The sequence below is a fragment of the Lycium barbarum genome, chromosome 1 (genome assembly GCF_019175385.1).
Source record: "Lycium barbarum isolate Lr01 chromosome 1, ASM1917538v2, whole genome shotgun sequence".
Classification (NCBI taxonomy): Eukaryota; Viridiplantae; Streptophyta; class Magnoliopsida; order Solanales; family Solanaceae; genus Lycium; species Lycium barbarum.
The window spans coordinates 157931398-158002661 of record NC_083337.1 but is presented as its reverse complement, the minus strand read 5'-3'; the positions used below and the strand labels follow the sequence as shown (position 1 = coordinate 158002661).

Below are 71264 nucleotides of genomic sequence, written 5' to 3'. Positions count from 1 at the left end.
TTTTCGTATTTTTAAATACAGCGAAATACATGTATCATAAAAACAGAGTGGAGTAAATTCTTTAAATACACAAAGGAATTTCGGTTGTATTTCCGTGTTTTAAATACAGGGAAATACATGTATCATAAAAACAGAGTGGAGTAAATCCTTTAAATACACGAAGGAGTTGTGTATTTCATTGTATTTATATACTGTTAATCCTTTTGTTTTGACTATATTTAAATGTATTTGAGTTCAGATCAGTAAAGTCGCCACCTGACATCGCATCAGTTGAATGTATTCGACTGTATTTGAATGTATTTACACTAAAAAAATGACGAAAATGAAGAATACAATCAAATCTGATCATAATTCTGGCGAAAATACAAAATATATTGTATTTAAAAAATAAAAATACAATAACACTGGTCGGATCTCCGATGAAATACATAAATACAAGTGAATACAAAAAAATACGCTCTATTCAAAAAAATACAAGCGAACTACAAAAATACCACTGTATTTACACTAAAAAAGATGTATACATTCAAATTCTTTTAAAAAATATACTATATTCGGAGGTATTTGATTATTCGAATACACTCACATCTAGAACTGAAATACAAAAAAGGAGAAGAAGATGACCACGGTGATAATATTTTTCTCGGGTCCGAGAGAATATCTCGATCTGATGTAAATAGGGCTGTGCATGTTAACGGTTAAACCAATAACTCGAACCGATAATTGGGTTATTGGGTTAATAGTTCGGGTTAGTGGGTTAATGGTTCGGGTATCGGGTGGTGTTCTATAGTTATTGGGGTATCGATTCGGGTCTCGGGTTCACCACTTTTGTTAACGGGTGAACCGATAACCCGATAACCGTTTATTTAATTACAATTATACCCTTCCATATATAACCTTTCATATATAATTTGTGGAGTCCAGCCCAGTGAATTCATTCCATTATTACCCTTCCATATATAATTACTTAGTAAATCCTAAGTCAATTTATTTCTCACTGGTGAAGTTAGCTGCAAGGTTTTACAAGAACTTAGCCTGAATGTCAAAGCTTCTAATTGCTTCCAAAGGTGTGAAACAAACTTTACCAAGCATCAAGTACCAAATGCTTGTGGAAATAACTTGCGTGCCACTGATGCAACGGGTAAGCAAAAATGATAAGAGTTGTTGAGGACTCGGATGAAGAAGCATAAAAAAGACAACATTGTCAAATTGGAAAGTTGTCAGCAGTGGTCTGGGAACTAGGATTCATGTAAATATGAAGAAAAAGTTTCAAGTTTTTAACGTCTTGGAGATGCTAGCCAGCTTCCAGTTTCAAATTCCATTTATGGCTAACTGCTACAGGAACTTTCTTTTGTAGCTACTTTATTCATTTTGCATCTCGTTAATTCATTTCTGATTCTGCTTTGAAGATGGGTTCTTTGTTCTTGAAAAAATTTCGTGTGATATCTTCACGATTAAACCGATAACGATCAAAAACCGATTAACCAATAACCCATTAACCGATATCTTAATGGTTCTTTAACGGTTTAACATGTCTACAAACCGATATATTTAACCAATAATTTTCAAACCCGAACCGAACCACCCGATATGCAGCCCTAGCTGTAAGGCTAAAAGTGAAGAAATTTCCTTTAGTCTAAGATCTCCATTATTCTATTAATATTAATTCTCCATGGTTGCCTCTATGTTCTAGAGTAGTTTCTACTTTCTATACATAGCAACTACCTTACAAATGGAGTGCTCTTGTTGGACAAAACAAACACCTTTTTTGTTATTCTCCGCTGCTACTGCTCGCTTTTTCTCCTTCGATTTTTGCTGTCTCTGTCCATCTCTCTCTTCTGTGACTGTGACGGTGAAGAACCAAAAGGAGTAGGGAGATGGAGTAGTTGATGCCGATGACAGTGACTGGCTGAGGAAGAAGAGAGAGGGGTTGACGGAAAAGATTAATACAATGGAATGACTTTATGTATTTGATAGAGCTATGGTGGATAAATTAAAAATTTGTTATAGCTATGAAAAGTAATTAAATTAAAAGATAGTTATTGTCCATAAATAACTCTTAGAGTTAGCTATGGTAGGTAAATTTTCCTTTAAGGATTCAATCTCAGCCCAACCCACTTATTTAACACCCCAAATCGTAGCCTTGTGTAGGCTGATAATTGGACCTTGTCCGGCCTAAAACAGCAAGGAAGCTAAATCCAGAAACTCAAAACTAAACAAGTTAAGAGTAGTCCAAAGGTTTTCTATTTTTTTTTTTTTTAAATGATGTCTAGCAAAATTGAACGTTTTAAAACATAACATACTCCAAAATTAACACATCGCCTATTTATTCTGGGATTTGGGTTATATACAAACAACAACTACAACAATATACAGGTCAAATCCCACAAAGTGGGAGTTTTGGGTTCTGTACATTGTCAATATAACAATTATATATTATTAGTTCACTTCAAAGAAATCTATAGGTAAGTCTCTTTAATATATGCAATTTGTAATATTAAAAGTAAGACACGTTACCTACTACAATAGATAAAGGTAATATGATAATATAAAATTTTCTTATACTAACAATGTATTTAACTTAAACAACTTCCTCCCAAACATGTTTTTTCTGTTGAGACATTACTTTTCAGGGTATTACACTATTACTTTAGGATATATTGTATATCCACTCCAGCTTGGTGCTTCAAGTTTAAAAGGTCATCAGATGATCCACTTGAATTACTTTAACATGAGTACAAAACAGAGTAAAATAAATAACTCCAGTTTGAGAACTTTAAGCGCGTTAAGCTAATAGTAACTGTGGGTTATGGTTGTCAAGTCTAACTCCAAATGAGACTTCTGGACATTTATGAGTTCAAAGCAATAATATCAAATCTTAAAATTGCTGCTTTTGCGTTTAATTATCTCATCTGACACGACTCGTGCCATTCAATTCGACACAAGTACCTTCATAGAATCAATTTCAAATTTGTGCGCATTTCAACTAATTTCAGAGGTCACCTACTACCTTCCACAAGCATATATATCGAGTAATCAATTTCAAAGTTCTTTTCAATAACATTGGAGATAAACTTAAATGCATTTAACATTTTAGAGATCATTTTATTAAAATTTGGACCTCTGATCTAACTCAACACCAAAAACTAGCTCACATATGAAATGACGATCCCTTCAACCGACATGCAGGAGAAAAGTCTAACACCACTCACACTTTGATTGAAAAGCGTGAATAACATGAGATGAGGTCACATATCAATTGGGTAAATACCAAACTATGAATATATCTGACTTTAATATCATATTAAGAAAATAAATCTTAAACCTAACTTAATCTCAAAAATTAACTCATCGTGTATGGATTATCTGAAATCATAAAGCACCGCTAATGAATTTCCATGGATTGCTTTACAACATATAACTAGGAATAAGAATTTTATCCTGTCATCTAAAATGCTAGGTCATTTGAATATTGAAGCATAACAAGGCATTTCGTGCAATGTAATAAACTTCACGGCATATATTTGGACACATATTTACACACACAGAGAGACACGAATGCATTAGGAATATTCTTATCCTAACTGTCAATTAACTGTCAATTTCCAATTAGGTTATAGGTAGGGCATATATATATATATATATATATATATATATATATATATATATATATATATATATATATATAGTCGGATTCTATCATTTTCATCTATATGAGGTGTTTGCTTAACTTCTTTTGGTGTCATGATCAAATGAATCTTGAATCTATTGTCCAGAGAAACACCTACTTTTATTTGAGTGCCCTTATCACAACAAATAAGGTGAAAGTATATGTTTCCTTGTTTGAGCTTGGCAAGGCCCTCCCTTTTCATAAATTCTGATGATTGTGCATTTGAAAAACGTTAAAGTGGGTGGCTACTGTATTTATCCACGCATACTTTGACGACATTCACAGTTGCATAGATATTCCAATTAATTAGGTATTTTACATGCGTAATCTGCTCTGATGATCAAATTTAAATTAATCCAAATTTAAATTAATCAATCTTCTTAAGCTAGTAAGCAAATTATTTTTAAGAAAATATATAGTGTATATATTTAATCACGAACATGGGGGGTTAGTTTGTCAATTGAGAGCAAAGTGTCACTAATTTTACTTTGCCGGTAGTATTTTCTCAAGGAGACAATTATGTCACAAGGTGAGTAGTAAACAATACTTGTATACGGGTAAAACCGAGGATACGGACATGCTCGGTTTCCCGTTGTCATGGTTATATATGCTCGGGCACGATATGACCGGCTCATCGGGAACGAGGCATCGAGCTCGATCTGGGATGAGGCGATAAAGGAAGGGCGGTTAACTGCCATAATGAGAAGACCGAAATATCCGCCCTCAATCGGATATTTCGGCGTCGATCTCGGCAACAGCTGTCACCAGATTTCTTTCCTTTATTTAGAATTATACTAGGGTTGGGACTCCTCTACTATATAAAGAGGAGGTTCCCATCCATTTTAGGGGGCTTGCAACAAAAAGAGTGAAAGAGTTCATATCAGAAAATAATAAGAATCCTTTGAAATCATTCCCATTGGTTCCTAAATTCATCTTTATTATTCATCGTGTAAGTTCTCAACAGAGGGTATCGACCTCGGTTTCTATACCCGAGGCTGGACATAATCAATATTTGGTCAGACCTGCATCTTTATTTACTTATTGACTTATCTCGCAATTTAATCTCGAATTGAATTTAGCCACATATCTTTGTCATCGCGCATAAATTTAATTGTTCTCCATTTTAAGGTTAAACAGTACTATTGCTAACTTTTAAGAATTTAGAAGATTTTGTTTGCCATTAACACTCTTTTTGGATCATTGTTTCATAATGTACTGTACTGTGCTGTACTGTATTATATTGTATTGTACTGTACTATTTTGTAGATACAATGTTTGGATAGACTGTACCATTTGCAGTTGTTTAATAACATTTTTACTATTTGATTTGATTGTATCGCGTTGTATCTTAACCGGTAAGTTTACTAAAATGCCCTAAGCTATTGTGAATGTTAAATTTATCAATAAATTACTAATAAAAATAATTTAGGACAACTTCTTTCTGCTAATTTGTCACAAGCTATGCCTTGTAAATATATTAAGCTATTAAATTCAAGCAAATTCTAACAAAGTTAATAAAAACAGATTATAATATAAAAAGCAATAATAAGTTCTTTTTTCGTTAGAAGTTCCTTATAAATTCGATGTAGAAGCAACTCGGAGAAAATGTGTGACCAATAACTCAGTTCCTTCCTGTTGAAGGAGACAAAGATAAGTAAAGTTTTCTCATAAAAAAGGAGAGAAAGCTGAAAAATGAAAAAGAGAGCAGATTTACAAGAAGTTGACTGAGGCAGAAGAAGGAAGCCGTAGGATGGATATTTGGGTGGAGTTAAATAAAATAGGGTAAAGGATAAAATAGAATTATGAATATTAAGTAAGGACATAATTGGAAAGAGAAATTAGATAACAATGGGATAACACCAAATTGGTTGTTACATAAAATGAGGTTTTTCATTGTTACGTAACGACGGAATTTTAACAATACAATACAATAAATTTTAAATAAAAATCAAAACAAACATTGTATTTGTAGTAACGATACAATAGAATACTATGCGTAACAACGTTCCAAACATAGTTAGAATGTATAATTGCACTTTTGGTCCATTTGTTGTTGATAATTTATGATTTTTTCCTTGTAATAGTTGGCTAACACATTTAATCTTTAATTAATTAAAAAGTGTTGTTGGTCTCTCTCTGTACAAAGAATGTAATATTTAGACTATTTATAGAACTACATTACTCTCAAATAATATGGAGCAACTTTACGAATTTAACATAAGATATCGGTAATCAAATGGATTAGCACTTAGTAATTCATTTAATTTGTGAAGATTCAGAAGTAAAGGGATTAAATGTGTATACATCAACTAGTTGAAATTAAAAAGTTAAATATGCTTAATCGAAAATCACAGAATTTAAAATGAGAATTTACTAATAATTGAAAGAGCAAAAGTGTAATTATCCCCCGTTAGAATTGGAATACAACTATTCATTCTCACATTTTTTAATTTTAAAACCTAACCTAAAGCTCTTCTATCCGTCTCATCTTGAACTCTTGAATCAAGAATTTCAAAATATTACTACTTAAGTTGATATACAATAATAACCATCTATTCATATAATCCCGTAATGAATTATGGAGAAAGTGAAGTGTATGCAGATAATCTTACCCATATCTTTGTTGGATAAAATAATAAATAATTCTTCATATCAAACTTAACATAACCACCTAAAAAATAAAGCAATAATTTATTACAGCAATTCAATTATATTGATAACATAAAAAAGTTCACACTATCAACGTGACAATCCATAACTTAAACTCTTTCTCCTTCTTTTCCACGGAATGAAACAATCCAATTTATGTTGATAATTAATATTACTCAAGTAAAGGAAGAAAGTGGGTATGGTGGTAGGTAATGAGAAAAAAAGAACAAGTGACTGCCATGTTTAGACAAGCTTAAAATGCCTCAAATTCTTACTTCATTTGACCAAGCAATTCGTCAAAAAGTCGAACAGACAAAAAGAGAGACATAATTTAAACCTATATACCCCTTTAGCATTACAACTATGTACCAAAGTTTGGCTTAAATCCCATGGACCACAGCCAACTATACTTGCACCTTTTTAACGTGTATATGGAGTAAACAAGTTGCACCTATGTCCAGAACAGGAAATTTGACTATGTGCACGACTTAATCCAGCCCACGCCAATTACCCTTTCTGTTTTTCCTTTTTCTTCTTTTAGATTTTCACTGCGTTGCACAGCAAAATGCTTCCCATTTTGAGGGTAGACATTATTACGAGGCCTTCTAACATATATTTTTTTTTAGCTCTATTCCATCTTTATCTATTCATATACCTCAGGTACCTGTACTATTTTAAGTGTGATCATTTCACAAGGGTTATGATTATAATACCAACGATGTTTGTTGAAAGAACATAAAATTTTGTTTAGACTACTTCGTTTGTCTTTAGTTTCCAGCTTGGGTGTAGGATTTAGATTGACATTATTGTTGAGTATATAATTAAGTAAATAATAGTGTGCTTCAAGCACATTGTTGTTGACTATATAATTAAGTAAAAATAGTGTGCTTAGGATCACTCTTATACGCATCTTTTATTTTAAAAAAATGAAACCCCCATGTGAGGAAGCATGTTGAGAACAAAATTATTTAAATTGAAAGTGTGGTCATTCTAACAGTTTAAGCTTTTAGATGAAATGGTTATATATTTCAATTTTTTTTAAAGAGTTTTAAGTTCTGCGGTGCAAAAAAAATAAAAAGTTACATACTTAGTGGTCGTTTGGTTTGAGGTCAAAATAGTCCCGGGATTACAATCCCGGGACTAATTTATACCATCTGTTGGTATTATTTTATACCATCTGAAAGATGGTATAAAATAATACCAGTATAAGTGGGTTAAGAAGGTATAAGTTGAGTTATTCCAGCACTAATTTTTATACCACGTTTGGTACAAGGTATAAAATAATCCCGGGATAAATCCATACCTTATACCAAACGTGGTATAAAAATTAGTACCGGCATAACCCATGTTATACCTTAAACCAAACGACCACTTAGTGCATTTAGCTAGCATCTGGCCATAAATTTTGTGAAATTTGAGAAAAAGAGTTCTTGAAATTGTGTTGAAAAATAGTTTTTAGAATTTGAAGTTGTGTTTGGACATGCATTTTACTTGAAAAAATTTGATGTTTTTGTGAGTGGAAGAAAAATTTCACTACTAGTTTTTGGAACTTAAATATCTTTTTTCAAAACTTTTTAAAAAACTGGTCAAGTTCCATGGCAAACAATGTTTTAATTTTTTTTTTTTTTTTTTTGAAAAAAAACTTTTTAAATCTCTAATCAAATGGGATCTTAGATCGGCTTTAATAGGTTACCTTTTTTTTTTTTAGGGGTGTGGGGCCGAGGGTGGGGGGTTGGTTTACCAAAATATTACCCCACTTAGTTTAGTCCTGCTAAAGATTCCGTCTACAGCATATAAGTTTGTTGTCCTGTATATTTTTTTGACAACAAAAGAAATTCAAACACTTTCTTATCACTTTCCTATTTCAAGGAGGATCCACACAAGGATAAAGTGACGTTTCACAAAGTGTCAAAGAGATAACTCCGTTAGTTTAGAGCATGTTACCTAACTTTACATGTCAAAGAGATAACTCCGTTAGTTTTGAGCATGTTACCTAACTTTACATAATTGACATGCTCTAATATTCGTAAAACTTTATCAAATATGGGCCAAATTCTGTAGTAAACAAATTGGCGTCACTGTATGAATCTGTTATATATCAATTCCGTTCTGTGCAAGTATTAAAGTAATTTGTCTTTTCAGGTTCAATGGATCGGGGGCAGATTAGATAGGTGATTTTTAAGGGAATCGAGTATTTAAAATTAGGGGTGAATAATTTAATTTTGAGCTTGTCGAGTGTCCTTCCGTCGAAATTAAGCACAAATTTGTGCCAAAATATAATGAAAAAAATATATTTGGACCGAAAGTGCAAAGATATATATTATATTTAAACTATTTTTGATAGTACCGAGATATATTTGACCCTTGTCCGTTCTTAGAATCTCATTTTTTCCTACACACTGACATACTGCAAGTTACTAATAACCCATCTAATTGATAACCACTAGCCCTAGTATAAGCGTAACAACTAGTTGGCTTATGTTTCATTTGTAAATCATTTTTTTTGCGCGGTTGCCCTTCCAAGACAGTATCTTTAATTTTTGTCCTTCACTTAAAAATTTATGAGTTTCGAGTTCAAACTCTCACTCAGTCAAAAATTTAGAAAAAATTCGTAAGACAGATTCTTCGATTCAAACTCTACTTAAAGGTAGAGTTTACCTTATGCCTGAAAGTAGCGTCTTATGCCTAAAGATAAACTCTGCCTTAAGGTAGAGTTTTGTAAGCAAATTCTGCCTTGCGAAATTCAAACTCTGTCTTGCGATTTTTTTTTTAAATTTTTGGCTGAGCGAGGTTTGAACCTGGAACCCATGAATTTTTAGGCGAAGGGTGGCAACAATTAAAGACCAGCAATTTGAGGGGCAAAAATTAAAGACCACCCCCGAATAAGGGCAATCGTGCAAATTGCCCATTGTAAATAGGCGAGAAATTAATTACTCCCTTTGTCCCATTTTAGGTGACACTTTTCATTTTCCGAAATTCAAATTATGTAAACTTTGATCAACATTTTATAATGTTCTTTTTTCATCATATTGATCTGATAAAAATTGCAACTTATAGTAATTTTTCGTATAGTTTTTTAATATCTAAAATTTAATTTTAAAATAGTGAGTTGTCTAATCCAGTTTAACTTAAAAGATTAGTCAAATTAACTTTCGAAAAATGAAAGATGTGGCATAAATTGAAACGAAAGGAGTAGCATATCATAATTTTTCTGTCACCAGAAATAACGCTAATAAATAATCTTAACTTCACCTAGCTATTAAATGTAAAAAGTAAATGACTCGAAGTGAAAAAGTTCAAATACTAGTACTTGGTGAGTAAGCGAGTGAATATCCAGTTGGATCCCACAACTATTTAATCCCTTTGGTCATACTTCTGTTTTTTTTTTGGGTAAAACCTTTGGTCATACACACCAGGGCTACCACCAGCCAACGAATTAGTTAGCTTTTACGTCTCTAATACTAACGAGATAAAAGAATCTTATATCATCAGATCAGAAGATAGTTATAAATAATTATTCATGATAATTGAAATTAGTTAGACAAAAGTAACACAAAAAATCTATGACCATAAATTAAACTACATTGACAACATAAAAATAAGTACATATAACTCATAAAAATAGAATGAAATACATAAATATAAGACATACAATCTATTATATTCCCTCAATCCCAATTTTGATGTCACACTTTTCTTTTTAGTATTGTCCCCAAGAAAATTATACTTATTTTTATAGAAACAATTCAACTCTAAATTTTTATTTAACTTTAATGAAACGAGTTGGGTCTATGAATTGTTTTAGACCAAAGTCTTAAAAGTCCTTTTTATATATTTAAGGGGTCATTTGTTAGGGTGTATAAGAATAATGCTGAATAGGGTGTATTAGTAATGCCGAGATTGGTTATGCTGAGATTATTTCTTATCACTACAAGAAAGAAGATGTTTGGCAACAATTTTTTTTTGTTGCCATAAATAGGTTATTGTTGCAAAAAGTACTTTTGGCAACATTTTTTTTTTGTTGTTGCATACACTTTTCCCAACGGCTATTATTACAACGACGTGCAACAACTTTTTTTTTTAGCTGCCAAAAATACTTTTTGCAATAATAGTCAATACTATATGGCAACAACATTAAATTTTTGGCAACAAAAAAAAAGTTTATTTTTAAAAGATTCATCATATATGCCAACAATAAAACTAAGTTGTTGCCAAATATTGACTTTTGCCAGCTATATTATTTTTGTTGCCAAAAGAGCTATTGCAATATCTATACTTTCTTGTAGTGTATCCAATGTTTGATTTGATGTATTAGAAATAACATGCATTGCATAATCTCTAAAAAAAATTGGTACAGTAGTTTACAAAAATACCCTCTATACTATACTATGTGGGGGATTTCAAGGACAATTGTGTCTTTAACCATGCTTATACATGTATTAAAAACAACCATTGTATTGCTAATACCATTGTTTGCTATGTATTAGTTATACAAAGGATAATACCATTAAATAGGGTGTATAATTGATACTTGCATTAGTTATACATAGGTTGAAAAAGAATACCAAACAAGATATTAATAATACACAAAGTTAATGCATGCATTTTTTTTCTCTAATGTATCCTACCAAACGACCCCTAAGTGCTCAGTCAAATATAAAATTGAGACAGAGAGACCAACAAATTAATTATACTAATCAAATAAAAGTAGTTTATACCAATATAAATATAAATATAAAAGTTTTAAGTTTTTTTAATATGTGTATATATATATATATAAATTGTACTATTATATGATTGTTACCACAGGCTAGTCTGTACTCTCGCGTCACCTAGACTCGCGGTCATTGCCCAGTGTTCCAAAAAATGTGTGCTCTCAAACCAATCAAAAATCGACAACACATTTGATGAAACCCACCTGGTTTTCCAAATACCACTCCTACATCTCTCCTCCCATCTGGGATATATCCACTTCACAACAAAATTTTACATTATAATCATTCCGATATACCAAAGAGAGAAAGATACCATCATTCTCTATTCTGCACCCCTTCTTTTCTTTCCTTCTTTTCTTTCTCTATTTGAGTACTAGTGGAATACAATATTTATATATTATCCCTTAGCTTATAGCAGAAAGAAAATTAATTAAATTATACCCAAAATGGGGAGAGGAAGAGTGCAGCTGAAGAGAATAGAGAACAAAATTAATCGACAAGTGACTTTCTCTAAACGTCGATCTGGTTTGTTGAAGAAAGCTAATGAGATATCTGTGCTTTGTGATGCTGAGGTTGGTTTGATTGTTTTTTCTACTAAAGGCAAGCTCTTTGAATATGCTACTGATTCTTGGTACGTACTCCTTTCTCCTTAATTCCCCTCCTTAATATGCTTTATACAGTACTCTTACATTCTTGATCTTTAATTAATTAGCTTTTGGAACAGTTCTCTCTTGTTTGTTCTTCCTTTTTTTCTAAGCCCATTTACTTTTGACTTTTTGTATCCTCCGTGTTTGAATTTTGGTTGTTTTGTTTGTATTGTAAGATTGTATGTGTTATATATATGTGGACCTATTACTCCTCGACACCAAGTAAGTTACTTTCAATCTTGAGCAGTAGTTTCCTTTCTTTGTTTATTCAAACTCCAATTATTTTGCTGTGTGTGGAGCAGTCAATTTTTTAGCTCATGCAGAAACCTATAAATTTTCTTTTGCAGACTCAATATTATAGATCCAGTAGTGTTTTCCTAGTTTTTTTTATAAAAAAATAAATTATTCCACCTGTTGACTAACAGATCACTTAGTCTTCGTGTCAAATAAGAAGAAAAGTACGTGCTGGAAAAGCTTATAAAATGCTCTTTATCCTGTTCTCCTTTCAATTTTTATTATTGACTTAGTATTTATTACTACTTATTATGCACTTTTTGGTGTTATGTTTATATAATATAATATAAGTATGTAGGATCTAGCTTTTACTTGATGATTCCTCCTCGAATCCACCACCTATTATGGTTCTGAGCTTTTATATATATACACCGTCAGCTTTTTCCACCTCGTAAAGTAAGAACATGTCTTATTTTAAGATCTCGAATCACAAGAAAATTACTTGTAGATATCATTTTGATTATCTGATAGTATAAAATATTATTTACACATAGGAGCATATGCTAATTTTAGAGCATGGTTTAGTTGATTTTAAAATGGAGTTAAACATTTTTTTAGTTACAAACAAACCATTAAGCAGCGAAACTAATCTGTGTTTTACTCAGAAGCACAGTAGTAAAAAGTATGCTTCAGATGTTCTGTTCCATGCAAATGTCTTTTCGTAGACACTGACCAAGTCTTCAATCTCGCGGTCCACAGTGGACCAGTTTTATACATTTATTATTGTTTTTTTTTATTTTGTGGGCGGATAGCCAAAATAGAAGTACGGACATATTATTACCCAAAATAGGCTAGGCATATGTGTGGACTGCTGGTGCTTTGAGCAGGCCTTTATGGATATGATTGAATGTTGAATACGTATTTAATTTAAGCAAGTTTGGAGATATCGTATATGGCTCCGCTATACAGACTTTATTTAATGTGAGGATATGATTCATATAGCTGCAACTAGCCAGACTTACAGGATTAGATTTTTATAGATGATGGAGAGATATTATTGAACCAAAGGGGCAAGTATATCGAAGGGTTGATGGGATAAAAGAATTATAATATCGAAATAAATTGTGGAATTATTTTATTTTACCTCTGGTAGAATTTTTTACTTTTGGACCAAGTTATTAATTCTGGGACTATTTATACCTCAATTATATATATATATATTAGATTTCACCATTCCGAAGTCATTAGTAATCTCGGGATAAAATATCAAGAACACACATTCGTTCTTCTCCAAATTTTTTCTTCCAAGATTTAAAGAAAAATAAAGTTAAAATTAAGAATAAGAGTTTATCTCAGTTTATCATGTTTAGATCAAACACGTCTTTTTTATTATGAAGGTATTGAAGAAGCAGCTGATCAAACTGGTTTATAAACACTTTTTAACTTTTCTACACTTTTCAGGAACACCTAAAGTGCTTATAAGCTAAAGCCCAAATGCCATAAGTTGGTCACCTCCAACCAGGGGCGGAGCCACATTGGCTCCAGGGGGTATCCGAACCCCCTCGGCGAAAAATTACAGTGTATTTTCAAAGTTAAAATTATTTTGTTATGTATATATAGTAGATGTTGAACCCCCTGACTTCTTCGTGTATTTACCTTTTAGAATTTTTGAACCCCCTGGATGAAAATCCTGGCTCCGCCACTGCCTCCAACTTATGATTTTCAACTTATAAACAATTTTGATTTGATAAAATTTTGTACTATTTTATCCTTAATATTTTTTCTAATGTCTTGAAACATCTTTTACTGTTTTCTGTATCCGTCTCCTTTTTGTTACAAAGATACTTTCAATTTAATATATTTTTGTAAAAATATCAAGAGTGCTTTAGTTATTTTACCAAAAGAACAATTTATCAACACTTTTTACCAAACATATCAAGTGTTTATTATCCGTTTCAACACTTTTATCCAAACACATAGTTATTTAATTATAAAATTATTTAAGTACTTAAGAATTTATGCTTGTCGGTTATTTACAATCAGCTAATTCCAAAAAAACTCTATATCCCATATATCTTATTGTTAGTTCAATGAATTAAACATCTACCATTAAAAGTATATGCACTAAATAATTTATTAATTAATCCTTGTATTAAATCCCATCATTATAATTTTGAGACGAAATAATAATAGTATTTATTAGGAATAGGATTAAAAACACTTTTGACCTCTCAATTATTGATAAATTCTGATTTTGATCATTATAATATATGACCTAGCACAACGTCTGCCTAGCTAGACCTAACAGAAAGTTTTCCTGGAAAGACTTCATAATCATCTAATCAATTAATCAAATCATACTTATCCACATCAATTGTCTTCAATTGTCTTTGCACAATATGACAAGGACAAGGGATCGACGTCTTCATCACACTCCTTTGAACCATCCTCAAAAACATAACCACCACCCTCAACTCTATTCCCTTCATCACCATCCACACTATACTCATCATTCTGATCCACGGGGTCTGAGTAAGCCTTATTGTCAATTTTTATAGTTCTTTTTCTTTTTCCATCTCGTCTAATTTCTTCACCTCTTTTTTTTTTTTTTTTTTTTTTTTTATTATTATCATCATTAGGATTAACACTAGAACGGGTTTGAACCATATGAGTAGAACATATCATTATCTTTCCTCCTCATCCTCTACTTCTAACCATTTTTTATGACCTACATACAAACAATAGAGTAATGTTGATCAACCACGATATAAAAACAAGAATAATCGATCAAGAGTCTAGTATAGACCATGATGAATTTGCAAAAAAGCAAAAATAGAAAAAAAAAAAAAACACAATCGAAACAAGCAAAATAAGCAGAAATAACACATATTTCAACCCAATAAAAACATGCTAAACTTCCAAAATTTTGAAAGAAAAACCACAACTTTATGAACACTAGCATTTGATTGAGATAAAAAAAAACAACTTTCAGGGCAATATGGAGCTCAAAATGCTTTGATAGAGTTGCAAAATTAAACAAATGCATGGGGACGACAACTAGACAGTTTCCGAGCTTGGAGGAGAGGAAGAGTCGGTTGGAAGCTTGAGAGCATACAAAGTAGGAAAGTGAAAGGGACTTAAAAGAGAGAGGGGCTTTTGTTTATTTTAGGACAAGTGAAAGGGACTTAAGTGTATAATTTTAAACCTCCAAACTTTTTAAAATTATGAAATGTACCCCGAGCGTCCTTTTCTAAACCCTAAACCAGAAAAATAAATCAAAAAAATATTCATGGTCTTATTCCTAATTTAAGCCTGATTGCCAAATCTACTAACAAGTACTGAAATGAAATGAATCTGAATAATTAGAAAACATAATGCCCAGCGCCTAAATCTAATTAGAAAGAGTTACCAGATACTCATACTGATGGGAGATAACAAATATTTGATGAAATAATCAATGTGTGGTCAAAGTTAGACCGAACATCAAATTTTTTAAAAATAACATAAAGGTCGAATAGATATTTCATGCACTTTATTTTGGCCCTTTTGAAAGTCATGATTCATGACACTCATATTCTCATGCTTCACGCAAATTTAGACTAGAAGGTTTGAAAGGCATATCATCCGATAATGATCTGTGATGCTGACAGAGTGATGAATGAATTCAATTATCAGGACTTGTTCAATGTTCACCCCCATTATCTTTTGCTGACTCATTAAACATCAGGAAATAAATAAAAGAAAATTACCAATTTTTCATGAAAAATATCTTCTTTCGTACAAATGTACCCATTTTTCCCTACTTTTTAATTTTCTAGCATTCTAATTGTGTCATAAGGATCTGTGTAGCGTGGAATAGAATACCAATCTAGTCTTTTTCTTTTCATTCTTCCCTTTTCATTTCTTTTTCCTTCTTTCTAATTAACACTTGGCTGCTTACTTTGTTGGCTATGGAGAATAATATAAGAAGGATTAAAGAAAAATGAAAAAGAGACATGAGAAGAGGCCAGACAGAGGGTGAGGGTTGAGTGTCTAGGCTAGTACTAGTGGGAGGAATAAAAAATAATTAAGTTTTAAGTAAGAGGGAGGATAAATAATTTAAGAAGATTTAAGTTTTTACTATGCCATTAATCTGAGCAAAAAGTTGATCAGAACTATGATTAAGTTTTAAGGAGTTCAAGTCAAATTAGGTGCCATCAAAACTCAAAGGCAAGTTCTACAAACTGGTGGTTAGGCGTATGTTATATGGGGTGGAGTGTTGGCTCTCACGTTCAGAAGATGAAAGTGGCGGAAATGAGAATGCTGCGATGGATGTGTGGGAACACTAGGAGCGATAGGATTAGGAATGAAGTTATCCGAAACAAGGTAGGAGTAGCCTCGGTGGAGGACAAGATGCGGGAAGCGAGACTGAGATGGTTTGGGCATGTGATGCGGAGAGACACAAATGCACCAGTGCGGAGGTGCGAGAGGCTGGTTATGGATGTTTTCAGAAGAGATAGAGATAGGCCGAAGAAGTATTGGGGAGAGGTGATTAGACAGGACATGGCGCATCTTAAGCTTACCGAGGACATGACCTTAGATATGAGGGTATGGAGGACTCAGATCAGGTAGAAGGCTAGTAGGTAGTTGCGTTTATCCTTTCTTGCGAGTAGTTGCATTGATCTTTAGTTTCTTGTCCCTTGATTTCTGCGAGTATCTGTTTGCACAGAATGGTTTATCATGGCTTATTCACTTTCGTTGTTTTCATTTTCATAATTGCTTTGAATAGTTTACCCGTGTCTAATCCTTCCTATACTTTTTCTTGAGCCGAGGGTCTTCCGGAAACAGCCTCCCTACCTGAGGTAGGGGTAAGGTCTGCGTACAATCTATCCTCCCCAGACCCCACATTGTGGGACTCTAGGTGTGTTTTTGTTGTTGTTGAGTTCAAGTCAAATTGTCCAAAATCAACTTTAAGAAGTTAAAAGTTACAAAAGTTGATTGTCAACAATTAGTACATTAAATAAATTATCGGAAGAAAATGATTAAGCGGTGAAATTTGATTAAGTTAATTTGTCCAAATATATATATTATTTATATTGGAGTTCTCCTTTAATCATTCTAGTGGCTTCTTGTGTTATTTGAGCAAAGTTTAATTAAATGGTTGTTTGATTACAAAAAATTAGCTCCCATCCTGAATATAACCCCTCTCTTGTCATACTATGTATCAGCATGGAAAGGGTCCTTGAAAGATATGAAAGATACTCATATGCTGAGAGGCAGCTTGTTCCCACTGATCCTATCTCCCCGGTATGCCTTATTAAATCTCTGATCCTAATTTTTTCTAAATTTAACGTATAATTACTCTCTCTCACTGTCGGTGTATAGAACTTAATCTCATTTCTTCAGAGAGGGCTTCAATTTTCATTTTGAGGACTACATAAATTATTTTGGTGCAGGGAAGCTGGACTCTGGAACATGCAAAACTCAAGACCAGACTTGAGGTTTTGCAAAGAAACCAAAAGTACACACCACACATTAAAGAATTTTACGTGAAATATATAATATTCCCCTTTGTATAAACATTTCCTAAAATTTTGTTTGGTCTATTATTTGGACTATTGCAGGCATTATATGGGAGAAGACTTGGACTCATTAAGTATGAAAGAACTTCATAATGTGGAGCACCAGCTTGATTCTGCTCTTAAACACATTCGCTCAAGAAAGGTATTTAGACAACATGATATGTATAATGTGGATTTTCTTTCAGAAACCCTCTAGCTGATGTCTTTAATTTCTTGTAGAACCAATTGATGCATGAGTCCATTTCTGTGCTTCAAAAAAAGGTGAGAACTTGCCTCTTAAGTGAACTTAATTGATTGTGATTTGTGGCTACCAACTTAAACTTAAGTGTAATATAAGGTGTGTTTTGTAAGGAGGAAAATATTTTCCAAATTTTCCATGTTTGGCCGGTCGAAATGTAATACTACTACAACAACAACATACCCAGTAATCAGTATAGTCCCACAAGTGGGGTCGGGAGGGTAGAGTGTACGTAGACCTTATCTCTACTTTGAGAGATAGAGAGGCTGTTTCCGATAGACCCTCGGCTCAAGAAAAGCAACTCCAAACAAGTAGAAAAAGAAATAACGAAAGTGAAGAAGTCATGTTTAAAGCATATGAAAAAAGGAACAGTAACTACAAGAAGTACAAGAAACAATAGATAATAACAAGCATCGAAGGACAAGTAATTACATGAGTAATACTACAACTACTAACGAGACAACACTCTACTACCTACTAGTCTTCTATCTTAATTTGAGACCTCCACAACCTGCTATCTAAGGTCATGTTCTCGGTAAGCTGGAACTATACCATTTCCTGTCTTATCACCTCTCCTCAATACTTCCTCTGCCTACCTCTACCTCTCCTAAAGCCATCCATAGCCAACCTCTCACACCTCCACACTGGGGCATCCACGCATCTCCTCTTCATATGCCCGAACTATCTCAGCTTCGCTTCCCGTATCTTGTCCTCCACCGATGCTACTCCCAGTCGAAATGTAGTGTTTCGAAAAATATTTTCTTTAGAAAAATAAGTTTCTTAAAATTTACTTCATCCGTGCCAATTTATATGACACTTTTTGCTTCCCAATTTAGATCAGCTTAATATTTTGAAACTAAAGTTTAGATATTAAAAAATTATAACAAAAGTCTATAGGCTGCAATTCTTCTCGTGTCAATATGATTGAAAAATACTTTTAAAACTATTGGTTAAAGTTTATATAATTTGAGTCTCGAAAAACGAAAAGTGTCACATAAATGGTGACATATGGAGTAAGAAAATGATTTTCCCAGTTAGTGAAAGTATGAAAAACAAGTTCCATAACTGACATTCTACACTAATTGTCTCCTCCTCACTCCTCTTGCCTCCTGCATCTGACCCCGACCCTTACCTTCCCACCCCCATAGTTTTTTCCAGGAGTATATTTCAATGCTCTTAGCTCAATATTTTTTTGCTTATTTATCTAACTGTCACGATCCAACCGAAGGGCCATGACGGGCACCCGGAACTACCCTACCGAGCACCTACTAGCATACTCTCATAATCACATCTAGGTGAGTCACATGGCTAACTCATAATTACCATGAACCAAATGACATAAGTTCCATCAAGCGTAGGCACATTATATAAACATCATTAATTATGCCCATATATACAAGCCGACAAGGCCATCAAAATGATATACAAAATGTGAACCGATAAGGCTACGGGATACCTAGCTATATACATCTGTCTACGAGCCTCTACAAAGAGTATGTAATATCATAAAGACAGGACAGGACCCCGGCATGCCCATGTATGTACACAAAAGAATAATACCAACTATTGCAACTCCGGATCAAATGGAGCACTTCTATGCAATCTCTGATGAAGCAGCCTAAAGGTCCGGTCTGTCTCTCTGTCTACCTGCAGGCATGAATGCAGCGTCCACAAATAAAAGGACGTGAGTACGAACAATGTATTGAGTATGTAAGGCATGAAAAGTAACATGATGGAAATATGAAGATAACATAAGGAGAACCCTTTTATACCTCGCCATACCTCTTAGGAAGACTGTCATGCATACTTAACCTTTCTCTAAAGGAAACGTTTCATACATATACATAGAATAATAATAATAATACCATACCCGGCCGTATAGGCTCGGTGTCACTCGTACCCTGCCATAACAGGGCTCGGTGTTATCCATACCCGGCCATATAGGCTCAGTGTTGTCCATACCCAACTGCAGTGGTGTGTGCGCAATAAATATCATACCCGACCATATAGGCTTGGTGTCCCAACATGGCTATATATATATATATATATATATATATATACATATAGGAATACATAAGTAAAAGCAGCAGCAATGAGATCAATGATATCATGAGAGTATCAAGAACGATGAGCTTTAGCACTTCTAGGAATGGAGTCATCATGGAAGACATTATGAATATCATGTATAGGTCCACAACAATAGAATCATGCCTTAAGAAGAAAAGAATTAGCCTTAACATACCTTAACGTTTTCTTAACTACTTAACGTTCTCCTCTCAAGCCCGCAAATCTATATTCAAGAGGATTCATACTAAGGTTGAGTCTTAAAAACACTCTTAATGTTCAAACTAGAGTAATTTGTGAGCTAGCGAAAATTGGGCAGCATTTCCCCCATTTCATCCATTTCTACCCAATTCCAAAACAACTCCCAATCAACAATAACATTATTAACAATACCATAATTAAGAGACTTCATTCAAGTTATACTCTATTCAACGCCCAAAACTCCTTTTCATAATCAACTCATAACAACAATTTCAACACAACTCCACATACACTTGTACACAACACTTCCTTATCTTCATTATTACCGCTCATAACAAGATTATACTCATAATATCCCAAAAAATTATAACTCAAGTGAATTCATAGCTCAAAATATCCTCAATTCATATTTGAACTCTCTTTTTCATTTTCCTCCTTCAACCAAATTGTATAACAATCAAACAACCTTAACAACATGCAATAGATGTAAAAACTTACCTTAATCACACAAGAACAAACCTTGGATCAAATTATTCCACTAGAGTGAAACCTCCAACTTCAACACCAAAGGAATTCTTGAACTCTACAAACACTAGTAAGCTTTCTTGCACTTGAATCTCTTGATCCTCTTGGGTTTGACCTTGATTAGCATATGAACTTGAGGAGAGGGTTTTGGAGAACCTTAGGGTCTGAAATGGGGGAATAATGAATCCAAATGGGGAAAAACGAAATATAAAGCTTCACTTGAAATCTCGCCGACATACTTTGACAACCACTTTGACGGGCCGTCAAACATTCTGCGGTCCGTCAAATGGACCGTCAAACAGCTCAACTAGCCAGACCTTTCTGTGACCATTTCACGGTGGAGGATCCACCATTTGACGGGCCGTCAATTATTTTGCGGTCCATCAAATGGGGCGTCAAAATGCCCTTCCGGAAACTTGCTTTCTTTGATTCGTTTTAACCTCTAATTCTTCCAATACTTGCTAAGCATAAACTTAAACCTTCACATACATAACATGAACATGCTTAGTGTCATGTAGCCTCAAAGGTAATCCCAGTCCAAGACTAGAACAACTAACATACGACAAATCTTAACATACGAAACTACGAGGTGTAACACTAACACAAGAAATAAGTAGGAAAATAACTTATTTCCAGAAACACATTTTTCGGGGAAACCATCATCCATCATGCCAAACACACCCATAGTATCAAACAAGTTATGATCAACAATATCTTTTCTTGGAAGCAGAAAAAGAAAAATTTGATATTGCATGATATATAGTACCACCAAATTATTTCTGTAACTTTCTTTAATTTGCACGGTATACAGGACAAAGCATTGCAGGAGCAAAACAACCAGCTTTCCAAGAAGGTTATTACATTATTTATCCCCAAAATGCATCTACTTCTCCCTGCAAATTACAAACTCTCCAATAGAAATGCTTATGAATTGGACTTTTCTAAATCTTGAATTCATTTAAACAGATGAAGGAAAGGGAGAAAGAGCTGGCCCAGCAAAATCAGTGGGATCAGCAGAACCATGAAATCCACTCATCTTCATTTGTTTTGCAGCAGCAATTGGACTCTCCTCACCTTGGGTATATATAGTCCCCCAATCTCTTTCCCTCTTTATTCTACTTTCGGTATATATATTAATGCTATTGGCTAGGCAAGGAGCAGCATAAAAAGAAGATCATGAAATGAGAAAACCTTCAAATGACAATCACCTAATCAAGATTTTATATTTTATACACTGATTTGTGTAATTAGCTGTTCTAATCGGAAAAATTACAATGATAAGAGTAAAAATAAAAAGTAACATAAAGTACTCCAGAAAAAATTGATGCATGTGGCCTCAGGGCTTCGGTCTAATAGTAAGAGCACAACACATGATGTTTGGACTACGAATTTTCATGGATTTTAAATTCTACAGCAGACAAAAAATTTATCTTTAAGTGAAGAAGTATAAAGGGATACGCCCATTATCTACCGATTTTCGGACTTTGCACGGCTGGACCTTGGGAATTCTATTTCTCGTTTGTCAAAATGAAGATGCATATTTGGTGGGGATAGCTTTCGTGGGCACCCTAAAGTATGTGATCTGAGTACCACATAAGTAGATCCAAAATTTAATGTTCTTAGCGCTATAATCATAGTACTTTTGAAATTACATGTTAGAATTTACTCTATCCGGATTAAAAAGAGTGTTCACTTAGCCTTTAATTTTTGGTTAAAAAAGAGTGTCCACTTATTAAATAAAAAAAGAATTAACCTTACTTTTTCAGATATACCTTTATTAAGTGTTAAGTGATCAAATCCTAATACCTATTTGTGTAGCAATAAATATTTTCCTAAAGGGTGTGCAAATGGCTAAGTGGACACTCTTTTTGATCCGGAGGAGTATTATTTATTGAAAATTTTGGTGGTTTTTCATTATATATTTATGTTGTGTCAAAATTACTGGATTATGTTTAACCCATAGTATATAAACCCCATTCGCCTTTGATTTTAAAATGCAAAATGCAGGGAAGCATACCAGAGTGCGGGAGTAGATAATGGAGAAGTAGAAGGAGCTAATTCACAGCAGCAACCTAGTAGTACTGGGATGCCACAATGGATGCTTCGCCACCTTAATGGCTAAACTGTGGAAAAAATTGATGGTCATTATCAAGCTAGGTATTGGCTAAACGTTCATATATGTCAACTCTATCTCTAATTTATATTTATACAATATATATATATATACATTATAGATGGATTGCTGTAAAACATTATTGTATGTTAAAATGAACTTTACTGTATGAGCTTTGCCTTGATTTAACCAAATATTCTGAATGAATTATCTCCTTGTAGAAGATATATGCTTGAATGATTGACGGATATTCTTTCTTCAAATGATGCTTTGGTTGGTTATAGGTTGTCAATTTGACATGTATCCTTTAACTTATCCATAAACTCTTGTTCTAGAATAAAATGTAGTAAATTAATTAGCAAGAATGTCAGAGAAGCAAGCAAAAAGACTTGCTTTTTCTTTGGCATCTTTTCTTGATTGGTACTACAAAAAATGTTCATTCTTAAATGGTTGTAAGTGGTCAAATCAAAAACCATGAATGGGCAGCAGGAATTTTCCATGCCCGTATTACATATTTTTCCAAATATTTGACTTTTGGGATTATGATGATTGATGAATTGATAATTAAGGACATTGCGTCCTAGCAGTCGATCGATGGGCTTAATTCCAAAAACTACTTGGACTTCGGATGTTTCCTTTGTTTTCCATGTGGACATTTGACTCTCTGAAAGGGAAATTAAATTGTTACTATAGCTAGTGTCATTTGGCTCGTGCTAAATCCCGGCTCAAATTACATTAGAATTTATATTTATAACTTTTTTTGTGTATTATTTGCTACTCTTAACACTATATTAGTTGTAAAGGCAGTTCGACAAATTTCTCAATGTCTTTAAAACATTAAATCATATAAAGTATTTGTAAGTTAGAAAATAACATTTTTCACAAAGAATATTAGACTTCATTTTTACAGACAAATGCATGCACTAATATTCTTATCCTTTTTATTATACTCAAATTTTAGGGGTCAAAGTCTTTAATGATTCAAATTAAGTTTTACCTTATGTTAGATTACTTAATTATTTTTTCTCAGTTAAACTTATATTGGCTAACCCATTTTTAGAAAAATAAAATATTTAAGGTATTCAAGTAATATAAAAAATATTTAATGCTAAAAATTGTTGTATGATGACATCAATGAAGTTAACTTATCAATAAAGATAGCATTTAGAATTAAATAAATAAAAGTCTTGATATGACGAAATGCTTTTATAGATGTTCCTTCCAATTAAATTGTACAAAAGAAATTGAAAAGCTAATGAAATTATTTGTTTTTCTTACTTTAATCTTTCCTTTCCTTAACAAAAGCATGTTAAGAAATAATGTATTTTTTATTTTTTCTTAATTTAGTTTATTTGTAAAGAAATTTATATTGTAATTTCTTAAACATGTATTTAGTTTTAGTATTTCACGTTTAACTAACAATTTGTCCTAAATTATATAAAACGTTGATTATCTCCTCCTTTGTAAAATATTCTAATATCCAAAAAATCACTCTCGTTTGCAATTATTTAGCATTTTAATTATTTGGAGAGCTAAAATGTATTTTTTAATTATTTTTTTCAAATATTTAGCTATATATAAAAAATAAATTTTAATTTAATAATTAAGCATGTACTAAGGTAGAAAGAGAATGTTATGATAATTGTTTTACTTGTCCATAATAAATTTTATAGGAAAAAAGTTAATTTGAAACAAGTTTAATAATCATTTCCACATAAAAGAAAGACAACAAACTTTTGGATCAATTTTAAATTTGGTTAAATAAATAGATTTTTTTTAGTGTCACTATCACCTTTTCCATACCATCACTCATTGTAGTATTAAAAAGCCCATATAGTTATTCAAATTTACCAAAATAGGTGAGAACTTGCAATGTAATTAAAGCATCAATCAAGGTCAATATGGATAAAAAACATTAATGTGAAGACTACAAAAGTTGAGTCTGGAACCAAAATGACCTTAAAAAAAACCTTTTGAACCAAAATACCCCAACAAAAGAAAAAGTGACAAAGGTACCTTTAGCGGAGTAAATTACTGCGCTAAAGGACTTAATCGTAACAACGCAGTTAAGTCCTTTAATGCAGTAAAATACTGCGTTATAGAAACAGTACCAAAAAAAAAATTGGCCAACTTTATTTTTTGCGACACTTAGTGTTTTTTTCTATACTTTGACCAATGATTAGTCTTGTGTCAAGACTCCGAAATGTCAATATTTTATATAGAATCTGATATTTTTTTCTGCGTACAATAATGTAGGCTCAATACATCAAGGATACGTAAACATTCGGATCGTCATTTTAGGGGTTGAAAAGGTGCCCGAAGTAAGTTTTGTTTGAAAACTTTAAGTTTAAGCGTTCTATATACATAGACGTCCATTTTTGTTTGAAGACTTGTTGTCATTAGCTTAAAGTTTTTTATTTTTAGGGTTTAGATTTAAGTGTGTTATTTTTTAAAACGTAACTTTATTTCGAATATACACAATTTTTTGCGCTCAGACATCCGATTTACACGATTTTTTTTTCTTCAATATATTTGAAATAAAGTTACACATTAAAAATAACACACTTAAGGAACACTTAGTTTTTTTTTTTCATAAAAAGATCGCAACATCTTATTTTAATAAATCTTTTCTTTGCAACACTTAGTGTTTTTTCCATACTTTGACCAACTATTAGTCGTGTGTCAAGACTCCGAAACGTCGAGCAATAAAAAAAAAGTGGAACTCACGATCTCCAAACTCATGGGAAAAAAAAATGGACCCCATATTATCAAAATCAAGCAATATCAAAAAAAAAAAAAAAGTGAACCCCATATTAAAAAAATATAATGTTAAAAAAAAAAGTGCAGACTTTGTATTCGTAGCAAATACTAATATAATAAAGTTTTAGATACGGAGCACAAACTACAATGTTATATTAATCGTGTTTTGAACATAGTATATATATATTATATGCATAAAAATAGTGCAAACTATAATGTCCAAAAGGGTGAGCCTCATACTAAACAACACCAAGCAATATAAAAAATAAAAATAAAAAAAGAAGAAACTATATAAAGCATGGGTTCGTCGTCCGTTGTCCCTTAAAAAAAAAGGGGGTGGGCCCCATACTAAATAACACCGAGCAATAAAAAAAAAGGAAGAAAAAAAGTGGAACTCACCATCTCCAAACTCATGGGAAAAAAAAGTGGACCCCATATTATTAAAATCAAGCAATATAAAAAAAAAAAAAAAAAAAAGTGAACCCCATATTAAAAAAAATATAATGTTAAAAAAAAAGTGCAGACTTTGTATTCGTAGCAAACACTAATATAATAAAGTTTTAGATACGGAGCACAAACTAAAATGTTATATTAATCGTGTTTTGAACATAGTATATGTATCAATCCATTAGCGGGAGCAAATAAAATTGCTTTTCTTCAAAAGGTTAAGTAGTCAAACCATACAAATTTTTTTTTTATATTAGCCTGAGATTTAATCTAGATATTAAACTGTTATATTTGTTATTCCGCCATGTCATTTATTTGTTATGTTTACCAAAATAAATATATTTATATTTTAAAATAAGATAGAATTTAATTATTTTTTTATTTGTATTCTTACTCTAATAAATGTGAAAAGAGATTAATGTCGTAAAAAAAAATATCAACTGGAGATCAAATAATTAATAAGGTAAATTAGTCAAATTATAATTCTAATCGACGTTTTCTTAAAAAAACCATGCAAAAGACAACATGACAAGTAAAATGAGTTAAACCGAGAATATTTACCAAAAATTAAAAAATAATATTTCTTCGTTTAAATAGAAAATTAATTTCTACTTTATTTCGTTTTAAACATGTAAAATTAATTTAATAATTTGAATTAGAATTATCCAAATCAAAATTTGATAAAAAATAATAAGTATTTTACACCTTTAAATTAATCGAATTAAAATTGAAAGTATCAACTGATGCTTAAATATTGCTATTGTTTTATGTCAAAGAGAGGAAAATAGTTTCCTTTTAAACAAGTCTTCTCTTTAAAAAAATATTAATAAATTTGCCAATTTTGTATTCGTAGCAAACGTTAATATAATAATGTTTTAGATACGGAGCACAAACTACAATGTTATATTAATCGTGCTTTGAACATAATATATATATATATATATATATATATATAATCACTATTCAAAGACAACTACATACACATAGATGCACTATAATCTAAAGTGTTGGGCCCATACGCAGCACGGGCATAGACCATCTAGTAATAATAATAATTGACACATTTCTTGCTGGTACAAAATCGTCAGTTATCCCCTCCTCCACCCCACATTATAATTTCTAATTTTTATTTGGACTGAGAATAACATAATTCATTTTTAAGCAACTTGTAAAGGTCGTCATCAGTTTGGTAGACCCTTTATTAATTACTCCTTAAAAAGTGATTTACACGAAGAGTGGGTTCTCTTCTAGAATTCCAAGTTGGAATAAAAAAGTAAGTTAGATGATATTGAGTCTGACATACCACCAACTTTTGGCGAATTTATTTACCCTCCCCCTCCCAAAAAAAAAAAAAAAAAAAAAAAACAAAACAAAAGGGACAAGGGCAAGATTAGACGGCACACAGGAGACAGAGAAATGCATGCAATTCATGAATTGAAATAATGGGTTATGGCTTTTGATTGATACCCAAGCAATTAAAAGCTTAAAATATACTCCCTTCGTTTAATTTTATTTATTCAGTATTTTAAAAATAAATTTTCATTTTTATTTGTCATTTTTAGCATATCAAGACAAGATAATATCTTTTTTTTCGTTTTATCCATAGTATTAAATACTCACTTTAAATAATTTTTTCAAATTCAATAAAAATATGCACCAATTAATATAAATATATTAATAAATTATACACTTTATTTATTATCATTTTTTAAGAGGTGTGCATAGTAAAAAATGAACAACTAAAATTGTACGGAAGGAGCAACATGGAATATAATTAAGCTATAAATTCTTGACACGTAGGGAATTAATACTCATTATTAAACAACAGCTTTAGCCAATAAAGTTGACTTTCCCTTGGAAGGGACAAAACTTTCAGAAATCATACGTATTTAACCATATTTCGTACGTACGGATCCACAAAAATGGATCCTACGATTTAAAAAATGGCTGTGGAAGCACATTCTGAAAATTTAAAATATCTAATTTTTTTATTATTTTTCAGTTGTGTGAGATTTTTTTTTATTTCACAAGTTGATTGATCAAATCTTATGTTTTTGGGTCCATAAATTTTGGCTTCACTTTAAAGAAAATAAACCTCAAATAATTGATCCTAGTTGTGTGAGCCTCACACCTGTAGTTACAATAATTTTTTTTTTTGTTCCGAAATGGCTGCCAGTGATTCTAAACAAACCAATCCAAATTTTGATCTTATAATAATATAATTTTATCCAAAGAATAAATCTTACATACGTTTACCCTAAATTGTTTAATCCATCCCACTTATCCTCCGCAATCAATACAAAGCGGATCCAATGTTTAAGCTCGAACTCAGTCACTCATCATGCGGTAATTTTAGAGATGTTATTAAAATATGTATATTAGGAGTTATAAATCTTTGATCTGTCTATATCCCAACATCCAAATAACTAAAATTTTATAATCTTTTTTCCTTGCAAAAGAAAGGGTAGAATGGCAAGAAAAACTTCTTTTGCTAAGAAATGATCCTAACTTCCTACAAATAATTCAAGCGAAAAATCAACTTTTACTGTGGTTTCGACTAATTTTCTGTGGTTAATTGGAGCGAGCGGAGAACTATGGGGTTTAAGATTTAAATTTCAATGGAGATAAAAGTATTAAGTGGTTTCTTTTGGTTATGATTTGTTCAAGTTTTGGTGAACAGAGTTAAAGGCGGAGCCAAAATTTTTGATTTAATGAGTTTGGATCACAATTTTTTTACTTTTTGAATTTTGGACGGATGATTTGTACATATTGAATAAATTTTTAAATACAAATACAATGTTTGAGTCAAAATTACTAGGTTTTGCTGAACCGTAACTCGAGTGGTGGCCCTGCTCCTAAATAGAGTTATCAGACACCTATGCTGGTGAGAGGTGCAAATAGTCAATAGAATTAGTGGAGGTGCGCGAGCTGATCAGGACAACCATCAGTTATATAAATAAAAAGGAAAAAAACCAAGTGAAGTGATACACAAGGCTTAGAATTAATGATAACTTGGACCTACCAAGAAGTATTTCAACGAGTGGGGAGAGGCGTAGTTGGTCTGTGCTGGTTTGGCTTTCCTGCCGCCTTAGCTTTCCTGCATTCATATTTCTAGAATGACAAATGAATGGTCTCTGCTGGCTTTCCTACATTCAAATATTTTTATATGATAAAAGTTTAAACTCTATGCATTTATAGTGCAAAAAAAAAATAAAAAAATTACTTAATCAGGTCAAGGTCAAAATAATTAATTTTAAGAAACTCTATTTTGGTGTAGTTAGTGTTCCTTTTCTCTTTTTGACCTGTTTTGTTTTTTGCTTTATCCTAACTTGAGAGTCTATCGAAAACAACCTCTCTACCTCTCAAAGGTAGAGGTAAGATCTGCGTACACTTTACCCTCCCAAAACTCTCTTATGAGATTCTACTGGGTATGTTATTGTTATTTATTGAACATAGATTGAAATTGTAGAACAAATGCCAAATGGTAAGGGATATGCTATAGCAGGTTAAATTATATTGAAAATATAATTTTTTTTTTTCTGTAAGTGTATACAATTCGAATCCTTAAAACAAATGGGCCTGACAACAATATTTAATGCTATGAAACTGAAAGCGCTATTACAACTCCCCAGCTTTACTGATCTTGAATTCTACAACCAGTCATTATTGAGTCTACCACCACTTCATGGTAGGCACGTCAAGAACCAAAACCCCACATTTGGAAAATCCAAAGATATAAACAGATTCCTGAAAATGATTGGCATGACTTTTTAATCCTCTAACTTATGTCACTATTCATCACATATATACAAAGTCAAGACTCCCCTCTCCACGTACTACACATTACAATCAAATACAGATACTACATTGGTTCCTTAGTTGGAGAACACCTAGTAAAATTCACCCTGTTTCTCAGTCCTCTCCATTAGCCATAAATATAAGCAAGTACTGTGTTTCAGCTATTTTCACTTGGAATTGGTTATAAGGATGAATAAGTTCCGTGCAAAGTTGCCTGGATTCTGCAGGACCCGAGCAGTGGCCAGTATTCGAGCCCGTTCTCCTCCTCAACCTTACAAGAAGACGGGCTTGATCAAATTCAATGACACTGATAGCAAATGTAGCAGCACGGAAATGAGCTTTAACAGCGTTGATTCGAGGACGGATTCTGAGAGTAGTGGCAATAATAATAACAGAGTAATGGTTGTGGTAGATCCTAGTCTTGATGCCAATTGTGCTTTGCAATGGGCACTGTCTCATACTGTCCAAAGTCAGGATACTGTTATTCTTCTCTATGTTGGCAAGATTTCAAAAGAAGGTAAAAACTTTTGTTACTCTTCCTTTAACCCTCAGCGAATCCAACACATATGAAACGGTTCTTTATTTGATAAGTACTTATTATGTTCTGTTTAATATGTTGTAGGTGAAAAAGCCAACAGCGAAATTAATCAGAAGGCGTATGAACTTCTTTTCTCCATGAAAAATATGTGCCAGACAAGGAAACCAGGAGTAAGTATATTTAAATTGCAATGAATTAGTATATTAGCTTTTGATCGATAGAACCTGGTTCACCTAAAATATTCTGTAGCTTCAGAATCAAATTATATGGAAACTTAACAGTGGATCAAGAAGCCAAGGGGAGGGGAGGGGTAAAATATACTAGGGCGTTGAGGTGGCATGCCACGCGGTGTTCACATCATCAAAATGTCAGTGTCACTTGAGTGTTCACGCTGGATATCCCTAACGAAGGAGGGTATATTTGAACCATATAAGTAATGGCGGTGGTATTTCTGTAGGGATAGTATATTGGAGAGTAAAATCGATCCTTTTCGCATAGTAAAGCGGCAAATTTGACCCTCTTCCTATTTTTAATCCACCCGAGTCAATTAGTGTGCAAGGTTAACGGGAAAAATCTTACTCCAAAGTGATCCTATCAAAATAATCATTCAGATTATTTGGTTGGATGTACCGACAAAGTCCCACGTTTATGATGTAGATACTCTAAATGACATGAAACTTTTAGAAAAACCATGAAAGATCGGCCCAAATTGAAAGTACCCCCATTTTTAGAGTGTCTTTGGGTTGGTTAAGTCTAACATCTTTAAGTCACAGTGACTTTCTTATTTTGAAAGAGAAGTCCTTAGAATTCAATCAGCTGCTAACTATTTCATTATCTGCATCACATTAGGTGCAAGTGGAGATTGTAATGCAAGAAGGAAAAGAGAAAGGGCCTGTGATTGTTGAAGAAGCAAAGAAACATAAGGTGTCTTTACTGGTGTTAGGACAGAGGAAAAGATCGATAATGTGGCGCCTGCTAAGGATATGGTCAAGGAAAAAGTCAAGTAGAGTTGTGGAATATTGTATTCAAAAAGCAAACTGCATGACAATTGCTGTGAGAAGGAAGAGCAGCAAGTCTGGGTATCTGATTACTACTAAGCGTCATAAGAACTTTTGGCTTTTGGCTTAATGGAACTTAATTTTGATGATTCAATCCACCTTTTTGGTTCTTGCAAGTTCTATTTTGATTCTGTTGTCCTGTGCAGGAAGCACTTAGCTGCAAAAGAAAATAATTATTTTCATTTCGACATGAATATTTTCTGTTCTTCCTGGGTCGAGATAATTGGCATATATAGGTATCAGATCGGTCAGAACCTTAAAACGCCCACAGAGAGAAAATTTATTCACTCCAGTATTTAAACCAAACCAATACACATTTGACAAGTATCTTTCATATGCACCCGTATCTCCAAAATCGTAGTTAAGTAACATATGTTATCACTTCAATCTACCATTTAACCATAGTAAACTATTGGATTTGGTATAAACACAGAGAGGGTAGTTTATTCCACGCTCCGAGTCCTACCTGGACCCGATTATGCGTACCTGCAAGATGATAGAAAAACTAGCAATAAATTATAAAAACACAGGTTGTGCTGTAATTGTTTTTTTGTACACACGATCAAGTACTAATTTCAACAACCCTCACTGCCCAAGGTTGTTTTCTCTCGCAAAATTAGACTATAGGAAACCAGAATGAGAAACTTGAAAAGATGTGTAAGAAAGAAGCAATAACAAAGACAAATCCAAAAGTAAAGCAAGAAAGTATGGTTGAGAAACAATTCAAGTAGACAATCTGGTAATCTCATTATAGCAAGGTCAGAACTCAGAAGAACAAAAGCAACCACTAAGCAAGAATAAAGCAAACTTCAGCTGGAGCTAGTATCACGAAAGTGAAGATATTAACACCACAACAGAATCACATCATGCCAAGGAAAACGATGTATTTATACAAGTGAATTGATCTAATATTTGCACTTTCAACATAATTGTCTAAAGAAAAAGAAAGCCTACAGTACCAATGGTTAATTTCACCGGGAGTTGGGGGTGAAAAAAAAAAAAAAGAAGAAGAAACAAAGTTTAGAATGGACTGTACAGAAAATACAGGATGGAGGCCCTTGTTTCAATTCTTCTGCCTTGTTTTCTCTTGTATATGCACATGGGAACTCTTTCCAAGCTTCAAAACAAAAAAGTTAAAGAGGGTATAGACAATAGTCTGATGCAACCAAGTCTCCTTCATGGTGTAATCGTGTATGCCACTGCACTTCATTATTCTGTTCAAATGGTCCACAGCATCTAAGTGAGTAGTCTACAGTAGCACAAGCGATGAACTTCATATTAATGGAACTACAACATTTGTTCCTGCATGTTGTTGTTCTCTTGTGTTTGTTGGTGAAATGAATGCTGCCGCCACTGCTTCTGTTAACAACTCATCCCTCCATATGCATCAAATTAGTGTTGTATACATATACAGTATTCATGCAAAGCTCTTATTTGTTGAAGGCTCTATGAGACTCGGTCTATATACAATTTGGTGTAATTTGTCATACCCTGCAAGTACTCCAGCCCCTGCCACACCATAAAGCATGTTTGCGCTTACTCCTCTAAAAAGTGCAGCAAAACCTTCAACGCGTATTATTTCGCGGAGTGCATGCATGGAGTTCCTATACTTTGTTTCTTGTCCTGAAGTTAGCATCATTCTTCTGCGGACAGTGTCAAATGGGTAGGCACAGACTCCAGAGAAAGTGGTTATGCTCCAACCCAACATGAAACTGGCAGGAAAATTGTCCTGTGTATACAAACGAATGTTGAGATTAGTTCAGCCATACTTTAACCGGCCATATGCTTGTCCCTTGTTAAAGAAGATCAGCACCATAACAAATTTTCCCTCCCTGCTCCCTCCCCACAAATACCGCATAACTTAATGTAAATAGTGTTGAAAATTGATTCTGTTACAGCTGATTTACTAGAATAATAAGTAATTTAGTTGTAGGAGTTTTATATAAATTTAAATTTCTGTCAGATAGATTAGGTTGTTGAGATATTTTAGGTTTTCGAAATTATTCTGCAGATTTCTGTTTTTTAGTTGGCTATTTAAAGCCCTCTATGCTTGATTTAAGTTGAGAGAAAATTTCAATTATTTTTAATCTTTTATTGATGCACTATCTTATAAAAACCAACAAATAGCAAGTAATGTTTCAAGTCATACACAGGCTCAAGCTGTTTAGGGTTTTAGTATGTTGGGTGAACTACAATGAAAAGAAGGAAATGGTGCAATAACAAAGAGAAAAAATCCAATCAGTAGGAATCTAACTTACCTTTAAGGGTCCAACTAAAACAATTGGTTTCATGGAGTCATAGATCCCAAAGTACATGCCTCGGTAGAGGGTTATTCCCATAATTGAGGCCCCAAAACCCCGATAGAGGCCAACAATTCCATCACTTGACAATGTCTTACCGTAAACGTCTATTAGCCCCTTAAATTGACGTTTACCATGAAGTGGACAATGGTGAGCATCCATTGCTAGCCGAGTCCTTGCATAGTCCAAGTGATAAAGGAACATGGAAGTAGTTGCTCCAGCAGCACTACCGGAAGCCACATTGCCTGCAAACCACTTGACATATCCATCTTTCTCTTTTGAATATCCAAAAAGGTTCTTGTAGTAACCTTTGAAAGCAAAGTTGGAAGCCTATGAAACAAACAATTGTGTAAGCACAGCAAATATTAGTTGAAAGATTGAAAATGCTATCTATGAGAATTTACTGATAAAAAAAAATGCATATGAAGACATAATTATAATTTACAATATTAAGATTTAAATACAGAAACATTCCCATAAATTATTTGATACTATATTCATTTTTGCACTTGATGCAATTGTGAAGACTGAAGAGGACTATCCTTTTGCGGATGTAAAGCAAAGCACTGATAGATGAAACAAAAAGGAAAAGCAATGCATTAGACTATTTGAGTGATGCACGAGGACTTTATTATAGATTGAGTGCACCGCATATGCAGTATATTTCGGCATTAACAGCCTTATTTCAATCAAAACTCAGCAATATCCCCCCTAAGTACTTGAGATGAATGTAGCTTGACCGAACGCATCCCAGCACAATAATAACAGCAGAAATCACGGATTTCTTCTTTGTTGTAAAGGTGTATGAGCAATCTTCTAGGCGGAAATCTAATAGATAATATGCATACCATACTCTTCTATAGTACATCTGACGCAACAGTAAACAGTAATTTTCCATTCAGACTAAGCTATGAGAAGAACATATTGCATCTAGTGATATTTAGTACATCTGCTTGAGGAACTGGTGTGTTGAGTCTACGGAGGGCTGCCCAGAAAGTGCTAAGTTAGAATGAATAGGAGTAACCAATATTTATACAGTAAACTCCAGGCTCGAACTTGCATTAATGCAAAGCATGCTCTAAAATGTCCTCAACGAGCATGGAGTAATCGTTTCATGGCCCAACACCCCAACGAGCATGGAGTAACCCGGTCACAGCCTGTGCCTATTGGCATTCTCTTTATTCACCTTAGTTTCATAATAATACCTATATTTCTCACTTAGTTTCAAAATGCAAGAATATTTGTATTCCTTGGTAAATACATACATGCAGCTACCATAATCATATGTATAAAATGTTAATGGCTATCTTAGGTCACATGTACAGATGAGTATAATCCTAACGAGCATTAACGAAATAGCTGTAGGCTTTCCAGTGAAGTTGGCTGGGCACCTCAGAAAGACCTTGCTTCAGGGAACCGGGAGGGGCCTGAATCATACAGAGAACATTGTGAATCCAATCCAGAAACAAGTAAAGGATGACTTACTAGAGTAATCATCACGAACTGTCCAAGTCCAAGGCAAAAGATTGCGATAATTTACAGTGGATAAGGAAAATGTTTGGCAAATCCAAGATTGCTGAAGCAAACAAAACTATGTTTTAAACCTTAGCGGCTATCAGCAGGAATAGCAGAACGCTGACTAGTTTGACAACTCAAGTGAGTTGCCAACTTCCTAAAGCATTACAAATATATCAGATTGTAAACATATTTTTAATGAATAAGTTGGGCCTCATCAATCTAATATTAGGTGTCTTTCAGGAGAAAGTGGAACATGAAGACTAACTGTTCAGTATGCTAGTAACAGACATAGAAAGTCAAGTAATATAAAGATAGCGGTCCCTAACATCACAAGGAATAATAGAGGAATGAGGAGGAATCGCCACCTGAGTTGGGAAATATCTTATAACATTGGCCTGGTTTCCCCTCCACATTGACAAAAAACCCTCCTCCCGCAAAACTCTTCGAAAGCAATCACCAATTCCCAAATAAGGTCTCTTGAGTTGACCCCTCTTCATTAATTCTCCCTGATTTTGCAACAGAAGCTTTACTCTCTCAATTGGTGCTGCAGCACTTTTTGCTAAAATGGCTGCCGTTCCTCCTATCAGAAAATCCACAGAAAATTTTTCTGATCTATTTTCCATTTTAGGCCCCAACTTTTTCTCCTTAATCCTGCAAAAGCAACCCGAGGCACGTAAACATCTCAACAAATAGAACTCTCCAACTTAAAGCCTCTTACCTACTTTCCTGGTGGATGTTATCATCATGATCCCAATCTACGACCACAAACATCATACAAGCAACTACACACAACAAGCGAAAATTTGTGTTTGGTTTAATCAATTTGAAAACCACTTTTACCAATATTAGAACAACAACTTTTACTTGGCCAAGGTTCCAAAAGTTAGCTACTTTTTTGGCTTCTGAAAAACAACTTATGCTACTACTAAAAAACACTTACTATTTTTTTTCCCCCCTAAAATAAGCATTATAAAAAACACTTTTGGCTTCCAAACTTAACCAAACAGATTAATATAGTTGAATGAACCCAAGACGTAGTTATTATTGTTGTATCTAAGAGCTGACATTTCTTCATATTTTAAACTATAAGTTCCACAAAAATGAATTCCATATAACAAGCCATTTACGAGGTTTACATTGATAAAGATTTAAACTTGCAAATAATGTCATTGTTATTAACCTTCACCGCCTGCCTTCAACTTGGTTTCTTGAATAAGTCAATTAAAATCTGTTTACACCTCCATTATCAACATTTTCTGGAAATCCGGGATTCAGGGAGATAAATCCAGCAAAAGAAAGAACAAAACACTTCTTCCATCAAAAGGGTAATAGAAAGACGCATAAATATGTACAGAAATACACAACATGATGAAGAAAGACAAGAAATAAAGTTACCTGAAGAGGTCACCAACCACCAGGGAGGTGGCGGAAGGTGAAAGAAAAAGGGTGGTTTGCTATTTCTCTTTTTTTAGATTTATGAATGTCTTACATTATATGAGTGAGGGGTCTGTTCTCTCGTGCGTTCTTACATTATTTTTGGCGTCCTGATGTGCAATCCCATAAACTTCGCTCTTGTCTTTATCCTTTTTTTTTTATTATTATTATTTTCATTTCTCTATGGTCATCCTCTTTTACTACTAATGTTTATCTTTCTTTTCTTTTTTCAGACGAGTCAATTGGTATTCACACCATTTCACCAGTCAATTGGGTCAAATATGTATTAGTTCTTCTATAGCCTTGCATTATTAAGAAATCTTTTCACATCATGATTATTAAAAATAGTTATTTTAAATTATTTATCGTTTAAAAAATTCAAGACTCAATTTTTTCTCCATTTTATCCTTATTAGAATTTTGTTATTAATGAAGATGGCACATAAATAGAATAATCATTTAATGGAGGGATATTATAACTTAGACATAAATAAGGTTAAAGTTAGTCAAATAGCCCAACTAATTAATACGGAGTATTTTTTTTAAGGGTGTATAAAATATAAAAACGACAAGTAATTTGAGAAGGAAGGAGTATAAAATAATTTTATGAACTTTTAATGCAGAACTTTATTCACACACTAATTACTCTTTTCATTATTAATTGGAGATGAGAGGGAAAAAAACAAAAAAAACAGGAAGTGTACTTGTGAGGTTTAAATTCATCGACGAAAAAAAGGGGAAAAAAGTTACAATTCTTATATTGAAAGGCTAGAGTTAGTGCTTGGTATCACTATCTGATGCCTTCTGTGGTGGCTGAAGGTCATATACATATCTTTGATGTGAAATTCTACCACTTAACTAATAAATCAGTATAAAGAACAGGGTTGGAGAGAGGGATATACCAATAAATGGATAGTGGTCAATATGTGCTGCTGCCTAAAGCCATGTCATATGTGCCGCCAGGAAGGTGAATCCCTTGTAGCCACTTGTCTACTTGTGTAACCAAGACGAGATCAATTATCACTTTTGCTACGTCCTCTAAAATGTAATATGACCAAATTCCTCGGATTTGTGGCCTTCCATACTATCCGTTATATGAATATCTAACCAATTTTTCCATTAATAAAATAGTTGGTTGTTGGCTTGTTGCCTTCCAAAATATTAAGTAGTAGTATAAGACTGGCTCTGTATGTTAGAGACAATGGATGGGGGTACAAATACAATACCAGCGATGCAGACTAAAACAGAAAATGTTGAGAGCATATATAGATGGTGAGTATCAAATCCATTACTGGCAATAAATCATGACAGAGAAGAGACTAGCAAGAACAAAAAGACTTATCCGGGCCATAAAACTATACTATTCTACCACCAAATGCATTCTTGATTACACAGAACATGCTTATTTGTCTCAGTAATAGTGCGTGGCCCAACGAATAAATGAAGCAAGTAAAACAGTATGGAAAACAGATAAAAACAAGAACCTATGAACATGATAGTTCAAGTGCCAACCTTTATTCATAATCCATAGACAACCAGATAGGATAGGCATATACACACACATTGGACATAGTAGTACAACATTAATTCACAGAGAAAATCAAAGGAGGCACTTTGATTCTCAACAATGTTTACAAATCTGCTTTTGGGAAATATGATTAGCCAAGTCTAGGCTCTTGAGCAACTTTTCCAGATTCATCCACAAAGAGACGAACCCTTTCTAAACGGTAATCCATAGTAACCATGGAATTAGGTGGAATAATATGTACATTCAGCTCTGGTTTCTCCTCCTTTATCTTCCTCTCTGCTTCCTCTGCTGCCACTCCTAGTAATTCTGGCCATGACATTTTCCCAGCTGGCGTTGGTGGGTTACTCCAATCTGTTCCAAAACTTTCTTTATTAATTATTGTAATATAATACCACCCCCTCTGTTTCAATTTGTTTGGCTTGGTTCCGGAGCAGGAAGGTCAAACTAATTTAGGTTCAGTGTGAATTCGGATATAGAATTTCCAATTTCTTTGAGATAAAGTTAAAAAACTACATAAAAAGTACAATAATTCATGATGGTTAACGATTCAAAATATTATGAAGTATTTAAAAAAACATGGTCAAAGAAAATAATGTTTTGACTGTCTAAATAGTGCCTAAGACAAATAAATTGAGACAAAGGGAGTATCAAATAAGGCTAAGATTTTATGCGAATTCAAGATCTAGAATTAGTTAGTTTGAATACTAAATTATTGGACATACACATAATATAAAAAAAGTTTACAAGGAGTAAGGGGTAGAGCAGCTGACCAGGAATGGGTAATGGGGCTGGTGATGATTCTTTAGGAAGTTCATCAGGGACCTTCTTTGGCTCCTCTGCCATGGTTCAGACTTTCAGATAAAGAACTACCTAGTATATAGGCTTGTAGCTTAAAGTACAGAGATTATTTATCTTTTTCCTAGTCTTTGTCTATTTGATATCTTGGTTTCACCGATTCAATTTCTTGACTACAATAATGGGAGTAAATAATAATATCCGATGGCTGCCGGCCAACAAGTTATAACCACTTCCAGTCTTGAAAGGTACAACTGATCTTGCAGATTGTACCTACTAATCAAACTGACTCTTGTTTTTTAAGCTTTTTATTTTTTATTCTCTGAATGTCTTTGTCATTCTCTGCATCATGCGTATTGAAATTACTTTGACAAAGCTTAAATTGAAAGCAAGATGATGAAGGTAATATTGTCATCTAATTAGTTTTGATAAAACAATATGCTTAGAGCAATGCTCTAGTTTTTGTTTTGTTCTCCAATACTCATTTTGAGACCTTAACTAATCCGAAACTTCTAGTGTTGAACTTTGCTTTGTTAGCAAAATAAAATATTTCAACGATTTATTGGACAAAATGGAGGTTAGTGACAAGACAACCATTGAGACTTGTCACTATGTTGGACAAGTGTGGTGAATCAATGTGACACATGTCATTGTCTTATGACAAGTATCCTAAAACGCGTCGAGCCCGGAACTTTTTTAACCCAAAAAATAATATTTAGAACCAAACTAACCCTATAAAAAAAAAAGAACCAAATTAGGCTTCACGCACAGAATCTGTGCGTGAAAGGCGTAACAAAAGCCCACCAGAAACCTCCCATTTCCAGCATACTCTTCTCTTTCATTTCCTCCATTTTCACCCTTTCAACACACTTTTGCACTCCCAAAAATATGTCTCAAAGTTTTGAAACTTCAAAGTTTGCTATACAACCCTATATTTGTGAATGCGGTTATTACTGTAAACTAAAAACATCAAAGACCCAAAATAATCCGGATCGCCGTTTTTGGCTTTGTAAAGTGCCCGAAGTAAGTGTTTTTACATTTTTTAGTATCTTTTTTTTTTTACGTTATCTACATATTTTACTTTAAAAAACTGATTTTCTTGTAATGTTTATAGGATATGGGCAGTTGCAAACACTTTCGGTGGTAAGATAACATTCACGTAGATAAAACGGTGGCAGCGAAGTTCAGAATTTCACTTTTTGATAGAGATACCGCGACTTCACGTATCTCTATAAATACCGCTAAGTTGGACTCGCAATGTGGAAGCTGAAGAAAAAATTGAACTCTTGGAGGTCTTGCTCACCGCTTCTGGAAAAAAATGAATTTTGCTCAAGGCTAACCTTAGAGACGCTCAACACGAGAAAATAGCTTTGAAAGAAAAACTTAAATTGTGGAAGATTATTTGTGCTATCTTGTTATTGTTTATTATTTATATGTATTTTTTTTATTAAGTTTAATATTTCTATGGATTATGTTTTTTTACTAGTTGTACATTTTCCCCTATAATGTAATCCGCACCCTTTATGTACTAATTTATTTATGTTTCTTTGTTAAATTGTCAATTAATAATAGACTTTAATAATAAAAGCAAATTAAAAACATGCCAAACTAATTCAAATTGATGACTTCATCATAAAATAAAAATACAAATTGCTATGATTTGAACTCTCATCATTACTGTTGTTTAGTTCTTTTGGAAGGAGTAAAGACTAAGTTGCATTTCTACTATTCGACATTGAATACGTTGTAGTCTAATAATAACAAAAGAAAGGGCTACCTATATAGTTGCAAACCCCCAACTACCCTGGGGGGTGTCTTTATGACCCTACCTACTTACCTTATTATAAGAAAAATATTAATTTTCATTGGACATTTCACAGTCTGAATCCCACTTGGATCTAAACATTTAGTCGTCATTAATGTTCTTGAGATGTTTGTTGAAAAGATGCCCAAGAGGTCCCTCAAGAACAATCCAGTCAAGTTAACACTTATGGAGATATTAGTTCTTACGGGGACATTTTGAATGGCCAGGTGCCGCTGGAAAATCTAACTCAACAATTTAATCAAACTTGGTAAATATGCATTCTTAATGATGTATTTCGTTGCTAATGGAATTAAATATTTTTCAATTATTATGAACATCTCGTATTGGATGAATTATTTTTAAATATTATATTTAGTTTTGCACGTTCAAAAGGTGCGGATTACACAATACAATAACGAAATAAAAAAGATATAAAAGAAAAAAATAACCTAATAAAAAGCAGAGTAATTTTTTCTTTCTATTTTTGTTGAACCAGAAAAGTACTTTCATAGCTTTGGGAATAAAACAAAAGAGATTAATCAAAACTTTATAAAATATGATACTTAAACATAAATATAACAAGTTTTCAAACTTATTTCGGAGTACTTTACAACCCCTAAAACGACGATCCAAATGTACATGTATACTTGATGTAATGAGCCGATATTATTGTACGCTACAAACAATATTAAGTTCTATATAAAATATTTATATTCCGAGGTTTTGAAACGTGAGTAATCTTCGGTCAAAGTACAAAAAAAAAAACTTAAAGATAACAAGTTTCCAAACTTACTTCAAGACACTTTACAACCCATAAAATGACGATCCAAACATATATGTATACTTGATGTAATGAGCTGACATTATTTTAAGCTAAAAAAATATTAAGTTCTATATAAAATATTTATATTCCGATGTTTTGAAACGTGACTAATCTTCTGTCAAAGTACGGAAAAAAACTTAATTTTGAGTTTGATTTCCAAATAATAAAGGTTGGGGTTGGGGGAAAGAGGATTTCACGCACAGAATAGTTTTTTTTTTTTTTTTTTTTAAAGGATTAATTTGGTTCCAAAAGTTATTTTTTGGGTTAAAAAGGTTCCGGACTCAAAACGCATCATGTCCTCAATAGTTGGCCGCATATTCTATATCTATAAATATCTCATTATGTTTTCATCAGTGGCGTTTGTAGCATAGTAAGTGGGGGTTCAATTGAACCCGTAACTTTCGTCGTGAAGCATAAGTTTATGTGTAAAAAATTATTTGAATTGTAATAAATAGTAGATATGAACCCATAACTTTAAGAATATAATGGGTTCAATACTAAAAATCTTAAGATTGAACCCCTAGAATTTAAAGTCTGGATCCGCCTCTGGTTTTCATTATTTGAAAATAACAATTAGCCCAATTATGACTCCATTATACACACTCTCTTTCATAACTCGCTGGTGTTTGAATTACAGATGGAGCAATAAGGAATAGTGTAGATATTGAGTAATGAATAGCTCCCATGAGATCATTGTTGCAAAATCAAGAAAAAAAAGGCAAGGAAAGCATTTGCAAGTAGCTATTGAAATAAAATCTAAGTAAATATGAAGGAACATCTTCAATGTCTCTAACTTTGAGGAAATACACAAACGCCTCAACTAAGCATTGTTAAAAGCAAAGCAAATACAACAAAATAAATTCGAAGTTACCAAATTCCTATTTCTGATCTTCCATCTTGAGTAGCACAAGCTCTAAACATGCCAGTGGTATTAAATGGTGTAACAACTTCCCCTGTGGCAGACACAGCAATCAAGCCAGTAGTCCCTTGTGGTGTACATTCTTTTATAACGTAATTTGTTGCTTCCTTCAGAGTTAGCCCTTTGTATTCCATTAGAGCAGCCACATCTCTTGCTACAGTCGAGCGGATAATTTCTTCTCCTTTGCCTGTACAAGACACTGCACAGAATTTATTTGCATATGTCCCAGCACCAACAAGGGGGGTATCTCCTATTCTACCAACCATCTTGTTCACTAGTCCTCCAGTAGACGTAGCAGCCGCTAAATTTCCAGAACTGTCGACAGCTACACATCCTACTGTCCCAATTTGGCTATCCCCATTGGGAACTGGTGGTTCATCAACTATTGGTATAGGCTGTGTATAATCAACCTGAAAAATTGGTAGCATACACTTTAGTCTTTAACTCCGGGGCTGAGAATCACTGGATGTTAGCACAAAACATGACGAATCATACATAATACTGTATATAAAGAGAAAGAAAAACTTCATTCAATATCGATGCAAGTGAAATTCAAGGTCTAATCAAACACGAAGATGCCACATTGCAGCAACGACAATGAAATTGATGAGATGAGGCAGCAAACCTGAACGCTGTTAGCTGCTTTTGCTTGTTTCAATCTCTCAATATTTTTCGGAGTGATAAAATGCCTCGAGTCTATGGTTTCAACCCCCTAGATAACAAAATTACCACAATTAACCAAGCATACTTTTTCACAAACCTAAGAAGAGTTTAATTACTGCTAACTATGAAATTAATTTAGTCAAGGTACTAGGCAAATGCCACTGTCTCAAATTTATTTGGGATGTCTGGAAAGAGAATAAGCTAATGAAAATTTATCACAAACCTGTTCCCTAGCAAATGCTTCTGCACCCTCAAATGCAAGATATATATGTGGAGTTTTCTCCATGACTAGCCTAGCCAGAGATACAGCATTAACAACTGTGGTGAGGCCAGAAACAGCTCCACATTTCTTTGTAGTTCCATCCATGATGCAAGCTTCCATTTCTACGGTGCCATTGTCGGTCAAGACCGAACCTCTACCAGCATTGAAGTGTGGGTCATTTTCCAGTTCTCGCACCTGTTTGATTCAAGTTATATTCTTTCAGTATCACTACTATTTGGCAACAGTATACAAAAACCAGAAGCTTCTGATCCACAAACTTAGAGTACCGTGAAGTTGCCCATGGTTCTCATTGCATTCATAGAATATCAATGTTATTTGTGTGATGAATTCAGGATTTAGAGTCAGCAGGTTCTGTTATTTATGTGTCATCTGTTATTTATGTGTCAATTTTCTCATACACATATATAGTCCTAGCAAAATGCACATATATTCTAGATCTGCCACTAGCTTATGTGGTCAGCCTAGCTATGGACTTGGAAAAGTATCAGCTAGGAGTAGACTTGCAAATAAAAATGCATATATTCATTCAACAATCTGAAGGAGTGTGTAAGGGCAGAACATCATCCAAAACTGTTTCCACAGAAACAAGCCACATTTTAGGGTACTCAACATGCTATTGAGGGGTTATGACAAATTAAGCTAGTGTTTGACCATAGATTCCCAAAAAAGTTTTGAAAAATTTGATCTAGGTGAAATTTTTCAAGTTTTGAAAATGTGTTTGGCCATAGTTTTTCAAAACATATTTCACTTTTTGTTTTGGAAAACATGAAACATTATTTGTACTCGTAAGTTCTAAAAACTCTCAAGAATACCCAACCATGTAAAACATACATACTTGTTAATCCGAAATTATGCAGAACATGATATTTTAATGACAATTGCTAATAAAACACTTACTAGCTACTACAATTCAAATTACAATACAAAGATCCATTTTTATCTTCGCAACGGATTTCTACAGTTGGCAAAGCAATTTTCTTGGGTTTCTTCTTCTACTTGGGCACAAATTAGCTCGTTCGTTTTATAGAAGAGACTGCTTTAATTGTGGAAATATGATAGATACGACTTTAATGGAGGAACATGATAGATAAAATTAGTTGATCATAAATAGATGAGGCTTTTTTTATAAAATACAAAAGTTTGGAGTAGTTTTTAAAAGTTTTTAAAAGGCCAAAGCATAGATTTGGCCCAAAAATAGGTTTGAGCAAAAATTTGGGATTTGATTATTTGTTTTCAAAATTTGTCAAAACTTTATGGCTAAACAAGAATTTGAAAACAAATTTTCAAAATATGCTCCCAAAATCTATGGTCAAACGGGAGCTAAAGCATCCCATAGCAAATCCTTGAGAGAATGATAAAGGAGCAATCTTTGGTATCTTCTTTGAGACCTTTAACATGATAGTTCTATTATTTACAAGATTTATTTCCTCAAAGAAGTTAATAGGAGTATTAATTTAAGGTCAACGGCCACCCATCATATAAGCTATGAGCGCAGGTACACTGACCTCTCTCAAACCCAAATTATACAAACATACCAACCATATTTAAATCATAGATCTGGTCATGTTCGATACAAAGGATAAACATTACTGTAATAAAAGAAATTAGTACCACTTTTGTGTGGGAATGGAATTTATGTCCAAATCAAGGAATTAACATACAATTACACTCTGCGAATAAATGATAATAGGTTGAAATAAAACTAAAGTAGACAAAAAACTAGAGAAGTAGTAATATACATACCACAAGTTCAACAATGTCCAAAGGTGATTTGCGGGCATTAAAAGCGTCAATGGCGATGTCTAAGCAACGGTGGAGACAGGATTCTCTGAGTTCACGCAACTCCAGTGGAAGATCACGGGGAATGTCACCAGCACCACCGTGCAATGCGATTGCCCAACCCATATATGCATGTACTCACCAATATTAATTACTATAGCACGTCAGAATAACGTTGCTTCTCGTGCTTTAGTTATGGATTGTGGTTTTTGTTCATATGTTGAATAAACTACTACTAGTTGATTAGCCCTGGTTTTTGGAGGATGAATCGGTCCGTTAACGTCTCCCCTTTTCGAGGTTTAAACTAATATTTTCCTCTCTAAATGGTAAGCTTCTTTCTCCAATAATGTCAGCTGATAACATTACTTCTACTACTTATTACATAGAAGAGCCGTAGGATGAACGATCAAGGATAAATTAGTAATTTAGCTCACTCATTCGTGCAATTCTTTCCCTTCTTTCTTTGTTGTGTGGTGATTTTTTCAACACAAACTTCTAGAAGTAGTACTTCTTCTATCCAACGACAGCTAAGCTAACAGGAAATGTGCATTCCTTCTTCATTAGTTTTCAAAATACTTTTATCTGAAAGCACTATACCAACTATGAAAGGCAATATACACATTCTATATAGAACCCATTTGGATTAGCCGAAGTACTTTTACGTTGCTGAAAGTTATTTTATAAATAAGCAGTTACGTGTTTGAATAAAAATGTTTAAAGGGTTTTTAGAAGTAAGGATAGTATTGAAATTAACATAAAATATAAGAGATAAAAGGGTAAAGTTATTGGTCAAACCAATATGACTTTTAAGCAAAAAAAAAATAAGTTCGAGTTGAGCAACTTCTTGATTTTGGCTTATTTTAAGCACTTTTTAACTTAGTTTAAGCTATTTTCTATTTTTGCCAATAAGTTAAAATGACTTATAAGCTGATTTGACCAACTTATAAGCCAATCCAAATGAGCTCATAGTTTAAATGGAAAATACTCATGCTTTTAAAGGAGCTACGAGAAAGATGATGAATTATTGCATGTACCAAAAGATGAATACTTGCTTTAATATATGCACCTTGGATTTCTTTTGTTTTTTATCCGATATTCAGTATTCATTTTAAAATTTCAATCAGACTAATTTAAATTCGCAACATATAAGACTCATTAAAGAAGAAAACATTGGCTAGATTTTTTTCAATTGCAGGATCGAACCCGAAACTTCTTATTAAATATGAGAAAATTTTGTTCATCTTACTGCAACTCTTGTTCATCGATACATGTTGCACGAATATTGAATAGTAATGGGCCATAATTTTTTATTAATTGATAAATCTTCGAAAAGCAACGATATAATTTAAAACTCGGTGAATATTATGATATTAATTCCTATACGTTTTTTCACTTAATTAAATATTAAAATTATAGTATTTACGATAAATCTAATTCCTGATATTCGATTTACTTGTTACATATATCACTTAGAAAAACACGGATGACGGTAGTACTACAAATTCTAGCCAGCTAATGGAAAAAAATAGTCAAGAAAGATAAAGTACCAAGTGGGAAAAGAATATTCAACAAATTAATTAAAGATAAAAATATTAAGTGGGACAAAATCTGACATGTTGGAATAGCAACAGATACTCCCTCCATCTCAAATTATTTATCAAGTTATTAAAAATAGTTATATCAGATTATTTATCATTTTAGTAGTTCAATACACAATTGATTACTTTTTTCCCCATTATACTCTTAATAAATTTTGTCATTAATGGAGATGACACATAAATAGAAAAAATATTTAATGAAAAGAGATTATAATTAAGACATAAATAAAGATAAAGTTAGTCAAATCTTCCTCTTAATTAAATTTTTTTAAGGGGCGTATAAAAAAAAAAAAAGGGGAAATAATTTAGACAGAGGGGGTATTACGTACTTAGTCTATTGATCTGATGATTTATATAATTGAGTGCAACTTATTTGAAATTGAGGTATAATTAACAAATTGTTTTTACTTTTTCTTTTTCATTGTTTTTTCTTTCTTTTCAACTCTAGTGCCAAGTCTTCAGTCTTCTACGCGCATTTGGGCGATTTCACATGGATGGGTCAAAGTTTAAACAAGGAAACTCAAATAGACTGGTAAGAAAGCTTGGTCCAAAAAGCAATCTTGTTTGTTGGTTTGTTATGTATTGCTTCCGTCTTAATTTATATGACATGTTTTCTTAGTCTATTATCAAAAAAAATGACACACTGTTAAATTTGGAAATAAGTGACTTTATACTTCTATCTTTATTCTTAATGATAAACTTTTGTAACAAAACACATGTTATGACATGTTTAAAGTCATAAATTTCTTAAATTCTCCTTTCTTTTATAAATTCTGTATTAAACCAAATTGAGTCACATAAACTGAAACAAAAGAAGTATGTTGTTATGTCCATACCGTTGCAACGTCTCACGATACATGAAAAAAAAATTATTTTGGAAAACAAAGATATTTTTTTGATGGATCAAACATAACTTGAAAAATAAGAAAAGTGAAATTATGATTTTGATGTGGAAAATGTGGTGGTCTGGATCAAATAATTACCACGGTCTTCAAGCTTTGTAGATTTCTTGTTCTACTTGCTTTTCTCCCTATGATTTTTGGAAGGATTTTCTTTCAACTCTGTCCTACTTTTTCACTACCATTAGAATTGCTTTATGAGTTCATTGGCTTGAAACTTATCTAAAACCCAATAAGATATACTTCTACTCTAGAACAAGAGAAATTTCATGTATTTTTTTTTTCTTCAATTAATCATCTTGATATTCAATATTCACTAGTTTGAAGAATTTAAATTCGCACCGTATAAAGTTCATTAACAGGAAAAAGCGCTTTCTACCAAAAGTTTCCCACAAAAATGTGTTTTTCCGAAAGTTTTTGAACTAGCACTAGCTAGAAGAAATTGAAAGTATTTTTACTAGAGCAGATTCGCATCCCGTGGTGCACATAGGATTTTTGTAAGCAGTGTTACCATTTAAAGAATCGAACAAATGAACAAATCAAAGATAAACTCCGACATAATTAATAATACACAACTAAAATATATTACTATAACATATTTTTACTAAGTTTTATTTCTAATAATGTACTTATGATAACATCATTAAAAATATAATTCTATAAAAATATTTTCCTCATTAAAACATGAAAATACATGTTATTCTTTCAATTTTATTTGTATATAATAAAATTTTCTAACCAAATGCTGTCATTAGACACTGCTTGACCTAAGGTGGCTCCATCTTTTCCGTACCCTGATAAAAAGCATGATTATTTTCCATTTTAACTATGAGCCTGTTTGGATTGACTTATAAGTTGGCCAAACCAGCTTATAAGTCATTTTTAACTTATTTGAGTGTTTGACAAAAATAGAAAATAGCTTAAACTAAGTTAAAAGTGCTTAAAATAAGCCAAAACCAAAAATTTGCTCAACCCCAACTTATTTTTTTTGGGCTTAAAAACCATTTTGGTTTGACCAACAACTTTACCCTTTTATCTCTTATATTTGCTGTTAATTCCAATACTGTCCTTACTTCTAAAAACCAGTTAAGCATTTTTATCCAAACACGTAATTGCTTATTTATAAAATAACTTTCAGCACTTAAAAGTACTTATGCTTAAAAGCCACTTTTTTTTTCCAGCTAATCCAAACGGGTTCTATATAGAATGTTTATTGCCTTTCATAGTTGGTGCACAAGTATAGTGCTTTCTAAGATTTCAGATAAAAGTATTTTGAAAATTAATGAAGAAGGAATGCACATTTCTTGTTAGCTTAGCTGTGTCGTTGGATAAAAGAACTGTCACGACCCAAACCGATGAGTCATGACGAGTGTCTGATGTCTAGTGACCAAACACCCCTATACTCGTACCTGGACAACACTGAATAACAAGGTGGCCTGCAAGTAACTCAATCTGAAATATACTGACTCACGAAAGGATAACATCATGAACTTTGTACCATCTCTGTGTGTGTGTGTGTGTGTGTGTGTGTATATATATATATATATATATATATATATGCTGAAAAGAACAGTGCAAGCCGATTAGGCCGCTACATATGTTGTACACAAAATAATAAGAGCCGATAAGGCTGCATCATATGTCAAATACATACAACTGTCTACAGACCTCTACTGGAATACAAAGCTGTAGAAAGGACGGGACAGGGCCCCGTCATACTCACATGCATATCTACATCTCAAAAATAGCATACCAAAATGAACTGCAGCTCCGTATCAAGTGGAGCGCACTAACCACAGCTGGATGAAAGTTCTACTGAGCTGGACCACCTGTCTGTCTACCTGAACCTGCGGGCATGAACGCAGCCCCCCCCCCCCCCCCCGAGCAATAAGAGAGTCAGTACGGATAATGTACTGAGTATGCAAGGCATAAGAGTAACATATACATAGGAATCATAAACGGAATCTGAAACTCAAAGCCAAACTGACTGTCTGAATGCATCTGTATAACTCTGTATAACTGACAATGCCTCTGTGGGCATATAATAGGCATGCTCTCAATGATAATCGTGTATATATGTATGTATATATAGGTCATAGTGCTAAGGAACGTTCAACCCAATCCATATCTCATATCCCGTCGGCCTCTCTGCGACCATCATCAATATCATCATCACTGTGCACCAGCTAATCAGGTGGTAATACGTATATAACGCCTATCCCTTTCCCTCATACCCCATATACATATAATTACTACGTATATAACGCATTCGGGTCACGGGTCAATATGCATATGTATATAAATGCATACATGAATAAACTGAATACATAGAACTCTCGGAGTGACATGAGGTCGTAATACCTCCAATAGACATCCTTTGAGCTAACATCATCAAATATAAGCAATCTCAATACCCATGAACAGAAGGAACAATCATAAACGGGGTACAGGAACATCAAAGACTGAAGTACTCCTAGTGCTTCTAAGAGTAAAGTAATTTGGAAGCTCGTTTACTCACTGGTTGGTTCATATCATAAAATCATGCCCAAGTGAAAGAAAGGATGGGCTTAACATACCTTAACGCCTCCTCAATCACTTAACGCTCTCCTCCCAAGTTCGAAAAAATCTACATCCAAGAGGAATCATACTAAGGTTAAGTCTTGAACACACTCTTAAGTTCAAACTAGTATAATTAGCGAATTGACGAAATTTGAGCATCGTTTCCCCTATTTTATCGACTTCCACTATATCATAAAACAACTCCTAATCAACAATGATATTATCATCAATACCATAATCAAGAGACTTCATTCAATGCCCAAAACCCTTTTTCATAATCAACACATAGCAACAGTTTCAACACAACTTAACATACACTTATATGCAACACTTCCTCATCATCATTATTACCCTTCATAACAAGATTATACTCAAAACATCATCAAACCCACATTTGAACTTCCTCTTTTACTCTCTTCCCTCAATCAAGTTATTCAACAACCAAGCATTCTTAATAACATGAAAATAGATACGAAAACTTACCTTAATCACACAAGAGCAAGCTTTGGATCAACTATTTCACTTGAGTGAAACCCAACTTCAACACCACAGAAATTATTGGGTTCTACAAACCCTAGTGAGCCTCCCAACACTTGAATCTCTTGATTTTTGCCTCTTGATCTTTGATTTCACTTGGGTTTTGTTAAATATATTTGGGAGAAAGTTCTAGAGCTCTCAAGAATTTGGGGAATGTTGAAAATGAAATAAAATGAGTAAGGGTCGAATATATAACTTAAAAAAACAATCTGGGCCGACCCGGTTTTACGGTCAACTTTACGGACCGTAAAAATTATACGGTCCATATAATTGGACCGTAAATCCTGACCAGTGATTCACCCCTTTCTGGAATCAATTTACGATGGAAGTCAGCCAGATATACGGCTCGTAAAAATTATACGGTCCGTATATCCAGCCGTAAGACCCACTTTTTCCCTAAAATATTTTCTCATCAATTTGTTCAACTTTTAATCCATCCAATACCTGCTAAACATGAACTTAACCCTTTATAATTATGAGATAAACTTTTCTAATCTCATTTATCCTTGATAATCCCCCGTATCCAAGACTAGAACCACTAATGCACGGCGAATCTCAAAGTACAAAACCACGAGGTGTAACAAGAACTACTACTTCTAGAAGTTTGTGTTGAAAAAAAAATCACCTAGATTGAGTGCCATGTACAACAAAGCAGGGAAAGAATTGCATGAATGAGTGAGATAAATTACTAATTTACCCTTGGTCGTTCCTCCTACAGCTCTTCTATATAATAGTAATTTTCATTTTGTGATAGCATAATATATTTCATTACTCCTTCCAACTCATAATAAGTGTCAACTTAACATTTCTATTTTGATCCAAACTAAGTGTCCACTTACATAATTAAGAGGATTTTTTTTTTCTTCCAAATTTATCCCTATTTAGACAAGTGAGTTTTTGTGAAATCAAAAAACTATATTAATTAGGTAGTTGTATTTAATTAAGGGTTAATGTTTTTTCCATGAGTTGATATTTTCTTAAGAATGCACTAAAGACTAAGTGAACACTTATTTTGAGCTGGAGTGAGTTATAACTTAATGTAAAAGCTTTGATTAACCGCAATGGTTCAATGACGAACAACCCTATTAAAACCATTAGATCAAATGCCAAATTCCAAGGGATTGTTCCTATGTCTACAACTTATTAGAAGTGCTCCAATAATTCTTGATGTAGTTTTTTTTTTTTAATTTAGGGTTCTTGACAATTTTACATATTTCATACAAAATAGAGTTCAATAATAAAATTTAATAAATTCATTACAAGCAGATATCATTTAAATACTTTCATTTGTATTTCTATAACATTTTCTATTTAAATAAAACAAATATAAATCATTTTGTGAAAATATATTTAATAAATTATCTAAACGAAAAAATCCCAAACCACTCGCCTGCATGTGGTTGAAAACAATATTAAACTTTCATATCCATTTCTACTTGAGCAAAAATAATGTTTATATAACTTCAATGTTTAAATTAAGAATTTACTTACATATTAGTAAAAAGAATATGCCTTAAATATTTAACGAAATAGAAGTAATTTCGAGAATCGTTTTATTGATATAAAAGTGGTAAAATGTTATGGTGACGGAGTTCTGACTAGGATAAAACTTTATCATGGTTAGGTTAAATAATTAATGAGAATATGTATGGATTAACTGTGATTTTAAATATTATACTTTTTTTTAATTTTTCTATTAGAAAATGCTGAATATTGTTATACAAGTGCATGTGAAAAGAAATGTGTGAATCAAAATTTTCTAATGTTTTGCATATAAAATGATGAATTAACGAGAAGTTCGTTTAGATCACATTTGAAAATCTGGAAAGAAGAAGAAGAAGTTAAAATTAGATAAAAGTAAGTTTGGTTGAAGTTAAAGCTAGACAAATAATTAAGAAAATAAGTTTTTTTTACTTAAGATGGAGATTTTTTGAAGCTTTGCTTGAATGTAGTGAGCATTTAACTCTTTCGGAATTTGATGTGAAAAGTTGAGGAGGAGTTTGCGACTATAGGTATTCCAGAAAAAAAAAAAGAAAAAAAAAAGAAATGAACAAATGAATTAAGAGCTAAACTTTAAATTAAAAAATTATGTTTTTAAATAAATCACCTTAAATTACATGCATCATGTGTTGGGCCCGTGCTTTGCACGTGATATACCTAATCTAGTACAAGTATAATATACTACTCCCTGTAGTATAGTATATTACAGCTGCAACAACAACAACAACAACAACAACATATCTGGTGTAGTCCCACATGGTGGGGTATGCGGAGGGTAAAATGTACGCAGACCTTACCTCTACCTTTATAGGGTAGAGAGACTGTTTCCGATAGACCCTCGGCTAAACAGAACATAGTCAAATGCAGAAATGTAAGAGAAATAAGACAGCAAAATATGAAGATAACAAACAAATAAGGTAACAACAGTCATACACACATAAGGATCACGATCTATGCGATACCAAAATAAAAATATAACTACTAAGAAAGAGAAGAAGAGGAGATGGAAAGGCTCAGCGCGATGAAAATCCACTATCTACTAACCTTCTATCCTGATCCTTGACCTCTAAATCTTCCTATCTAAGGTCATTTCCTCCGCCAACTGAAGTTGTGCCATGTCCTGTCTAATCACCTCCCCCCAGTATATTACAGCTGCATCATTGTCTATTTTGTTAAATATGAAACTAATGAATTTTTCCTCTATGTATTATTCGGGTTCCAACACATAATTCTGAGATATCCTAATTTTTACCAACGACAACAACATTATCTTACTTTTGACCGACGACAACACTATACAGTGTCATCTCAGTAGACTATGAGAAGGATATAGTGTTGTATTCGGCTAAATTCGTGGAATACAGCTGGACTAATGCTATGGTGACACGTGTCAGTAAGCGTGACTCAGGTCCGTGTCAGCACACAACGCCTTCGGTAATGATCTATTAGTACAGGAGGAGCTGACTGACCCGGTTACACGTCATGGCAATGTGGCACCGGTGGAAAGGCAATGGTCAACCGTTATGAGCACACCATCCACCTTCTACGGGGCATTAATAAGCTTTGTTGCCCTCTTTATTTTACGTCATTATTATAACAGTAATGTAAATTATTAGCAGGGCGCTATTCATGAATTGTGTACCCTTTAGGTCCCAGCATAAATATGGACTATCATTTCATTGTAAAGGAGACGAAAGCCAAGAGATATATACAGAATACTTTCCACACTTTGTTCTTTATTTCCTCATAATTCCTTTGTCTTAGAGTAGCCAGTCCGGATCTGCATCTAAGCTCAGGCTATTTCTAATTATTTACCTTCTTTATATTCAATCTACGTTAGTTTGATTATTAATTGTCATTAGTTTGATTATCAATTGTCATATCTTTATTGGTCCACGTGTCCTTGATCACATAAACAAATTCAACTGAACCATTTTTCGAGTAAACAAGTGTACACAGACCTTATTAGGCCACTACATTTATGAAGGTAGAGAAGTTGTTTCCGAAATATCCTAATTTTGACCGGACACTTGAAATCCTTGCTGGCGAGTTAAACATCTTTTTTAGGTTTATATTTTTTAAATTATAATCGGAATAAAAACTTCAAGATTTTAATTCTAAAATTTCAACCTGAATAATTAATTCACTTCCTATACATAGGATAAGTTATACTAATTTTTTTGTATAAGATAATACTTAATATAGTTAAGTTCTACAAAGTGGTGGTTAGATCAGCATTAATGTATGGGGGAGAGTGTCGCCCAATCAAGAACGGGCACGTTCAGAAGATGAAGATAGCAGAGATGAAGATGCTTAGATGGATGTGTGCGCATACTCGGAGAAATATGATTAGGAACAAAGTTATACAGGACAAGGTGGGGGTGACATTAGTGGAGGACAAGATAAGGGAAGAGCGAGTGAGATGGTTCGGGCATGTGAAGAGGAGGCGCAAGGATGCGTCAGGGAGAAGGTGCGAGAGGTCGGCCTTTATAGGTGTTAAAAGAGGTAGATGTAGGTCGAAAAGTATTGAGAAAGATGATTAGACAGGACATAACAAAGCTCCAGCTGACTAAGGACATGATCTTAGATAGAAAAATATAGAAGTCGAGCATTACGGTAGAAGGCTAGTAGGTAGTTGTATGTTTTCACACCTTGTGTGTGAGGGTGTGGGGCGATAGCCCTCGTAGTAGGAGCATTCAATTACCGCATAATTTTGTATCTTGCTATTTTGATGTCTTCTTTTTTGAGCCTGGGGTCTTTCTGTAATCAACCTCTCTACCCCCATAAACATAGGGTAAGTCCTGCGTACATCTAACTACCCAGACTCCATTTATGGGACTACATTGAGTATGTTGTTGTTAAGATAATACTTAATTTTAAACAATATCTCTAATTAAATATTAACTAAATTCAACCTCAAAATTTATACTGAGAAGATAACCTTTGAACCAAACGGCCCTAAGTTGAACATTCTATAATCCCAAGTTATCCACCACCAGTAACAGATGATCAATATTGGGCTTTTTTGTCAACTGGCAAGAACCAGCATACTCCTTCATCCTCGTAGAATAACATCAAGTTTTAGAACAAAACATTGCTTCAGGACATTTTCCATCAAGAATATAAAAGATTTCCCTAGCTGTTGCAGAGGAATGGTGACATTAATAGTGGCCACCACCATAGACCCGGCTTCCATTGGCCCTGCCTCTGCCCTTTTAGCTATGCCTGGCTGGCACCCTGGTCCTCCTATCCAGGTTACAATTCAATCTCTTTCCTTTTCACTGGTTATCATTTTACCCCTTCCCAATTTCTTGATATCTGTGCCTTTTAAGACCATCAATCGATTAAACTAACAGCTACTTTGGATGGTTGTTACTTATTGTATTTTATTGTGTTGTTAGTTTGAAGATAATATTTGGTTTGATTGTTACTTAAATTTTATTGTATCATGTCCTTAAAACCGCCGTTATGTAACCACGAAAAGTTTCATTTTTATGTAACAACCCTATTTGGTGTGGTCGCGTCATTATTTTTTTCTTCTCATTTTGTCTTTGTTTTATTATTTAATAATCCTAGTTTACCCTTACCCCTACCCCATACCCTACTTTTCCTTCTATTTTAGGTTTCTCCTTCAAATTGTTAATGTATGGTATTATGTAATTGACAGAAAATAAATAATACAGTCTATTCAAATATTGTATTCATTAAAACAATACAGTACAATACAATACGTCATGAAACAATATGTAACAACCATCGAAACAAGCTGATCGGCTCGGCTATATGAATTCTACACATGGTCCAGAGTGTGCATATAGTTTGACTATTTTTAAACTGGCTGTCATATTACTATGAGAACTGCAAAAAGGAAGAAGGAGTAAAAGGATGCATTATAAATCTGTGTCCTTTATTTCCTTTGAAGAAATTCTAGCAGATATATCATACTTTCCCTAATTCAAGCGTATTGTAAATTTAAAACTATGGTATCAGTGCTAAGGAACTAGATGAAATGAGAGGAGAGTTGTAAGACATTCTTGAACTGATAAAGCAGTAATTTTTGTTTGGTTTTGTGCATAAACTTAGGATATGCCAAGTTTTGTGAATCAAGATGTAAGGCTATTGAAAACTGATAGCAGCATTGTGAGAGAGGACCACTTGGACGCACGTTGGAAAGAGACGACAGGCGAGACGGTTGATGAGGTTATCTTTCTTAGCAAGCACACTGCTGCATCTAACCGTCCAGCACTCACAGTTCACCCCATAGGTATAAAATTGTTTCTGCTGTATATGGTTTATTTTTTTCTTTGGATTTGTGGAGTACTGAATTCCTGTTGTGTTGGGATGAATAACATTAGGTGTGCCTCACCTAACAGAAGGGGAGCAGCTGCCGGTAGGTGGGAAGCCTGCCTGGGCTGCACCGCCTAACCCGCGTATAGGACCATGGTTTAGACTGTTGAAATCTGTTGCTGACTCACATAATCTAACTCCTGAATTTGAGGTAACATCCTTGTTTAAGTGACTTTTCACTTTGGCATTTTTATTAACGTTGAAGTGATTCTGTTAGGATGACTAGTTATTGCAGAGTGTATATTCAACTCAGATTCTTTTTCTACTTCAATAAGCTCATAAAGGTTCTTTTATATTAGACATCCTTGTTGGTTTTGACTCAGAGTTGGGTTTATACTGGAGAATCATTTGGTTTATTCACTTCTTAGTTAATGTTCTGTGAACATGTTCATTTTGGTTTCTTGTGCTTGCAACCTTCTCTGTGGAGAGTAAACTGAAGTTTAATTCTCAGTAGTCAATAGTTGGCTGTTATTCTACTTTTGCATGTCCTGTTTGAGTGGTAAGGAAACTGCTTTTTCTGCCCCTTTTTTACTACCGGCGTTGATTTGTCATGGTCTGCTTTTGGAATGCTGACTAAGCTAAATACTTCCTGACTTAGTCTTTAGTCTTCAGCATTCAGCTTTTAATAGGATTCCAGATTAACGGGTTTGATAACTTCTGTGTTAGCTTGAGTAAACTCACATTTTCCCCCTTTTGAGTGACATTAAGTAGTTATTGACCATTCTAAATTAGATCTTCTATGTTCCATTGGCTATGTGACATTACAAAATACATTTGACACTCTTACAAATAATTAAAAGTGGAAACAAAATTTTGATTAATTATTAGAGTGTTAACTGAATCACTTCTTGAATAAAACCCTCTGAGAGAAAGATGAACCAAGATGATAAACATGGGACAGAGGGAGAAGTGGCAAAAGATAAAATGACTAATTGGAATATTATTTTCTTAGAAGTTCACATCTATAGATTTAAAGTCGTACACTTTGATGTTTATAATACAAGTAAATCTATAGCAAGAAAAAGTACACTTTTTCATGTGGATTATGAAATAATCAATCATAAGAAAGGATTGTCGTACAAGACAACGAATTGTTTGAAATTTTAGTATGACAAAGGACCAACTTGAGAACATGTTAGTTTAGAGGTTGAACAAAGATTATCAGTGTACACCGATTTTTTAGTAGATTGCTGAGCAATAACACTGCTTTTAATGATTATGAATTGATACTGGATATGACCTTAGGATTGATCTTTCCCTTGCTGCGTGGATTTCCAATTCAGTACCAAGTGCAATGCTACTGATTTTTTCTAATTTAATCTACTTTATTGCATAAGCATCTGTATGTAATAGGTACCTTTCTATATCTATTTATTGGTGTAGGTCACATTGGAAGCTACACATCATGGACCTGTAACTAATGCACCCACAATGTTTGTCGAGATCGGTATACTTTCTTTTACCTTTCATGTCATCATAATTTTTTGCCCTTATGATTTGTGTATTTTCTTTCATAGTTAGGGTGATATGACCTCATCTAATAGCAAAGACAAATGGAAGTCAATTGTTTCTATGTTTGTAATTGTCACGCCCCGAACTATGGCCTGGGCGTAACACGGCACTCGGTTCCATGCTGCATGTGACCGAGCGAACCAAATGGCTTGCTGAATCATCATGAGGCATACATGAGCGAAAATATAGCATGAACGTGATGAGCTTTTATAAAACATAAGATGTCATAATAATTTAATGAAATACTTGTTTAAATCATAAATGCGGAAATAACATGAGTTGAGCCAAAGATGGCTAAACACCTTGCATGTCTAACATAACTAAACTGGCTAGTCTATGAAACCTCTAATCGTGAATCTTGACTGGAAAACGTACTTGCTGGGACAAGGCCCCCCAGCATACCTTTAAATGCATGACTAGTAAAATAAATATAACTGACTAAACCCCGAATGAGATGGGGCTCACCAATGAGCTGATACGAGCAAATCCTACTGAGCAGATGCAACGTTCTGTAAATACGTACCTGCATCGTGAAATGCAGGCCCTCGGGCAATAAAAAGGGACGTCAGCACATTGAATGTACTGGTATATAAAGCAACTGAATGAAATAACACGGGACATGAAATAACATGATAAGAACTGAAACTGAAAACCTGGACATGAACATGAGCATAAGTACATATATATATATATATATATATAACATAAGTAGAACATGATAAGTAGGGAGAGCATTTCATAAACCGACATGTGATATCACCACGTGGGTACGTGGAGTCTGGTACCTCGCCGGACCAGCAGAGCCCTCATACCTTGCCAGGGTATAAGGTGGTATTGTGCCTGATGGATCCATTCAGTGTAAACTTAAGGTATCGTCTTATCTGGGCGGAGCGATCCTTGTCCTACGGTGGCTACGTAGTTTCAGGCTATCTGAGCCTTCACCAAAAACATAAACATAATATAGTTGGCTAAGAAGCCTATGATTTTCGTGAATTAACTTGTACTTGTCTTGAAATCATGATTTCACGAATTAACTTGTAAACACGGTTTCATGAAATAACTTGTATTTAGTATGTATGTATCTTGTATCATAGCATGAAAGTAATTATATAATATGGTTGCATGAAAACTTGTAGACATATAGGATATTCATGAAACCCATGGAATACAAAATATGGGTTTTCATGGATTACGGACAGATTCTCAATAATCATAATGAGTATCAAGAACAGAATGATAGAATAATAACAATTCAAACATAATATAGTCATAGACATGGACCTAGGGTTATCATGAGCATAGTATAGAATAAAAACTCTAGTTTTGTAAAGTTTCATACTTTATGGATTAGGAGGCGTGGGGAAGAACAATGATGTTCCCACACGTAGATAGTAACTCTACATACCTTAATCGCTCCAAAACATGAAGAAAAGTCTAAATCTTTGAAGAAGAATTCCAAAGTCTTGAATTCTTGAACCTTGGGATAGGTTTTCTTGAAAACCCTAGTTTAGGAACAATGATTTCTTGCTTAGATTATTAGAGTATATATTAGAATTGAGTTGGAAAGGTTTACTCAAGTTAGAAAGGGATTAGGAACTTGAATTCAACCTAGAATCATGATAAAACTTACCTTGGAAGGTTCTTGGGGCTTGAGACTTGTTCTTCCTGACTTTAGGGTAATTTTTCGTGACTAGGGGTGTTAAGGAAATAAACCCCAAGCTTAAATATAACTTAAAACGCAAAATCCCAACTTTTAACCCGAAATTGACCTGTTTCGCGATGGGTCCGCGATGCGGGTGCATCGCGCGACAGTCTGCAGGTCACTACTCAGAGTTGCGCGATCGGCCCGCGATGCGGGGCCATCGCACGCGCCCCGTGTGTCGGTTCCAGGTAGTGTTCGGTAAAATGGTCATAACTCCTGTACAAAGCTCTGTTTGGGCTCCACAATATACCGTTGGAAAGCTATTTCAAAGGGCTACAACTTTCATGTTTTAAGTTTTCTCAAATTCCCAATGAATATTCACGAAATTGGACTGGAAGGCAGACGTATCGAAAACTTAGCCGATTCTATAGAATTTTAAGTGCCTTACTATTAGCCATATTGAGACGATCATATCTCCTTGCTCCGATCTCTGATTGGCTTGGTCCTTATATCGTTAGAAAGGTATTTCTACATACTACAACTGTCATTGAGGGTACTTTTCCAAATTCCCAACTAATCAAGGAGTTATCGCTGCCCGAAGTAGGCTGGTCAACCACTTTCGTAATACGTACAAACTTTCAAATTTTTCTCTAAAACTCTAACGTTACGAGTCTAACATGAGTTCTAAGATACGAGGTGTTACAGTAATCCTCTCCATAGTAATTTCCTTATCTATTCAATTCAAATGCTGTTTATTGTGTAGGTAGCACAGACGAGTACTGGAAGAGGCAGGATGCTGCACAAGCCATTGCCTTAGTTCGGTATCCTTTACGGCACAAACTCCTTTGCAGTATTTATTTAGTTTCTTGTCTGTTTCTGTTGCAAATAAACTCTCAAGCCTGTCTTATGCAACAATATTGATAGCTCCTATGGTATCTCAGAGCTAGCTCTTTCTGATGTTTTTTATGCTTAATTGGTGGCATGACTAAAATAATGCTGGAACTATTCGTTATTTGTTCGATCTTTCGTAATTTTCCCTAGTTGTGGTGTTCGCAGTTAGTTTGGGAAGGACTAGGGCTCGGGGGAGGAGCTGCGGTCGGCGATTGGAGCAGGTACAGTTCAAATAATTGTATATTGGTCATATTGTTGCTATTTCTACTTCTATTTATTGCCAGCTTTTTTTACAGAGTTCGGACCTCATGAACGTTTGTGAAGCTAGAAGTTCTTCCGTCTCCTTAATAATAACTTGTGTAGCTTTGATCTGCATTTCTTGTTTAGGAACGCAATATCATGGCTAGAATAAATTTAAGCTCAAAAAAGAGACCCCGAGGAAAAATAAATTTACTTCTTCAACAAGGGAAAAAAGAATGATGAAATATGATCCCTCAGGAAAAAATAAATCGTACTAGCTTGATATGATATTAATTTCTGAGCCTTCTCCAATTATTAATATCTACTTTTAATAAAATGCAGAAGTTGTAGTCAGCAAAAGGTCCTCCTAGGAATTGGTGGGGGACATTATGTACCACGGCATATGGATATAGTTCGGTAAGTTCCTCAGTCACCTGAAACTGTAATTCAAAATAATGAGCAAATAAACAGATGTGGCATCAAGTAAGCAGTTCAGATGTATGGCCTTTGATTACTACCATCCAAATCTTTGTCTTCATCTATGTTATTAAAGTTGGATGATTCTACGAGGAACATTACAGGTTACTAAGACAGTTCAAGTAAATGTTAGAGAAATCTGTTTGTGTTGTATATGTTCAGCACAACTAGATGGTAAGTAAGCAGCAGCTTTTGTTGAAATTTCTCGTGTTCCTTGGCTTCCCTAATCCCTATAACTTTTAAAAAGAGGAAAACAATTCCCTCTTCCCCTCATGGAGAAAAAAGAGAGGAAGATTTCATGTTAGCTGCTTCAAGCTGAGGCTTCTTTTTGAACTGTTTGCAGTGGCTATTGAATGTAGAATGAATCATCATATATTGATTGGGTTCTAGACGAAGACTTGTTGCATAGTTTACTTCAATTCATGTAATTATTGTGATTATGTGAATAATGCAGGAAAGATGGAGTTTGGGTCGGACACCTTCTTGCTGGATATTCATTACTAATGGAGGATCCTGGTCCATCTAAAGCGCAGGCCAACTTGGAGGTGGGTGGAACCTGGAAACAAGCAATCAGAGTTGCTTTTGACACTACTAGATCAGCTTTTCCTCAAGGAGAAGTACTAGCACATCTTGATAACAAGTAAGTTATCTTTGAGGAGATAATGCATCAAATTGAGCACAAAATTTGTACAACTAAATATTACTCTATCCATTAAAAAGAGTTATCAGGAATATGGTTGCTTTCTGATCAAGAACTTTGTTCCTATATGAGAAGCGTCGGATCATGGAAATTGATCTTCATTCAGTAGCGAGGAACATTTGTTCACTCCTATTGGAGTGCTTATCCGTTAGTTACACCACTAGGGATGTGGCCCTCCCCGGGGCCCTATGTGAACGCGGGATGCTTCGTGCACTTGACTCCTCCCTTTTTTTTTTTAATACTGACCATTCAACCACTGATTTTAGCTTTCTTGTCTGTGGAAGCAGGAGTTTCAAAGGTTGGCAAAGAAATGCTATAGCGGGATTTCTAGCAGAGCAGAACATAAAAGTTGGGAAGCCGAGTGACTTCTGCTGATTCTTTTTGGCTGATTATTTACATTTCTCCTTTATTTTAAGTAAATATATGATTTAAACTTTAAACTATTCATTAACTATCAATTCAAAGTTTCTACGGTGAAATGCTTGAGTAACATAAAAGCTAGGTAGTTTTTCGTGTTTAGGTTAATCACTGTAATTTTCAAAGTTCTTATTTAAGCTAAACGCCTTGATTTCTCATGTCTTGACTATGGTGCCTTTTAGCGTACGTTTTCCACCGAAGACTTTCATCAATCAATATGCTAATGCATGACCACTTGACAGGAAATGGGCGACCATAACTTTATTTATTCTTCTTTTATTTTCTACTGAAGTTAATTATGAAATTTTAACAGCACAACGATATGTGGGTTCATCGCACGTCACGAATTCGAATTTTATCATAAACAAAGCTTGCTATTTATTTAAGTCGAGAAATGTAAGAGTACAGATCCATTATTCCTACCGTGCACCATTGGTCTCAATTATAAAAAAAAGATTATTTGGAATAATGACCAAACACAAGCTTGTTATAGCATCAATTTCCGTTACGTGTCTTAGCAAGGCATAATAATCAACAGATGATTTAACAATAATAACATATCCAATGTAATTTTACAAGTGAAATTTGAGAAGGGTAGAGTATACGTAGACTTTATCTCTACCTTGGGAGGTAGAGAAACTGTTCACGATAGACCCTCAACTCAAAATAAACCAATAACAAAGCAGGTCAAATAAGAAAAAAAAATAATAACTGCAATAAAACAGTATATTAAGCGAAGAACAAAAGACAGTAAATAAAAAATTGAAGGACAAGAAACTAAAGGAAAAACATTAAGACCGCTAGTAAGGTAGAATATGCGAGACAACGCTCTTCACAATTTCTTATCTAGGGTCATATCCTATCTGATAAACACAAGTGATTATGAAACAGAAACTACTCCCATTAACAAGGCTATATTTCTCTGTGCAAAAGGACAAAAAAGAGGAAAATATAAGGAACCAAAGCAAGAAAATGGATGATACGTGGGGGCTCAATACGGAAGTGAAGTACAACGGCGGAGGGACACACACAACAAATGCGTGAGTAAGACTGAAGACCACGCATATGCACATGCAAGTGACATAATACAACCACCCTCCTTATAATAGCTGGTCCCACCAATACCCTATAGGCCTATATCAATATGTGTCGCATCACATGTCATCTCCATTACATCATTTCACATCAAACCCCTCTCCCCACTTACTGCTACTCTCTCCCGGTTTTTCTTGGCGCTTAAGAGATATTTTCTAGAGAACTTGTACTCTAATTTGTCGAAGGGTAAAATGTTCCTTTTCTACTAGTATATATCTTGCTGTTGCTACTCATTACGGAGCCGTTTGATTGCTGGTTAGAATTATATAAATATTGATAACATTTAGATTAGATATTCAGGTAATAGTAATATATGAATTAATTGTGCCCATATTAGTAATGCGCAAGAGTTAATTATTGATGTATTAGTTATTTCATTTTTTACTTTACATAAAATAATATATAATTTTTTTCATAATTTATACATATATTAATTTTGTGAAAGAAAAAAATATAAACTAAACATTGTATTTCTAATGCTACTATATTTTATGGGGATTGTCTTTTCTCCTTTTTTTTACCACACTTCTCATTTTCATAACCAATAAAATACTCCCTCTGTTTCAATTTATGTGAATCTATTTCTTTTTTAGTCCGTGTCAAAATAAATATTCTCTTTTCTAATTTAGAAACAAATTCACTTTATGAAATGATTTACAACCACATAAATATTCAAGACTTATTTTAAACCACGAGTTTCAAAAGTCTTCACTCTTTTTTAAATATCGTGTCCAGTTAAATGGATTCACATAAAATGAAACCGAGGGAGTATAAAACTACGTAAATCTTGATACATGAATAACTCATCTTTAACCAGCCACCAAGCGATCCTAAAGATAATACCATGGTACAATATAGTTTAAGTAGGCGTGTGATCATAGAAACCAAAAAAAAAAAAAACACTTTTTTTTTAGAATTTTTGAAATCGGAGTTGGAATTAGAGTTGTGTTTGATCATAATTTTTAAATAATATTTAGTTGTTGAAATGTACTTTTTCTAAAGAACATGAAATATGAGTACCCCAAATTTCTAAAAACGTGCAAAATCACTCGAAGCAATTAATAAACATAACCAGTGCAAAAAATATAACAACTATACTCGAGATCAGCTTATGAAAATAATTTCTTTCCATCAAAAAATTGCAACTAAGGAGCCTAAGAGTGTACACAAAAAATATAGTAGTTCTAAATATGACTTTGTTGCAAAATTTTCACTTGCTTCTTTTCTTTTAAAGGCTTTTTAATACATGATGTTCAAGGTTTGTTGGAATGGAGGGCAACTGAGTAACATAAATTGCCTTTGATCAATAAAAAAAAGTTATATAAACTTTTAAGGTAAAATTGAGCAACATATAAACTTTTGGAGTAAGAACTGAAAATAGAAAAATAAAAGTAAAGGCCAAACACAGAAAAGTTAGAAAAAAGTTTTGTATTTAAAATTTTTATGAATAAAGTGAAAAATATTTCGAAAAAAATTGAATAATTTTCATGGCGAAACGGGTCCTACATGTGTACATTGCAAGGCTCCCAAGTGGTTACCCCACTGCTAGTTTGTACTACTGCACAATTACAGTACCCTATAGCACGTAGGCTGTCAGAGAGGTCACTACAAAACAAACCGGCCTAGATGGCCCACTTACTTGACCAATCACATCATCACACGTACCTCCACTTCCATAAATCCATGCCACGTTAAGGCCATAATCGAAGCTAGCTAGGGCCCCTTTCGATCCTCTTCTACAATGGCGGTCCCCGTCCCCCCTCACCAGCCGACTACATCCCCCGTCACTTATTTATTACTCCCCGAAGCCAAAATCTCTGCTCTCCGTACATTTCCCTAATTAAACTATCCTATCTTATAATATTATCTAATTCAACAACAATGTCTCCGTGGCCAATCTTCAACTGCATTCGCATTCCAAGATAATTCATTTAAATAACAGCTTCAATCAACTACTAGTAAACAATAGGGATAATCATACATTAGATTAAGCAAGCAATTGAAACATGATCCAAACTAAGTTTGAGTGGAAAATCGAGTACAGCAAAACGATCATTGAGCACTTACCAAGTACCTTCTAATTTTAATTTGAAGGTGCTGAAGGAAGCAACTTATACAGTTATACTTTGCTTATTCCTAAGCTCTTTGATGGTAAGCAGAAAAATATTAGCGCAAAGGACTATTTTCCTGATCATGAACTTAAAGCAATACACAGATCTCATCGATCGACCAGTAGAGAAGAAAGTCATACAAATATGTAATGAGTCGAAACGAACAGTACACAATTAATACTTGATATATTGTCCTCTATATTCTAATTAACTTGACTTTCACAATTAAGATACACTTGCAGCAATAATATCTAAATATACGTACCCTCGGCGGGGAAGTTAAACAAAAAGGAAAAGTAATAACCGTGGAGAGGTCAGTTACATTGCATGATAATAGAAATTACAAATTCCAAACCCTAACTCCAGCTAGCCATATCACAACAAGGCCAAATTTAAAAATATCATCAGAAATGAATATAAATACCAACATATAGTTATCAGAAAAGAAGCATATTCCTCTTGTTCCCCATTTTTTCCCTTTCTCTTTCTCAATTTTCCAACTTCATTTATTTTGTTTAATGTTTTTGGTCAGAAAAGGAGAAAAGATCAAGGTAGAAAATTGAGTGAGTCATCATTTTCACCCCACTGTGTTTGACTCCAGTAAGATTGATCAACGGTTCCCGTTAAATCATACATCCCATGATCCAGTGGAGCAAGTTCACTGTTGTTTACCATGCTCTGCTGTAACCCAGGAAACTCAACCCGACCCGTTTGATGCAAGTAACCCGTACCCATCTGTTCCATCTTCATTTGTTGATTCCACTGGTCATTTGAATTCTGGTTTTCCGGCAACCGGTAACCCGGAATATCAGACATGTTAAACCCTAACATAGATTGATCATTCGATGACGTCATCATGTTTGTAAAGTTCGCAATGTCCTGAAACTGAGGTTCTGCTGAGTTATTTTCCATTAACGGCTGATGATCAACGAAAGTTTGGTTAGTACTATGAGGTAAGAAAAAGTTGGACTCATGAAAGTTGAGATAAGTTGAAGCTGAGTTTGATGAAGTGGCCGACACATCTTCAGTGGTAGGCCCACCAGAAGTAGCATTCACCGCGGTTGCAGCTGTTGTTGTCGCAGTAAGACTAGAACTCTCACTACTAGAATGATCATCGGACTTATGTTCTTCTTGAGCGTCCGCGTCAGCAGGTTCGGTAGTAGGAGTGGATTTAGGTTTGGAACGCTTGCTTTTCCGGCAACCACCACCCACAGGGACGTTACGAAGGACACCGCCTTTAGTCCAGTAACGCCGGCAACTCTTGCAGAAGTGACGTGGCTGAGAGAGATTGTAGTTGTTGTAGTAACAGAATTTTGTGTTGAGAGAATCACAACGTGGACACTTTAAGGCTTGTTGGTGGTTTAGGTGATGGTTTGGCCTTAGTCTACGGTCTCCACCGTGGAAAAACCGTCCGCCTCCACCTCCACCTCCACCTCCGATCGGATGTATATCTTGCATATCTCAAAAAACCGCAAAACAGCACACAATTACACTATTATTCTGGGTGAAACAAACGCTGGAAAATGGATGTAAGGACTTAGATTAGTGTTTTCAGGTGAAATTTTTCCGGCGAGATTTCACATTTGCCGACATCAGAATCTGCAACTGTAAGTATAGCAGCTTGTTGATTTAATAGAAAGAGAACCTATCTGACAAATATCCCTCGGATATCTTCCATAACTAGTGGTCCCTTAATGATTTTTATGATATAAAAAAGGGAATAAGTGCAAAAGACAACAATAACCCTTATGCACAGTGATAATAACTGTGGAGGCCACATGATGTGTTATAAGAGTTCGTTTGATAGTTGGTTTGGAGATGCATTATGCGGGAGTAAATCCTATATGGAGTATAAATAATAGTATTACATTGGTAGTTGGTTAGGAGTTTAAAATCCTACATAACAAATAGTATTCTCTTGGTTTTATTTTATGTGAACTTATTTTTTTTTAGATAATGTAAAAAAAAATATTCTTTTCTAAATTTGAAAATAAATTCACCTTTTGAAATAAATTATTGCTACATTGATATCTATGACTTATTTTAAATAACAAATCTAAAAAAACATCCTCTTTCTTATATTGTGTGCTTAATCAAAGAAATTTACATAAATTAAAACAGATAGTGTGCGTACAAGTTACGAGGAAATCTATATACTCCTTGTTTCAATTTACTATAGGGTACTCTACGGAAAATGTGGAGTCCATTTTGGCTGTGTTAAGAGAGTGCGCTCGACATGGGTTCGACCGTGATGTGACCGTACGGTCCGTGGAGGGGTGAAAATGGGTTGTTTTGTGTTGTTGTAGAAGGAGGGACACGTGGACGGAGGACAGTGACTAGATTATACCGTCCACGAATCATAGGGTGTCGAGTTGTCGGCCAATACGATATTTCTGTAGTAGGTAAGCTTGGTGTCAGATACAACTGATCCACAGCTTGCCACGTTGCCCCTAACTCCTCTTTGTTTATTAATATAATGGGTTACTGGCGGCAACTGTTGTTAATTCACAATCCCACCCATGATTAGAGAGATATTGAAAAGGATTAATCATTTGTTTTGTTCAGCAAAACAATAATCAATTTATGTTGACGCAGAAAATTGACTTGCACTTTAGCTCAATTTTGTTTGACTTTCAATATAGAAACAGATAATTATAGATTTGACTTAACATGACTGTATTAGTTTATAAGCTTTTATGATCTTAAGTATTTGTTTCTACAGAAAGTTTCTTTAAACTTTATATAGTTTTAGTCATAAAAAAAGTTAGTGTAATGATTTTATGATCACAAGTATTTAGAAATGTTTTCTTTATTAGTTCAATTATTAGGTTAAAGAGCTTGTAGGTATATATATTGATGTAAGGTTATAGTTTGATTTAGGAAAGTAAATAGTTATCATGTCTTACAAATTTTCACATGTAGATGGTCCAATTAATAAGTTCGCCATCAGATATGTATTGGTCGAATCAGTGAATTATTATTGCTATGGCCAAAGAAGGGGCAGTGGAGGTCTTAGAATGCATGAAACCAAATTTGATTAAGGCTTCCGTCATATCTTTCATTTCAAATTGACTTTTAAACTGATAGAACGTTAGTTTAATTTGTTGTAATTACAGCAACTATTTTTCTAATTTCCAGGATTAGCGAGATGTACTATGACTATTTTAAAATACTTTCAGCTGTTCCCAAAGACGAAATGCCAGAAAATTTGCCTATTTAAAAAACAGATATCAGTGCCGTGCCTGTCGGTTGAATATTTGAGAAAATGGAACATGCCTTTTCAAGTCAAATAGACTAATTGCTATTTTAAAAAAGAGTCAAAAGCAATCTCAAAGACGCTTAGAGCCTATTTTTTAAACTATGTCAAACGGACCAATTTTTTTGTTTAAATTTATTTTACGGAAAAGGGCCAAAATTACCTCTGAACTTTGAGAAATAGTTCATTCATACCCTTCGTTATACTTTAGGGCCAATTGTACCTTTACCGTTATACTATGAGATCAATTATACCCTTATGTGTAACAGCTGCCACGTGGCATCATCCCAACCCTTCAAAATTATTTTCCCCTCAAATAATTTTTTACCCACTAAAATAATCCAACCCGACCAGATTTTTTTTTCCAGCCAAAGTGATACGAACCCAACCCATTACCCCTTGGCTGGAAAAAAAAATCGGGTCGGGTTGGGTTATTTTAGTGGGTAAAAAGTTATTTGAGGGGAAAATAATTTTGAAGGGCTGGGATGATGCCACGTGGCAGCTGTTACACATAAGGGTATAATTGACTCTGTAGTATAACGGTAAGGGTATAATTGGCCCTAAAGTATAACGAAGGGTATGAATGAACTATTTTTCAAAGTTCAGGGATAATTTTGGCCCTTTTCCGTTTATTTTAAGCATAAAATAACTTATAAGCTGGCCAGCTAAACACTAAAAAAACTGAAAAGAGCTTAAGCCAAACGGGCTCTTATTTGATTAGTCCGTATATTTTAATGTAAGTCAAATACACTCAAAATAGATTTTAGTCCGTATGATGTTAGAACTTACCGAGCCACGTTTACTTTTCCCAAAAAAAATTCCGAATATTAGAACAATTAACAATAAGCCGACGTTTTCCTTTCTAACAATTTCTAATACTCCTTCCGGATCAATTTATGTAACATTTTTTATTTTTCAAGAGTCAATTTGACAAGCTAAATTGGATTACATTAACTCAATATTTTAAGTTGTAACTTTTCCCATATAAAATTAGTGAAAAAATACATCTTAAAATATTGATCAAAATTTATGCAGTTTGAATCTCGAGAAGCGAAAAATGTCGCGTAAATTGGGACAGAGGGAGTATATAATATATTAAGCATATATTAGAACAACAATAAGTCAATATGTTTATTTTTCTTACATTAATCTTTGATGGGAAGTATATTGGATGATATTTAAGTATAATGCAATTCAAGTACAAGCAGTTGGTTAAAATGATCATCGTACTTATTAAAATAGGAATGGTTATAAAAAGGATAGGTCAATTTATTGGACAACTCTAATATGATTTGATGTCTGAGGCCTTTGGGATGAAAAAAAATACTATCTATTTCTGTTCGTCTTTGTTACAAAGTCTTGGACGGTACCAAACCTTTATTCTTCTTTCCATGCTGTAATTGACCACTCCATTTGGATCCAGACACCACTAAATACAAAAACAATTACGTAACTTCTAGTTTCTTCCAAAATAATCATCTATCCGAAGAATGGCAAAGAAAAACAAAATTCGGAAGAAAAAAAAAAAAAACAAGAAAATAAGAAGTTCACATTTTACTTTGGTCAAGTCCGCACAAATAGCAGCTTATTTGAACCCTACTTCAAGCCTCAGAGTTATATAGTATCAAACAAATATCTGGCAAAAGAAATTATAAAAAGAATTGAAATGGAAACAAGACACTGCCACATATTAACAAGCTTATCGAAGAGGAGGAGATACAATTCCAGCCTCTCATGTCTATTGTTAAAAATTGTAAATATTTAATTGAAGCCAACAAGGTCACTGTTAAACATATCATGATGAGGGAGGAAAATCAATATGCATACTTTCTAGCAAATGAACAAAGATCAGAGACAACTTTATTATAAATCTGTGAAGATGTGCTCAAGGAAATGAAATTTCTGATGGTGGCAGATTTAAACAATATTATAGCTCATGAAAGATTTTAAAAAGTTTATTTAATCTTTTTCTGAACCAAAAACAATACAAATTAAAAGAAAGTTGGTGCTGCTGTCGAATCTACTTATGTGCTGGCTTAAACCATTTTTATATGTGAAAAAATAAATATCTAGAGAAGATGTTCATATGATTTATGTTGGGAAAATATGTTATGCAACTTAACGCATGCAAGCTTTAATTTGGACTAATCTGGAAATGTAATTAACGACAAGACGTACGAAGTCACCATCCATGAAAATTAATAGTATCAAATATGATGGCTGAAAGGTCACATATTGTATGTCCTTTTGTACACTCCACAGTTGCTCTACACTGTCCATAAAATTAAGTGGACGAGGACACAAGACCCGTAAGTTAAGGCAAAGGACTTTGAAAAACATATCCATATTTGCAAATATATTGCGGACAGAGACGATCGTGATTTGGAAATTTCGGGTGCCATATAGGGGCGGATCTAGGA

The 71264-nt window shown here is 33.8% G+C and overlaps 7 protein-coding genes across 12 annotated transcripts; 3 read left to right on the top strand and 4 right to left on the bottom strand.

Annotated features, from left to right (window-relative positions):
- The first annotated feature begins 11303 nt into the window (after positions 1 to 11303).
- LOC132600328 (agamous-like MADS-box protein AGL8 homolog) lies at positions 11304 to 22898 on the top strand. 3 transcript variants are annotated; one of them, XM_060313413.1, is made up of 8 exons: positions 11304 to 11665; positions 17123 to 17201; positions 17351 to 17415; positions 17519 to 17618; positions 17696 to 17737; positions 21316 to 21357; positions 21471 to 21583; positions 22512 to 22898. In XM_060313413.1, the coding sequence occupies exons 1-8, from the start codon at positions 11481 to 11483 to the stop codon at positions 22624 to 22626; spliced, it is 741 nt and encodes a 246-aa protein (XP_060169396.1). In that variant the 5' UTR covers positions 11304 to 11480; the 3' UTR covers positions 22627 to 22898. The 3 variants fall into 3 exon arrangements, with proteins under 3 accessions (XP_060169396.1, XP_060169387.1, XP_060169378.1); XM_060313395.1 differs by lacking the exon at positions 11304 to 11665 and adding an exon at positions 15811 to 16522; XM_060313404.1 differs by lacking the exons at positions 11304 to 11665; positions 21316 to 21357 and adding an exon at positions 15782 to 16522.
- A 6453-nt stretch (positions 22899 to 29351) lies between these two features.
- LOC132624037 (uncharacterized) lies at positions 29352 to 31423 on the top strand. Its single transcript, XM_060338898.1, has 3 exons — positions 29352 to 30139; positions 30245 to 30330; positions 31010 to 31423. The coding sequence occupies exons 1-3, from the start codon at positions 29812 to 29814 to the stop codon at positions 31286 to 31288; spliced, it is 693 nt and encodes a 230-aa protein (XP_060194881.1). The 5' UTR covers positions 29352 to 29811; the 3' UTR covers positions 31289 to 31423.
- A 662-nt stretch (positions 31424 to 32085) lies between these two features.
- Positions 32086 to 36597, bottom strand: LOC132600299 (ADP,ATP carrier protein ER-ANT1). Of its 4 annotated transcripts, XM_060313367.1 has the most exons (5): positions 36432 to 36597; positions 35755 to 35818; positions 35402 to 35687; positions 33477 to 33848; positions 32086 to 32947 (listed from the first exon to the last, which is right to left on the bottom strand). In XM_060313367.1, exons 2-5 carry the CDS (start codon positions 35808 to 35810, stop codon positions 32636 to 32638), a joined length of 1026 nt encoding a protein of 341 aa, XP_060169350.1. In that variant the 5' UTR covers positions 35811 to 35818; positions 36432 to 36597; the 3' UTR covers positions 32086 to 32635. The 4 variants fall into 4 exon arrangements, with proteins under 4 accessions (XP_060169350.1, XP_060169355.1, XP_060169360.1 ...); XM_060313372.1 differs by lacking the exon at positions 35755 to 35818 and having other exon boundaries at positions 36432 to 36593; XM_060313377.1 differs by lacking the exons at positions 35755 to 35818; positions 36432 to 36597 and adding an exon at positions 36217 to 36241.
- Positions 36598 to 37942: 1345 nt separating this feature from the next.
- LOC132600319 (subtilisin inhibitor-like) lies at positions 37943 to 39219 on the bottom strand. Its single transcript, XM_060313388.1, has 2 exons — positions 38768 to 39219; positions 37943 to 38348 (listed from the first exon to the last, which is right to left on the bottom strand). Exons 1-2 carry the CDS (start codon positions 38838 to 38840, stop codon positions 38128 to 38130), a joined length of 294 nt encoding a protein of 97 aa, XP_060169371.1. The 5' UTR covers positions 38841 to 39219; the 3' UTR covers positions 37943 to 38127.
- A 2930-nt stretch (positions 39220 to 42149) lies between these two features.
- LOC132600291 (isoaspartyl peptidase/L-asparaginase-like) lies at positions 42150 to 45429 on the bottom strand. Its single transcript, XM_060313362.1, has 4 exons — positions 45028 to 45429; positions 43225 to 43458; positions 42964 to 43050; positions 42150 to 42748 (listed from the first exon to the last, which is right to left on the bottom strand). The coding sequence occupies exons 1-4, from the start codon at positions 45187 to 45189 to the stop codon at positions 42287 to 42289; spliced, it is 945 nt and encodes a 314-aa protein (XP_060169345.1). The 5' UTR covers positions 45190 to 45429; the 3' UTR covers positions 42150 to 42286.
- A 9655-nt stretch (positions 45430 to 55084) lies between these two features.
- Positions 55085 to 62540, top strand: LOC132600281 (D-aminoacyl-tRNA deacylase-like). Its single transcript, XM_060313355.1, has 9 exons — positions 55085 to 55410; positions 56240 to 56420; positions 56512 to 56654; positions 57887 to 57950; positions 60421 to 60473; positions 60714 to 60769; positions 61131 to 61205; positions 61720 to 61905; positions 62253 to 62540. Exons 1-9 carry the CDS (start codon positions 55162 to 55164, stop codon positions 62338 to 62340), a joined length of 1095 nt encoding a protein of 364 aa, XP_060169338.1. The 5' UTR covers positions 55085 to 55161; the 3' UTR covers positions 62341 to 62540.
- Positions 62541 to 65750: 3210 nt separating this feature from the next.
- LOC132600270 (dof zinc finger protein DOF5.4) lies at positions 65751 to 67413 on the bottom strand. The gene has a single exon (XM_060313345.1). It carries the CDS (start codon positions 67044 to 67046, stop codon positions 66135 to 66137), a length of 912 nt encoding a protein of 303 aa, XP_060169328.1. The 5' UTR covers positions 67047 to 67413; the 3' UTR covers positions 65751 to 66134.
- Between the last annotated feature and the right edge of the window lie 3851 nt (positions 67414 to 71264).

Coding starts and splice junctions, on each gene's coding strand:
- LOC132600299 (XM_060313367.1), bottom strand. CDS start 35,810: ATGATGTTTGTGGTCGTAGATTGGGATCATGATGATAACATCCACCAG. Junction 35,688..35,754: donor AACATCCACCAGGAAAGTAG/GTAAGAGGCTTT, acceptor TTGCTTTTGCAG/GATTAAGGAGAAAAAGTTGG. Junction 32,948..33,476: donor TTTTAGTTGGACCCTTAAAG/GTAAGTTAGATT, acceptor TTGTATACACAG/GACAATTTTCCTGCCAGTTT.
- LOC132600270 (XM_060313345.1), bottom strand. CDS start 67,046: ATGCAAGATATACATCCGATCGGAGGTGGAGGTGGAGGTGGAGGCGGA.
- LOC132600319 (XM_060313388.1), bottom strand. CDS start 38,840: ATGGCAGAGGAGCCAAAGAAGGTCCCTGATGAACTTCCTAAAGAATCA. Junction 38,349..38,767: donor AGCCCCATTACCCATTCCTG/GTCAGCTGCTCT, acceptor GTTTTGGAACAG/ATTGGAGTAACCCACCAACG.
- LOC132600328 (XM_060313395.1), top strand. CDS start 16,161: ATGGGGTGGAGTGTTGGCTCTCACGTTCAGAAGATGAAAGTGGCGGAA. Junction 16,523..17,122: donor GTATGGAGGACTCAGATCAG/GTAGAAGGCTAG, acceptor ACTATGTATCAG/CATGGAAAGGGTCCTTGAAA. Junction 17,416..17,518: donor GTTTTGCAAAGAAACCAAAA/GTACACACCACA, acceptor GGACTATTGCAG/GCATTATATGGGAGAAGACT.
- LOC132600281 (XM_060313355.1), top strand. CDS start 55,162: ATGATCAATATTGGGCTTTTTTGTCAACTGGCAAGAACCAGCATACTC. Junction 60,770..61,130: donor GCGGTCGGCGATTGGAGCAG/GTACAGTTCAAA, acceptor AATAAAATGCAG/AAGTTGTAGTCAGCAAAAGG. Junction 61,206..61,719: donor CGGCATATGGATATAGTTCG/GTAAGTTCCTCA, acceptor TGAATAATGCAG/GAAAGATGGAGTTTGGGTCG.
- LOC132624037 (XM_060338898.1), top strand. CDS start 29,812: ATGAATAAGTTCCGTGCAAAGTTGCCTGGATTCTGCAGGACCCGAGCA. Junction 30,140..30,244: donor TGGCAAGATTTCAAAAGAAG/GTAAAAACTTTT, acceptor AATATGTTGTAG/GTGAAAAAGCCAACAGCGAA. Junction 30,331..31,009: donor GCCAGACAAGGAAACCAGGA/GTAAGTATATTT, acceptor GCATCACATTAG/GTGCAAGTGGAGATTGTAAT.
- LOC132600291 (XM_060313362.1), bottom strand. CDS start 45,189: ATGGGTTGGGCAATCGCATTGCACGGTGGTGCTGGTGACATTCCCCGT. Junction 43,459..45,027: donor TGGACATTGTTGAACTTGTG/GTATGTATATTA, acceptor TGAATCAAACAG/GTGCGAGAACTGGAAAATGA. Junction 43,051..43,224: donor AAGCATTTGCTAGGGAACAG/GTTTGTGATAAA, acceptor TTTGTTATCTAG/GGGGTTGAAACCATAGACTC.